The sequence below is a fragment of the Gossypium arboreum genome, chromosome 4 (assembly GCF_025698485.1).
Source record: "Gossypium arboreum isolate Shixiya-1 chromosome 4, ASM2569848v2, whole genome shotgun sequence".
Lineage (NCBI taxonomy): Eukaryota > Viridiplantae > Streptophyta > Magnoliopsida > Malvales > Malvaceae > Gossypium > Gossypium arboreum.
In genome coordinates, this window is record NC_069073.1 from 93,481,606 (window position 1) to 93,553,694 (window position 72,089).

General features: G+C 34.2%; 1 protein-coding gene, 1 long non-coding RNA gene and 1 other non-coding gene across 3 annotated transcripts; 1 reads left to right on the forward strand and 2 right to left on the reverse strand.

Annotated features, from left to right (window-relative positions):
- Positions 1–3,276: 3,276 nt before the first annotated feature.
- LOC128291695 (uncharacterized) lies at positions 3,277–5,308 on the reverse strand. Its single transcript, XR_008281515.1, has 2 exons — positions 5,205–5,308; positions 3,277–3,447 (listed from the first exon to the last, which is right to left on the reverse strand). It is a non-coding gene; the product is annotated as an uncharacterized LOC128291695 (long non-coding RNA).
- A 21,097-nt stretch (positions 5,309–26,405) lies between these two features.
- LOC108460718 (threonine dehydratase biosynthetic, chloroplastic-like) lies at positions 26,406–40,916 on the reverse strand. The gene is made up of 9 exons (XM_017760324.2): positions 40,150–40,916; positions 39,422–39,601; positions 39,070–39,339; positions 37,829–38,035; positions 36,868–37,116; positions 36,686–36,756; positions 27,197–27,314; positions 26,975–27,109; positions 26,406–26,879 (listed from the first exon to the last, which is right to left on the reverse strand). The coding sequence occupies exons 1-9, from the start codon at positions 40,609–40,611 to the stop codon at positions 26,739–26,741; spliced, it is 1,833 nt and encodes a 610-aa protein (XP_017615813.1). The 5' UTR covers positions 40,612–40,916; the 3' UTR covers positions 26,406–26,738.
- Positions 40,917–65,062: 24,146 nt separating this feature from the next.
- On the forward strand, positions 65,063–65,169 carry LOC128292536 (small nucleolar RNA R71). The gene has a single exon (XR_008282521.1). It is a non-coding gene; the product is annotated as a small nucleolar RNA R71 (small nucleolar RNA).
- The last annotated feature ends 6,920 nt before the right edge of the window (positions 65,170–72,089 follow it).

A 72,089-nucleotide genomic window follows, 5' to 3' on the forward strand; every position in this document is an offset into this window, starting at 1 on the left:
GGCTCGGGAATTAATTTCAGTCCTTATTCTTATGTTTTATGATATGCTGAACATTTTTCTCTTCTACAACCACATCAAATTCTCACTCTATCATATAGTTATGAACAATAGGTATTTTTACCGATTATGCCGTTTTACTCGGTTTCACTTAAAACCGAGTAGCACAAGTTATTTAACATAATTTAAAACCTCATATTCTATCATAAAACATCAAAATACACAAATTTCACCTATGGGTATTTTTTCAAATATGAACCCTAGGTTAAATTATTACTAGCATAAGCTTAATCGAGCTTCCGGGATTCCAAAAACGTAAAGAACATTAAAAACGGGGCTTGGAATCACTTACTATGGAGCTTGAAAATTGAAGAAACCCTAGCTATGGAGAGAGGGAGAATTCGGCAGCAACTAATTTTGTGTTATTTTTCCCATTTTATTTCATTTAATATCCAAATGACCAAAATGCCCCTCCTTACTAAACTTTCAAAAATTCCTTCCATGTCCTAATTTTGTCCATGAACTTAAAATTGGTCAAATTGCTATTTAAGACCTCCTAATTAATATTCCAAAACAATTTCATACTAAAAACTTCTGGGATGCAAATTTTGCAACTTATTCGATTTAGTCCCTACTTTCAATTTAAGCACTTTAGGCATAGAATTTCATCACGAAATTTTCACACAATCATGCAATCATATCATAAACCCCAAAATGATTATAAAACAATTATTTCTATCTCGGATTTGTGGTCACGAAACCACTATTCCGATTAGGCCCTAATTCGGGTTGTCACATGTGAAGTGTAAGAGGTTTTGATTTGGGCTAAATCAAGACATTCGGGTAGATCTTGTAGCACAGGGTAGTGAGGCCTTCGATGATTCGGTAGAGAAGGCTAAGGCAGTAGAGGAGGCACTAATCAAACCACTAGGATAGGAAATATCTGATTCTGAAAAGAGAGGCTCCGATCGGACTCTCAATCGACCCAAACTAGATCTAGAAGGTCAGGTAAGAGAGGTCGCGATTTTTGGAAGTCTAACAGGGGTGCTCTATAGGACTCTCAACTAGCCAGACTAGATCGTAGAGCACCGCAGTAGTTCCTATAAGTGGATCAGTTGAGATGGCGACTTGTGAACATTGTGGATGTAGGCACCCGGAAATGTGTTGGAGATTGTCGGGTGCGTGCCTACATTGTGGGTCCATAGAGCATTGATTACGAGACTGCTAAAAAAGATTTGAGTTGGCTCAGACTACCGCACCTATTAAAGGCCAAGGCCAAGGTCGTGGTTGTGACAGCCCTAATTTGACCCTAGTCGAAAAGTGGTTTCGGGATCACAAAACCGAGTCACAAAATTATTTAAATGCTCTTTTCTATGTTTATTATATGTGAAGTTTCATGTGTGAAAGTATAGTGTCTTAATTTTGTCATTTGAATGTGGAATTATTAAAAATGACTTATGTGAGAAACTTGAAAATGTGATAGGTTAATTTATAGTGGCCAAATATTGTATGGTTTAAAATATGGGGACTTGCATGTCAAATAACCCCTTCCTTAAGTCAGTGGACAACAAGGTTAGTGGATGATTGACATTTTATGTCTTTTATATTAATTAATTAAATGTTTAATGGATTAATAATATGACATATGAATTTTTATTAAAAGAAAAGGGTGATAAAAACAGAGTTGGTTCATCTTTTTCTTCTTCCATTGTCGTGCCTAAAGAAAGAAAAGAAGAAATTATATTTAAGGTATTCGGTCACCTTTAAGTTGATTAAGGTATGTTTAATGCTTTTTCATTGAAAATCTTTGTATATTTGGAGTGGTCATCAAGTATAGAAGCTAGCTCATGGTAAAATTGTTTTGTAAATTGATGAAGATGACATTCAGTCATGGATGTTTGTATTTCTTTGATGTTGTTTTTGATGTTTTTGTGTATTGAGGGTTGATAATAGATGAGTTGAGCTTGGAAAAATTGAATAATTGTGGCTCAATTGTTTAATGGCAATTGGCTATTATGGTGAAATGCAAAGTTAATATTTAGTTGCTAGTATTTATATGTGTGTTAGCCGAATTTGAACTTGAATAATGATTTGAGCAAATGTTGAGTATTAAAATGTTAGAAAAAGAATATTTCCCGTTTAAGTGATTTGAGAAAAGGATTTTTGAATGTCCAAAGGTTCGGCTTTATGCATTAATGATATGATTTTGAATAATGTAAGCTTAATGGAATGTGAGTTATGTTTATGCATAGGTGAAATTGTATATTCGGCCAACCTAGGTTTCTATGATATTGAAAATGAAAATTAATCATGTTAAGTGACGAATGGTAGTTGACTAAGGATTAATATGTATCTTACATATACATGTTCGGATGATGATTGATAGGTAGGAAATAAGTATACTTATGAGGTATAAATATGTTAAGAAGAATGAATTATGCATTTGGTCTTAAGGGTATGTACAAAGGAAATGTTAAATTGTTTGTATTTTAAGGCCGAATGTGTTTAAGGTTAAAGGATGAATTAATTAATTGTATTTGGGATGAATAGACATAAAAAAATGTCGAATGTAATATTTGGTCAAGGAATGGTTCAAATTGATGAAAATAGAAAGGTCAAAGATGACCTATAATATATATGACTTTTGTTTACTATGATCTATATGTGTGAAATTCGAATATATATATATTATATTTTTGAAGTAATGCTTGAATAGTCGAAAAATGACTAGTTTAAAATTGTTGAATTTAAGCTCAAAAGCATAGAGGGGCAAATTCGGATAAGGGGAAAGCTAAAGTAGTTGAATAGCCGACTCGTAGTTGTTTGGAAATACTCGAGGTAAGTTTTAAGTATTTAAATATAAGTTATTTGTGAATGAATCATGATATGTCACGAGAATTTAGCCATACTTTTAGTATATATACATATATATACATGCATAAAGCCGAATGATATGCATGAAAGTGAAATAAGGAAATTGTTATGATCATATTGCCATAAGTTATTGTAACACCCCAAACCCGGCCTGGAAGTTTGGCTTGAATCTGGCATGTCACATTGAAGTGTTTTTCGAAAACCATGTTTCCATTAAAAACCCTTCTTAATAATTAAAAACTTATACCCTTTTTAAACCTTGTTAGAAACCTCAGTTGAATAACTTTCTTAACAACTTTGTGAAAATCTTGGCAGTTGCGGAAGCTTGATTTAAAAACAATCACGGATACGTGATGTTTTGAACAACAGTAGTTGCATTGGAAAACCGTGTTCTAATACTAGCAATTATAAGAACAATAAATAAAATTCCAAATTTGAAATCCAAAAAATTACAACCACTTTACTACAACCCACATAAAAACATTTAAAAGTAATAATCAAAACTGTAACATAAACAGTATGTGTGGCTTCCTCTGAGTCCCTCGCAGCTCTAAACCATCTAAGCTTAGAGATTACCTGCACAGTTAGAAATAGGGTGAGTTTACAAAAACTCAGTGTGAAATCCCCTACTACATAAAAGGAACAGTCAGTCATATAAAAGAATTAAAAGTCGCCCCACTCTACTTACGATTTCAAGATCAATTAGGCATTAGCCCATTATAACAGACAGATACAGATGGGCCTTAGCCCATTACAGAATAAGAAACATTATCAGAACTAGAATCAAAATGAGAATCAAAATCGAATCGAATCGAATCGGTGTGTAATCAAAATCAAAATCAGAATTAGAATTAGGTAATGTAATCGAATCATGATCGTAAATGTAATTAGAATCGAACCGAATCGAGTTAGGTAATGAATCGAATCGATGTCGTAATGTAATCGAGAATCGAATGTGAATGCAAACCCAACCCAATCTATCCGTATACACCTCTGTACTAACCTTACACCATGTGGGGAGACAACTCAACCCACCCATCCGCTACACACCACAGAATTTGCAGCGAGGCTGCCAGATATTGTGAGAAAGTCACCAGATACAAATATTGTGGCTAGGCCACCAAAACAGATATATATATGTGGCGAAGCCACCAGATTGCAGTGAGGCTGCCAGATATTGTGACGAAGTCACTAGAACAGATATATGTAGCGAGGCCACCAGATTGCAGCGAGGCTGCCAGAACACTTCCTCCATCAATATAACCCATATCCCATGCAACAGATATACATGTCATCGCATACCACATACAGAATCAGAATATCATGTCCATATTTGAATCAAACAATCACAGTCAAGTCATTCATATCACCAACATATATTCACAATCAAATCCGTCAACCACACAGTCCAAGTTAGTCACTTGCCCACAAGGGCAAAACAGTCATTTAACACCTTAGGGGTAAAATGGTAATTTTACCCCACAAGGGTATCTCGGTAATTCTACCCTACAGGGGTATTTCAGTAATTCTACCCTACATGGGTATTTCGGTATTTCTACCCAGGGGTATTTCGGTATTTCTACCCTACAGGGGTATTTTAGTAATTCTACCCTACAGGAGTATTTCGATATTTCTACCCTACAGGAGTATTTAGGTATTTCTACACTACAAGGATATTTTGGTATTTCTACCCTACAAGGGTATTTCGATAATTTTATAAATCAAGGGTAAAACGGTAATTCTATAAATCAGGGGTACTTTGGTAATTTTGCAAGTCGAGGGTATTTCAATAATTTTACAGGTCGAGGGTATTTCAGTAATTTCACAAATCAGGGGTATTTTGGTAATTTTACAAACCAGGGGTATTTTGGTAATTTTATAAACCAGGGGTATTTTGGTAATTTTGTAAACCAAGGGTATTTTAGTAATTTTATAAACCAAGGGTATTTTGGTAATTTTGTAAACCAAGGGTATTTTGGTAATTTTGTAAACCAAGAGTATTTTGGTAATTTTGTAAACCAGGGGTATTTTGGTGATTTTACAAACCAGGGGTATTTTGGTAATTTGATAAACTAAAGTATTCTAAACAGGGATAACAATACAAATAGGCCTAAAACCCTTTCTCGGCCCAAATGGGCCCACATGCTCGTGTGGCCCTTTTAGTCCAAATCTAGCGACATATATGAGATTTACCTAGCCTAGTCCAATATTTACTACATAATCAAACAACTTATCCAATTGGGCCCGTAGGCCCATTGGGCCCACATGGCCCCTTTCGGACCATCGCGGCCTGAAGTAGCCATCCTACAGCTATAGTAGTGAGAAATACACACCTGATTGGAGACTGGAGTTAATCCACGCTCCGAGCACTCTTAGCCGACGCCTAACCCAAACGAGCATGCCATACAGCGAAAGGGATCAGCCAAGAAAAGGTACCTTTACTCTCCTCATGGTTCCCTCTATTTAAAGCCAGCTTCGCAACCACTCTTATGTTAGCTTCCCGATATGGGATCCCTCCAACATCGAGTTTAAATTCAACACCAACTCTTGTCGCCTCGTTAGCAAAATAAATGCTCCTTGCTTGCCATGGGATTCGAACCCATGCCTCCCTCGAGATGCTCCACACGATACTTGCCACTAAGCCACAAGGCTTTTGTGTCATATTTTATCCCCAATTAATTATAAGGTCTAAAGGCCAAAGTCCGTGTTCCCTTAGAAAACCAAAATAAATTGCAAAAGCCAAGGCTTGAACCTGTGCTCCCATGCAACCTTAATGACGCCACAACCACTAGACTACAAGCTTTCTTGTGTCATTTATTTAACACAATAATTTAAAACCCTCATCCAAGCATCCGGTTTTTTTCACTTAATACCAAAATTTTGCTAAAGCCCAAGTTTGAACCCAAGATTTCTCTAACACTTCTCAGGGCCATTATCCACCAAAGCAGACATTTAATTGTGTTATTTCATCGCACAATTAAATACCTATATACAACCTCTATACGGACCCGCACTCAAGGCCCAATACTTCTAGGCCCAAATTCGGGGTGTTACAATTCTACCCCCTTAAAGAAATTTCATCCTCGAAATTTTCCACTCTCAGACTACACCACCACACTTCCGCTGCACACTCTGATACTAATAATACTAACATACACCCAAAACATTTTTCCGTCGAAGCGGATAGATTTCACATGCAACCAATTTTTATATTTCCAGAACACACACCAAATAAATACTAAATCTAAATTCAAGCGTTACAGTTTACTCTAACTAGAAAGTTCCAATATAGTGCTACTATCTATAGTGGTTTCTCAATATAGCATTTCAATCTATAACAAGAAATGAGTTAGAGAACTTCTGATTTGGTCTGGGAGACTCGGTGTGCCATACTTCCAATAACATCTTTCTAGAAACAAGTCAAGTTTTGTTGATAAATTTCAAAACAAAATTTTTAGAAAAACCCTTTTCAAACCCCAATTTCCAAAAAAAAAAAAACAACAATAATTTTCTGCTACCCATACCCCAGCCGAGTTTTGTAACCTGGCTCTGATACCACTAAATGTAACACGCCAAACCCGGCCCAGACGTTATGGCTGGATCCGACGTGTCATATTAAAGTTTTTAAGAAAACCCATGCCCCTTTCAACGTCCTTCTTAGTGTTTTAAAAGATAGTCTTTGCTAAGTTAATAAAGTGAATGGAAGCTGTGCACCAGGTAGGTATCCAAAACAGAGGAGGTGAGCCTAGAAGGCTGCTTAAGTACCAAGCTCTTGATTGGATCCAATCCTAGACATGCCCACAACTATTGCTACACTTTGGTGCTAGGTTAGGTTTTGAGAAAAACGAGTTGGAATTCATTTAAGTAGATATTTTTGATAAACCAATTAATTGTATCGTTGCGTTATTTTGAAAACAATTATCATTTTGGAAACGCGCCCTAGGTCTAACTCATATTGTTATCAGAAAAATATAGGGTATAAGATAAAATAATCCCAGAAAAATAATTAAAACAGCCTTATTACAACCCAAAACCAAATAATAATATTAATAAGATAAAACTTATAAAGAAATAAATCGGCTAGTTATTGCAATTAAAAGAAACAGAAACAATAGTGTGGCCATCTCTGAGTCCCTCGCAGCTCCAAACCATCTAAGCTTAGGGATTACCTGCACAGTTAGAAACGGGGTGAGTTTACGAAAACTTAGTGTGAAATCCCCTACTACATAAAAGGAACAGTCAGTCATATAAAAGAATTAAAAGTTTACCCCCAGCCCTACTTACAGTTTCAGTATCAATTAGGCCTTAGCCCATTATAACAGACAGTACCAGATGGGCCTTAGCCCATTACAGAATAAGAAACATTATCAGAACTAGAATTAAAATGAGAATCAGGCGACAGAATCAAAATCCAAATCAGAATCAGAATTAGGTAATGAGAATCGAATCGAGACGTCGAATGTAATCGAATCGAACCGAATCAAAATTAGGTAATGTAATCGAATCGATGATCGTAATGTAATCGAATCGAATGTGAATGCAAACCCAACACAATCCATCCGTATACACCCCCGTACCAACCTTACACCATGTGGGGAGACAACTGGACCCACCCATCCGCTACACACCACAGAATTTGCAACGAGGCTGCCAGATATTGTGACGAAGTCACCAAATGAATATTGTGGCTAGGCCACCGTATCAGATATATATATGTGGCGGTTACTCAAATTGCAATGAGGTGCGGATATTGTGACGAAGTCACCGTATCGTATATATGTGGCGAGGCCACTAGATTGCAGCGAGGCTGCCAGAACGCTTCCTCCATCAATATAACCCATATCCCATGCAACAGATATACATGTCATCGCATACCACATACAGAATCAGAATATCATGTCCATATTTGAATCAAACAATCACAGTCAAGTCATTCATATCACCAACATATATTCACAATCAAATCCGTCAACCACACAGTCCAAGTTAGTCACTTGCCCACAAGGGCAAAACAGTCATTTAACACCCTAGGAGTAAAATGGTAATTTTACCCCACAAGGGTATCTCGGTAATTCTACCCTACAGGGGTATTTCAGTAATTTTACCCTATAGGGGTATTTCGATATTTCTACCCTACAAGGGTATTTCGGTAATTCTACCCTACAAGGGTATTTTAATAATTCTACCCTATAGGGGTATTTCGGTATTTCTACCCTACAGGGGTATTTCGGTATTTCTACCCTACAAGGGTATTTCGGTATTTCTACCCTACAAGGGTATTTCGATAATTTTGTAAATCAAAGGTAAAACGGTAATTCTGTAAATTAGGGGTACTTTGGTAATTTTGCAAGTCGAGGGTGTTTCAATAATTTTACAAGTCGAGGGTATTTTGGTAATTTTACAAACTAAGAGTATTTTGATAATTTTACAAACCAGGGGTATTTTGGTAATTTTACAAACTAAGGGTATTTTGGTAATTTTGTAAACTAAGGGTATTTTGGTAATTTTATAAACCAGGGGTATTTTGGTAATTTTGTAAACTAAGGGTATTTTGGTAATTTTACAAACCAGGGGTATTTTGGTAATTTTGTAAACCAAGGGTATTTTGGTAATTTTACAAACCAGGGGTATTTTGGTAATTTTGTAAACCAAGGGTATTTTGGTAATTTTGTAAACCAAGGGTATTTTGGTAATTTTGTAAACCAAGGATATTTTGGTAATTTTACAAACCAGGGGTATTTTGGTAATTTTATAAACCAAGGGTATTTTGGAATTTTACAAACCAAGTGCATTTTGGTGATTTTACAAACCAGGGGTATTTTAGTAATTTGATAAATTAAAGTATTCTAAATAGGGATAACAATACGAATGGGCCTAAAGCCCTTTCTCGGCCCAAATGGGCCCACACGCTCGTGTGGCCCTTTTAGCCCAAATCTAGCCACAGATATGAGATTCACCTAGCCTAGTCCAATATTTACTACATAATCAAACAACTTATCCAATTGGGCCCGTAGGCCCATTGCGCCCACATGGCCCCTTTCGGACCATCTCGGCCCGAAGTAGCCATCCTACAGCTAGAGTAGTGAGTAATACACATCTGATTGGAGACTGGAGTTAATCCACGCTCCGAGCACTCTTAGTCGACGCCCAACCCAAACGAGCATGCCATACAGCGAAAGGGATCAGCCAAGAAAAGGTACCTTTACTCTCTTCATGGTCCCCTCTATTTAAAGCCAACTTCGCAACCACTCTTATGTTAGCTTCCCGATGTGGGATCCCTCCAACATCAGAGTTTAAATTCAACACCACCTCTTGCCGCCCCCTGTTAGCAAAATAAATGCTCCTTGCTTGCCATGGGATTCAAACCCATGCCTCCCCTCAGATGCTCCACACGCTACTTGCCACTAAGCCACAAGGCTTTTTGTGTCATATTTTATCCCCAATTAATTATAAGGTCTAAAGGCCAAAGTCCAAGTTCCCTTAAAAAAACCAAAATAAATTGCAAGAGTCAGGGCTTGAACCCAGGCTCCCATACAACCTTAATGACGCCACAACCACTAGACTACAAGCTTTCTTGTGTCATTTATTTAACACAATAATTTAAAACCCTCATCCAAGCATCCAAGTTTTTTTTCACTTAATACCAAAATTTTTGCTAAAGCCCAAGTTTGAACCCAAGATTTCTCTAACACTTCTCAGGGCCATTAACCACCAAAGCAGACATTTAATTGTGTTATTTCATTGCACAATTAAATACCTCTACACAACCTCCATACAGACCCGCACTCAAGGCCCAATACTTCTAGGCCCAAATTCGGGGTGTTACAGTTATATTCATGAGATGAAAGATATGTAATGGTAAATTAAGAAGCAATAGTGTGATAGTTATTAAGTGATTATACGTGAATGAAGTCTAAGTGGGCTAATGTGATTAACTTGTGTGAAATGCATAAATACAAGAAGTGCATATATTATGATTTTGTGAAATTTATATTTGAATTATTATTCGGGCCTATGGCTCAGCAAGCTTTTAGCTGGTGAAATTGTTTCGGGACATGAGCCTAGCAGGCATAATACCAGTGAATGAGTTTCGGACTTAATGTCTAGCAGGCCTCGTGCCGGTGATAAGTTCAGGTTTATACCTAGCAGGCTAATTGCCGGTGAAATAATAAAAGTCTATGAATATGAGATTTATGCTATACGGCATCTAGATTCGTTCGATAGATTAAATTGTCCAGGTACGTATAAATTGTTTATGCATATGAGGATAATGTGAATTAAATTACGAAGTGAAACAAGAAGTATATGAAATGTGGTTGTGTATATTTATATTCGGCCATTTTGAATTTAGTACATGAAAGTATATGTTATATATGTGATTATGATCATTGAAATTATATGTGAATGCAGTGCTCTGAATTAACTCTATAATTCGAATCAAAGAATTACTTCGAGTCATTTAGATGGTGTGATTATGTAATTTGAACTTTGAAGAAATGATAAGTCAATGAAATGGATTTAATGTGGCTATGCATATTCGGCTAATTAGTGTTGCATTTCAAATATGTTATATGTGAATAATGTGCATAAATAAGTTTTGTTGTTTAAAATACTTAAGACTTACTAAGCTTAATTGCTTACTGTGAATGTTTTTGTGTTTGTCCTATTTTATAGATCTTGTTTGAAAGCTACGAGCTCGGGGATTCAAGTCCAAAGTCATCCACACTATCGTCACTATTTTGGTACTTTTTGATAGTTTATATTTTAAAAGATGGCATGTATAGGCTTAGCTTTCTTTTGAAATAAGTTATATTTTGAAATTGTAAATATTCTAGCCATGCGAAAATGGCTTGCTTAATTCCTAAACATGAGTATATGGTTCAATGGACTTATGTGTCGATTATTTTGAAATTTATTAGTTGTTTTAATTTGGTTAAAATTTGTTCATGGTTGAAAGATCAAAGAAACTATATTTTATGCATGATTAATTATGAATGGCTAGTCTGATCTGTCTTCTGATAGGTAATACCTTGTGAATCTATTCCGGCGACGGATGAGGGTCATAGGGTGTTGCATTGGTGGTAACCAAAGACCAATGGGTTAGAGGACAGTTGCCCATACAGTAGCTGCACAGGCTCAGTCTAGTGGACCTACTCGTGTAACATCCTGTTTTTCAATGTTGTCGAAAATAATGTTTCGGGGCCACCAAATTCAATGTGTAAGTTTGTAAATATTATTATTTAATATTTACAAGTCAAATGTGGTTTTAAAAAGGTTTTTGATTTGATAATTTATGTTATATAAGTGATTTATAAAGTTCAAGTGGTAAGACCCTAAAGTCAAGTGGTTTTAGAAAATGAGGTGTCGAGACCTCGTTTCAATAAACCGAGTTGTAAATATTCTTATAAATATTTACAAAGTTTCATTAAGGTGGTATTAAAGTTTCGTTAAAAAATTTTAACGTTTTGATAGTTAATTAATTAAAAAGGACTAAATCGTAAAAGATGTAAAATTTAATGGTTTTAGCATTATTTGCATCTAATGGATATAAAAGCATGAAATAAGCGCCTAAAGTAGTAATTCAACTAATTTAGAGGATAGTGGACAAAGATGGCTTGGCATTTTGGTGGAATTTGGTTGAGTTTTTAAGGGAAAAATAGTAATTAGTTAATTCAACTAAATTAAATTAAATCAAAATGCTTTATCATCTTTTACAATCTTTCTTTATAGATTTTTAATGGTGGAAGAAGCCATTTTTGATGCATGGAGGTTTCGGCAAGTTCAATTCTAAATTGGTATGTGATTTTAGCCCCGTTTCTAATAATTTTTATGCTTTTGAGATCGTTGCAATTAGGTCCAGTTAGCCCGTACCTTCGATTTTGAAAATGTTATAGATATTGAATGTTTTCATTAATAAATATATGTGAATTTATTTATTTAATGATGAATTCGAAATGTTGGTTGATATTTAAAAGTATTTTGCCAAGTAATTTTAATGAATTTTTTTATTAGGGACTAAATTGTTAAAATAGTAAAAATATAAGGATTTTTTGTGAAATTGTTGCATAAATGGGATTTATTGGATGCCATCAATATTTGGCTTTTATAAATTTTAATAAAAAAATTGGTTAATTTGCATGTTTTAGGCTCAGGGACAAAATTAAATAAAAATAAAAAGTTGAGGCCAATTTTGTAAAAATGTCAAAAATGACTAAATTGCATAAATTAAATTTTTTTTACTATCTAATTTAATGAATTGAATGAAGTTATTAATTTAGATCAAGATCGAGTGGAAAATAGAAGAGAATGGAAAATTACCAAATAGCCATTGTACTTTGGCATTTCTACAATTTGGTTTGGTAAGTTCGTATGGTTAGAATTTAACATTAATATGAATTTTTGAGTAGATTAACATGGTACAACTTGTATATTTATCTTTAATTGTTGATAATTAATGATAATTTGAAATTATAATATTGAATTGATGCTCGGTTTGATTTGAACGTGGGATAGAGTATAGTCATGATTTGGTGTGTTAAGGGGGATTAGAGTGTAGACAGTTGTGGAGTGATGTACATTCATGTTACCCGAGTAAACTGAGGCTTAGCATTTGTTGCAAACTCTTGTGTTATACTCTTTGTTTGGTGTGTTGGTTGGACTATCTCTTATAAGCATCGGTGTGATGGTTGGATTAGCTCTTATGAGCATTGGTGTGCTGCTTGGATTAGCTCTTCTGAGCATTAGTGTGTTGATGGGATTGGCTCGTGTGAGTTTCTGGTGTGTTTTGGGTGGACTGGCAATGTACCCTTATCCGTAAGTCGTTCTTTGAATCAAAAATTTCAGTAAGATAATCTGTTTAATGAATTTGAAAGATTTGTTATTTATTGAATATTGATCTAAACATAAATAAATTTATCAGTTGAGATTGTAGATGATGCTTAGGTTTGTGTTAAGCTTATGGTTGCATTATGTCATGTTTAATATTAATGATATACATTGAAATGGTAAGTGGCCAAATGGAAATATGCTTATGGGCATGAAAATGTGGTAAGATTCAAAGGTGTATTTTCTTATAAAATGGTTTATCATGTTATTGACCCCAAATAAGTTATATACATAAATGCACTAACTTGTGTATTGATGACGGTGATTAGGCTTATATCAAGCTTGAGATTATGATTGATGTTTATGCTTATGTCTGGTATTATACAAATGAAATGGGTAAAAAAAGGCAATGAAATGGTAAGTTAATTATTAAATGTGATGATGAAAAAGGGATTGATGAGTTGAATGGTGTATTTTTATATATGAGAAATTACGTATGTTATGGATGAAATTACCTATGAGTTGAATAAATATACTAACTAGTGAATTGATGTTGTTTAAGTTTATGCTTAGTAAATGAAATGGAAAGTAAGTAAAGGAAGTAGTTCATAGTTTGATGAAAAAGTTAATGATGGTGTATAATGATTTTTAAAATCCTATGATGTTAGGAATGAAATATATATATGATGTTGATAGACTTACTCATTTATGAGATGATGGTTATGTAGTTGATAAATCTTGAGGCATTGGTATAGGTTTATATTTAATCTATAAAGTTCATTGTTGAAATGGAATGTTATGTTTAAAGTTTATATGAGCTTAATAAGCATTCATTGCTTACATAGTTATTTTCTTTTACGTTACAGATTATCAGAAGCTCAATCGGGTTAGAAGCTCATCGAAGATCTATCACACTATCTAGCGATTATATCGATAGATTTGATATCTTGATTAATGTTATAATGGCATGTATAGGTAAATTGTGTTTGATGAGATATTGTTATGTTTGGCTTGTAAAAGTGGTATTTTGGTTGGTGTGCTTTTGACATTTGATTTCTTGATGGTTGGTGTTTCTATTGCCAAATTGATGCATGGGTTAAATGGCCAAAGTGGTATGTGTTGGCATGGTTGAAATGTGGTCAATTAGGTTATGTGTTGATATGGAAATTAGTTAAGGTTGTTTGGATAAAACATGACCATTTTAATGCAAAAGTAAGTATGAATACTTGATTGTGGTTGAGGTGCCTAAATGACATATTGGTTGAATTGGTTGAATGGACTTATGGTATATTGAAATGACCTTATTATGCATATTTGGGCATGTTTTGGTGCCTTGCTCATAGGTTCATTTGGCATGTTGGTACTTGTGGAAATTGGGTGAAAGAAAAGGCTTGATTTTGGCCTATTTCTTGTCCACATAGCCTAAAACACTGGCGTGTGTCTCATCCTTGTGTGACACATGACCAAGTGGCACGGTCGTGTGTCCCTTGTAGGTTATTAATGGTTGCTTTTCAAAAGTTGCACGACCTAACAAATGGTCTGGCACACAGATGTGTGGCTTGGCCGTGTGACACAAGTTAGTGAGTTACACGAGCACGGACACAAGCTGGGACACGGTCGTGTGTTCCTATTTCAAATGTTACACGACCTAAGACACGAACGTGTGTCTCAGTCGTATGAGCCACATGGCCTAGTCACACGGTTGTGTGACCCCTGTAGTATAATTTTTTCTAACTTTTTCCTAAACTTTCTAAATGTTTTTTATTTAGTCTCGGACTATTTCTATTGTATTTTTTTAAGGCCTCGAAGGCTCGATTAAGGGACATTGTGAATGAATTTAAACGAAATTAGAAAATGTATTGCATTGATATATGAATTGAATGGTTTGCTGTTTCGTTTGTTCGATAATGTTCTATAACCCTATTCTGACAATGGATACGGGTTAGGGGTGTTATAGCTCATGTTTATATTGTGAGTGAGCCGTAGGGTCGCGAGATGACGGATGTTATTGTAGGAACGTTCATATTGCGATCCTTTTCTTTATTTTTAATAGTAGATCCAGGTTCCACCCATTCATATATCGTGAGTGATCTGCCTAGTGAGTTGGTGATTCTGGTAGAGACCATTAGGTAGGGTATGATAGTGATGAGTTCTTTGAGAGAGTGTGTTCTAGTTGATCGGGTCTATCAGAGGTGTCCATTGATAGTCCAGGGGTATGTTTTTCCCGTGGATTTGATGGAGTTATTGTTTTGTAGGTTTGATATTATTCTCGGAATGGATTAGCTGACCGAGCATAGGGCAAAGATAGATTTTGAGACAAGGTTGAGGATGGATTGGAAATTGTGGTGTTGGGGAGAGACTTGGATTCCTCTCCAATGTGGTTTCAGTAACCAAGGCTAACAAGCTGTTGAGTAAAGATTGCAAAACTTACCTAGCCTTTGTGCTCAATTCAAGTGGTAATGATCTGGGGGTTCAGGATATCTGCACCATGAAAGATCTTATTGATGTGTTTCCAGAGAAGTTACACGATTTGCCACCAGATCGGGAAGTTGAGTTCGCTATTGAGGTTTATCCTAGTATCGTACCAGTGTCAATTGCAGCTTATCACATGGCACCGAAAGAACTCAAAGAGCTAAAGATCCAATTACAAATGTTGTTAGATCGAGGGTTTATTCGACCGAGCGTATCACATTGGGTGCACCAGTGTTGTTTGTAAAAAGAAAAATGCTACCTTAAGGTTGTATATCAATTATCGATAGTTAAACAAGTTAACCATCAAGAACAAGTATCCGTTACCTCAGATTGATGACCTATTTGATCAATTTAGGGGAGCGATGGTGTTTTCGAAGATCGATTTAAGGTCTGGGTATTATCAGCTCAAGGTGAAAAAGGTTGATATAATGAAGACTGTGTTCAGGACCCGGTATAGGCATTACAAGTTTTTGGTTATGTTGTTTGGGTTGACGAATGCACTTGCAGCATTCATGGACTTGATGAATCTAGTTTTCCACTCGTATCTGGATCAGTTCATAATTATCTTTATAGATGACATTCTCATGTATTCCCGAACTGAGGATGACCATGATACACACCTACAGATTGTTCTTTAGATTCTATATGAGAAATAGTTGTATTCGAAGCTGAGTAAGTTTGAGTTATCGCTTCAAGTGGTGATGTTTCTCGATCATGTGGTATCTTTTCAGGGGACTTGTGTTAACCTAAAGAAAGTCGAGGCTATTTTAGAGTGGAAGCAAATGAAGAACGTTACTGAGATCCATTTTTTTCTAAGGATAGTTGGTTACTATCGCAGATTCGCTAAGAGGTTATCCATCATAGTTGCACCCTTAACGAAGCTACTTTAGAAGAATGTGCCATTTGACTAAACCGAAGAGAGGCAGAAGTGCTTTGAGAAGTTTAAGCCAATGTTGACTGAGGCATCAATATTGGTTCAGCCAAAGTCTGGGAAAGAGTATTTGGTTTATAGTGATGCATCGTATATGGGACTTAGGTGTGTTCTGATGTAGGATAGGAAGGTGGTAGCATATGTTTCGAGGCAATAGAGGCCACATGAGTGTAATTACCTGACCCATGGTTTGGAGTTAGCTGATGTGGTCTTTGCGCTCAAGATTTAGCATCACTATCTGTATGGTGAGAGGTGTGTTATCTACACCAATCACAAGTGTCTTAAGTATCTCCTATCTCAGAAGGAGTTAAACTTGAGACAGAGGTGTTAGATTGAGCTACTAAAAGATTATAATTGTGTGATTGAGTATTACCCCGAAAAAATAAATGTGGTTGATGATGCTTTGAGTCAAAATTCGATGGTTGAGTTGTGAGTCATGTTTGCACGATCGAGTTTAACCAGTGATGGTGGTTTGTTGGCCGAACTTCAGGTTAAGCAGACTCTATCACGTCAGATTAAGGAGAGGCAGTTGGTTGATGAGTTTTTGGCGAAAAAAGATTCGACAGGTTGAGGATGGTAATGATGGAGACTTTGGGTTGAATCGTGATGGTATCTTGTATTTCCGTAGGAGATTCTGTGTACTTGTTGATTTGGAGCTTAGGCACACGATTCTTATCGATGCATATAGCAGCTCAAATGCTATACAGCCCGGTAGTATCAAGATGTATCGGGATCTTCGAGAATTATATTGGTGGCCTGGATTGAAGCAGGATGTTATTGACTTTGTGGGACGATGTTCAGTATGTTAGAGGGTGAAAATAGAGCATAACATCCTTCGCGTTTGTTACAACCGATATATATTCTGAAGTGGAAATTGAAGAAGATTATGATAGACTTTGTCTTGGGTTTGCCATTGGCCCCAATGAAGAATGATTTGATTTGGGTGATTGTTGGTCAGTTCTCAAAGAGTGCGCATTTTCTAGCAGTGCGCACTAATTACTCAATGGAGAGATTAGTTGAGTTGTACGTGGCAGAGATAGTTCAACTTCATGGTGTACTATTTTCAATCATTTCTGATAGAGATCTACGAATTACCTAGAGATTCTGAAGGAGCCTTTAGGGAGCTTTGGGTTTGAAGCTTGACTTTAGTATGACTTATCATCCTAAAATAGATGGTTAGTCGAAACGGGTAATTCAAATACTCGAGGATATGTTGCGTAGTTGTGTCATGGAGTTTGGTGGTAGTTGGGAGCAATATCTGCCTTTAGTGGAGTTCACTTACAACAACAGCTACCAGTCAAGTATTCAGATGGCACTGTTCAAGGCACTATATGGTAGGCGGTGTAGGACTCTTCTATGTTGGTCCGAGCTGGATGAGAGGCATGTTGTGGGTCTGGATTTGATTTGAGGAGAAGGTGAAACTAATTAGTGATAGACTGAAAGTTGCTTCTGATAGGCAGAAGTCTTACATAGATCTGAAACATCATGATATCGAGTTTCAGGTTGGGGATTGAGTGTTCCCTAAGGTTTCACCTTGGAAGAAACTTTTAAGATTCAGATGAAAAGGAAAGTTAAGCTTGAGATTTATTTGGCTTTGTGAGGTTATTGAGAGGATCGGACGAATAGCGTATCAACTCAAGTTACCGACTGAACTTGAATGTATACACAATGTGTTCCATATGTCCATGTTGCGGAAGTAACGATCCAACCCATCGCATATTGTTCCAATAGATGAGATTGAGGTTTGACCTAGTCTTACCTTTAGTAAAGATTTTGTGGCGTAATTACAAAACTAAATAGGCTACTTGGGAAAATCAAGATGCGATGAGACGTCAATATCCTTATCTATTCAGTTCAGGTAAATTCGAGGATAGAGTTTTTTTAGAGTGGGGGAGTTGTCACATCCCAAAAACTAGGTTAGTAAAATTGGACATTAGATTATGAGTTTGAGAAAAAAATTAAATTTTGTGAAATAGGATAAAATAATTAAATTAGTTATTAATAGTAAATAATAATAATTAAATTAAATGACTATGGTATTAATAATCGGGACATTAGTAAAAATAATAATAATAATAATAATAATAACAAAGACTAATTTGGAGTAGTGGTTAATGTAGTGGCTAAATGTGTGAATTAAGACTAGTTGTTAAAATAGAGTTATTAGGTGAAGGGAGAAATAGGAAAAGACTTAGAGGGTAAATAGCCCAATTTAAAAAAAAAAAATTAGTTAGCTATAAAAGCCACTTGCGGCCCAAGTTCTCTTCATCTTTTTTCATTTTTAAAATTTGTTAGATCTAGATTGAAAAATTTTCTCTAAAAAATTTCTCCATCTTTTATATTTTCTAGGCATCCAAAAACTCCACATTCCTTCAGTTTCGCAAGAAAATCACTTTTTCTTCTCCAATTTCTCACCTAAACTTAGCTCGTTTATGCTCAATTGGTACAAATTCGTGGACATTTTCGAATTAAAGGTAAATCTATTATTTTCTTATGTATTAAATTTTTATTAAGTGTTTTTAATTTCAGTTTACATAGATCTAAGCAAGAAAAATAAAGATCCATGGTTTTAAAGCAATATTTTGCATAAAAAATGGTGAATGAAGAAATAAAGAGCTAAGAGGTGTTTTTAAAATAATTTTAGTATATTTTGACAAGATTAAGTGGTTTACAAATTCTATTTAATAAATTTTTAAATAATTGCATGAATTGAATGGTTTAAGTAATTGCATGAATTGAATGGTTTTCTTTTGAGAATGAAGATGAACAATGAATTTCTGAAAAAGTATTAATTAAAGACATTGAGCAAAGTTAAAGATCTAGATCTATAATTAAACCTTAGTTAGGGGGTTAGGAGGTAAAAATTAAGGATTTAATTAAGTTAAAAAGAAGAACTTAAGTGAAATAGATTGTACAAAATAAGTCGAATAAGTATGTATGAGTGGGGAGCCGTTGTATGAACACAAAGAGATAAGTTAGATTGTTTTTGAATGCTTAGTAATATGTACATTTTTGTGCGAAACTAAAAACGTTGGTGGAGCCTCAACAAACCGGGATAAAGGCAAGCAAAAATTTGTCTAGTTCGATGAGCCATGGTGAGTCATAGGTGAGTGCATTTCTACGCCGTGTTTTAGCATGAATTGTAAAATCTAAAGAGTCAAAGTGTGGCTTGCAAACCTTGACTTCTTTCTTGTGCAAATCCTTCCAATTTGGATGAATAGTTAAATATATAAACTGTGCAATTCTAATGGTGCAAAATGTCTGAACTTATAATATATATACATGGGCTTTATTTTATATATAGTATATATATATTAATGGGTTTTGGTGTTAGATATATATAATATAATATACATATGCATGGTTCTATTGTATATAGTATGTATATTAAAGGGTTTTTGTGTTAAACATATGCCTGACATTTAGTGGGCTTCAGTTTATATAATATATATACATGAGCTTTATTATATATATAGTATAAATATGTATGCATTTTGGTGTATACAGAATATATATTAGCGTGGGTGTTGCGTTATATAATATATAATTTAGTGGGTTGTATATATATTGTATGCGTGGGTTTTATTATATAATATATATAGGTTCATAGGTTTTGTTTTATCTAATATATATAAATGTGTATGGGACTTTTAATGTATGCTAAAGTTGACGTGACAAAAGTCACTAAATAATTATGTATATATAATATATATATGTAATATATAATATATATTCGAATATGATTTTGTAATGCTTGTGAAAGGAAATTTTTTAAAAAATTATAATATGAATTTTTTAACATGTGAGTTTTATTAATAGTGTACATTTATGCATGTACGAACCCATAAGTGACTTATGAGTTTTATGATATTATGAGTTTTGATTAGTGCAAAATTATATTATTGTGAAATGCTAAGCGCAAGTTCAACAGTAGTGTAAGTCAATTATATTGTATAATAAAATGTGATTAATTAGATATGTTGGCAATGTGAACACTTGAAACTGTTGGATAACATTGACATGCCATAGGACTGTGAGTACTCACCCATTTTATTATGTGTTGGGCATTGTGGCCTAGAGATAGCGTTGGAGAGATAAGGTAATATTGAGTATAGCTTCATTCACCGTAAATAGTGTGGTGTGTTTGAAGAGTTTGAGCATACATGCTACAGTTACATGGAAATAGCATACGACTTTATGGGCCATGTGGTGTGTTTTGGAGATCCGTTTATCCAATTAGAATATAAATTGACTATGTTTCATATTCACGAATTGCCAACATATCATTGTATTGAGTATGTAATTTGTGTTATATGTGAATTGTTAAAGTATGTTTAAATCTTAACATGTCTGGTGTGTATATTTGTGTTGTATGCATGTGTACTCGCTGAGCTTCTCCAAGCTCACACTTCTTACTTTACCTTACAAATAAATAGTTCATGAGTTAGCGAGGAGGGTGGTAAATAAGTGATCCATCACAAGGCATTTTTTTTATAGTATATTTGTTGAGCTTTTAAAGTCCAAAGTGAAAGCAATGTGGGCCGCTCCAAGGGTTTAATACTAAAATTAAACTTAGACTTTTTAAATAAAATTTTCAACAGTTGTAAACAGACATTATGGACTACTTGATTTTTTGGATTTTCTTTAAACGTTATAATTGTTTGCTTGATTGCTTATCTGGATAATTTTAATTACTTGTTTAATGTGATGATAATTAAATGAACTAACAAATTTTTCCAACTAAGTGGAACCACCGAGTATTAAGGTAGGTCTTCTACCTTCTGATTGTGTGAATGAATTAATTAATTTAGAAAAGCATGTACTTAGCTCTAATTTCCTATATGAATTATTTTGCAAATCTGTGGTGTGTATGGTTGGTTGGTGTGGTTTGTAAATTTTTAAATGGAGAGTCACTCCGGTGGCTAATGTGGTGTTTAAAATTCGGGTCGAATCATCTCGGTTGGGTTTGGAACGTCACACTGTAATATTCTTTTATCATCATACCCATGAAGGGTTGAAAGCAAGACATTTTACCATGAAAGATCTACTTGAATTGTGGAATATTTTAAAAGAAAAATTAGCAGCAGAACATAATAATTCTATCTAAACATTGTTATGATTGGATGATCTTGAAGTTGCAATATTTTAAAACTTTGAATCAGTATAACTCTACAATATTGAGTTCTCAATTAAATTTATGTGGGGAAATTATTATTAATGAGGACTTTTTAGAGAAAACTTTTCTAACTTTTTATGTTTCAAATGTGCTATAAAATAACGAGCTATTAAATAAAAAAATTATAAAGTTTGTCGTATTAGATTTGCTGCATTCACTAAAGAGAATGTAGTAATATATAAAGACATAATCATTGACATGGATCTAGTAAGTGGTTATATAATAACCATAAAAGGGATGGTCATATTAATTCTTCTCACCACCAAAAGTGGAAAACTGAAGATAAATAAGAGAAGAACAATAATTCCCAAGCGGACCTTTTAAGAAGTGAAGATAACTTATGTTATCAATGTGGTATAAAAGGTCATTGGTTGTGTACCTATAGTACGCCTAAGAATTAAGTATGAATTGCATTTTTTTTTTTGTGAACTTAGACACTAATTAATTCTTCTCACCACTAGAATTAGAGCCATAGAGATAAATAATTGAATAATAAGAGTTCCTAATAAAACCTTTCAAAGAAGAGAGACAATTTATGAAAAGTCGTTGGTTATGTACATGTCGTACACTTGAATTTTTTTTATTCAATTATAATTTCTTAAAGGAAAGCAAACATATGTCCCATAGGCAATACAACAGTACATACTATCCTTAACAGTACATACTATCCTTAGAGATAAGAAGCATTTTTCTTGTGTGGTAATGAACGAACCAATCTTTGGTGGTACAAAATTAATTTAAGGCTTTAGAAGAGCTAATATATTGTTACCCTATGTTTAATGCGGTAATGAAACATGTTAATCTTTTATATTACAAAATTAATTCAATGCTCTAGAAGAGCTAATACATTGTTACCCTAAGAAACAAATCGATAATTAATGCACTACGTTCTAGTCAGTCTCAAATAAATTATTTTGTTTTAAAAGGATATGTGTTGTAACAAATATCATATTAAGACAGCAGATGAGGAGATGATTAATTAAATCAATTATATTGTGTAAGAATTTTGTATTGGAAAACTATGACATTTTCCTTTTAAGTTGGTACTATTTATATATTAGCACGGTTAAATCATATGAGATGACAAACTAGAAGTTTACATATTATTTGAATTATGTGCATAGTAAACCAAAAGTTTACTAGTCCAAATATATCAATTAGTTGGCATGACTAATTAGACCATCCTGATCAATAATTACGCGACAAAATGAGAATTTACATGAAAGTTTATTAAAGAACTTGAAGATTTTTCATTCTAAAGGTTTATCAAGTGTTGCTTGTTCTCAAAGAAATTGATTTATTCAAACCTCACTAGTAAAAGTTGAGATTGAATCTTTTGCATTTCTAAAAGAAACATGGGCGCATTTATCCAGTAAATGGATGTTTTGGTTTAATTTTGGTAGATGCATCTATAAGTTAGTCACATGTGAGTTATCAACTTGCAACTTGTAGTTTGTGAGATTACTTGTTTAAAGATTTATTTAAGAAGAAAACTTTCAGATATGCAATCGAGACAATTCTTGCTAATGTTGGTGAGTTTATTTCTCAGGCTTTCTATGATTATTGAATGTTATAATTTCAATGTGAGTAGCTATTGCAAATAACCTTTTGTTTATATGTATAAAATAGTTTAACATAATTTACAAAATAAATACCTCCAGTTAGTAGCTAAACCATATCTTTTGAAAAAGAAACTTTTTGTATATATGTATAATGATATGATATTTTACATGAATTGACACGTGTACGCATCATGCCAATAAGTTATGATAAATACTCTTTGTTACAACTGGGTTTTGGTTAAGAGCCAAAATACAACTCATTTTAGAATTAGAAGTTTTTAATATGGGATGTATGTTTAAGTTGTTACACCATAATGCCTAAAATGGGTATTCAAAAATGTTGGGAATATATATTAAATTTGAATCTCCTTATATTATTAAATGTGTTGAATAAATTAGAGATTCAATTATAATATGATTTGGTTATTACAATTTTGATTTGACAAGTTTTCCCAACATCAGGAGGAGAGAAATGATAAAATTTGGATAAAGTAAATTACTTAGAATAAATTATCATTATCCAAATCCTTAGAAAGTAATATGAACTAGAATTTAAAATGATAATTCACTTTATTGCAAGTTACTTGCCAAATGTTTTTTTTGGACCTAATAAGAATAAACAAGTTTTATGTACCAACTGATGTTTTAAAGTCCCAATAAGACAACCTTGTTAGAAAAAAATTGAAAGTATTGCACTTGAAGTATGGTAGATTGATTGGTTCAAAAGATAAAATTCTAGTGCAATAAAATAATAAATATAGGTGATCATATAGTGAAGGTGGGTACTCCAAAAGAGACTCCATACATAACTAATTATTAAAACTTCAAAAGATATTCAAGTACTTGAAGATGAAAACAATAAAAATAAAGAAATCTCGATAAGTTATGTCAACACGAGAAAATATGGAACCGTGGAAAATAGAAAGTTGTTGCCAATTGTTTTGCATGCAATAGTATTATTGAATAATAAAAGAAAATGGGGATCTTGAATAAATTTGTTGAGAATTATAGACATGTAATAGATTGACCAAAACAGAAAGATGCAATTTAAGTAGAATTAAATTCATAAAGTTTTTGTATCAGTAATCCAAACATCTAGAGGTATAGAACTAGTGGGATACAAATAAGAAAATGAAGTTTTTCACAAAGTCCTGGCATTTATTATTAAAGATATTCTCTTCTTTTCTTTTTCTTTTTCTTTTTTTTGTGGTGGATGCAACAAACTTTTAGATATCTTATTAGCAATTTATGAAACATTTGATAAGCGTATTATGATTATTGTTACAATTTTTATATGAATTACTATAAAGTGAAGTTTATATTAAAATCATTGAAGGATTTAGAATCCTAGAAACATACGAAATCTTGAGAAATTATTCAATACATTTGTATAAAAATTATGAATTGATTTGAACATATGTATTATTATAGAAGGATTATGATCAAAATTTTATTATGATTATTTTTGGAATTTCGAATAGATCAAAATATATTTTCCCAAAATTCATCCTCATTCATGACTTCAAAAGAATGATCGTATCAATGTTTAGTAAATTCGTTCAAGTAATCATTTGAAAAGCTAATAATCAAGATTGGAATATGTAGAATTTGAGATATCATGTGATGTTCTCAATAGGGGAAATATGCGTTGTTGTTAGCTAATAAGGATCAACTCAAGATCACCAATAGGAAAGTTAAATAGGCTTTTGAGATGTTGTGGTGGAAGAAATAAAAATTGTGCAACAAAACACACAAGGATTTATAAAAATTCGGCTCCAATTGCCTACTCCACTACCTTAGCTTACCACTACTAATGATTTTCCTAAATTCACTAATTTGGTAACCTTTGAGGACAATATTTAACCTTACAATCTTCCTTAAGATTTATACCCCGAAATCTTAAGATACAACTCCCTTAAGGTTTTTACCCAAACCTTAAGAATTAACCCTCTCTCAAAGAGAAACAAATAAGCAAACAAAGAAACAATCCTTACAAGATCAGGATGTTTGCCAAATAAGCACAAAAATAAAGAAGAACACTTGAGCTAAATGAATACAATGAAAGCTCACAAGTGATCACAAGAAAAGGTATGAAAAAATTAAGCTCTAGGTTGTTTTGATTTATTTTTAAGCATTGCACATTGCACTTCTTGTTGCTTAATCTTTGAAAGATGGTATTTATACCCTCTAATTGATTTCCAACTGTTGTAGCTGTTGTAGAAGTGAATATAACCGTTAGGGATGAACTACCGAGTCATTAACTTCACTTGCAACGAGTATTGATACCTATGAAAGGGTATCAATATCTTTTGTAATTAATACTGATTTTAGTGACCGTTAGAGTAGGAATATCGATACCTGAGGGATTTATCGATATTTTTATGAAAAGTATCGATAGTAGATCGATACCTAGTAGAGGTTAAAATTCTAGCATGTCAATTGGTATCGATTAACAGAGGGGTATTGATATCTTGTAGAATTTCGATACTTAGACAAAAAGTATCGATAATTTTTGTCATGGAGCAATTCTAACTTGTTTGAAAATAATTAAAACATATTTGAAAATATTTGACTCAATTGAAACCATTTCAACTTGATTTTATGAAATTGTTTAACTTTACTTTTTTTCAAAAACACTTTAATTTGTTATATCAAAACATACTATTCAATAAGACTTAGTTTAACAATTTTTCTCTTTTTTCCTTAACCGAGATTTTGTCTCATTGAGTTTTCCTAGTAAGATTTTAACGAGACATATTATGTGTATTATAGATATGTGTATTTTTTTTCTATCACTAAACATTCTAAGGAGAGTGTTATAAATATTTTATTATTAAGTGGATGTCCATGAATATTAAGATAAATTAATGTACTTTAGGATTCTAATATTTATTAGAAGTAAAATTTTATTTTATTTATACATCTTTTATCTATAAATATAAATTTTAGAAAAATATTATAAAACTTTTATTAATCAATAAAATCTCTAATATTTTTTCATTTTAAAATGTAATGCAACAAATCTTTTTAATGAATAATAATATAAAATATGAAAGGTAAGCGGTGCATTCATGACACCTTGAATTCTGGAAGGTAATTGATAAAATAATAATGGGAGATAATAATAATAGTAATCAAAGTTTTTGGCCTTGATAAAAATATTATATTATAACTATGAAAATTTTGATTCAATTTTAAGTAATTTCATTTCTCACCCTCAATTATCAAAATAAAAAAATATGAATCGTAATTTAATTAATTTAATTAAATTTGGGAATGGACGAGGAACAAGGGTGTATCGGTGGTTTTGGAGTGAAGTAGTGGCGAAGGAGTTGGGGGTTTATGGGGATGGATAATGGTGGATATGGATTGAAAAATTATAGCCTCCCCCTAACTACTCTTCCCTTCTTTACCCTGTACCTGTACCTGTACCATATATAGTTTACGTGTCTATTTCATGCGCCTTTTATTTATGTTTATGCCTTGTAAACAGTTTTTTTTAAATATTTTGATTTAATAATTAATAATACAATTAAAGTAATTTCATTATGGACAAAGACAGCTTGAATTGTTTTGTTTGAATAAATAATTGTTTTAGTAGAGTTGGCCTGTACATATTCAAAGGAACCAGAAGCTAAGAAGTTGGCTCCTACCTCTTGAGCTTTACTACCTTACATATATGATACATATGCAAATTTCTAGTAACATGGCGTCCACTGCTCAAAACTATATACAAAATTAAACCAATGGAGATCTCACTGGTTTGACTGACCTCTAATTCGATATTTAAATCATGAAGCTCATATATTATTGGGTACATATAAGTCTGAAAGTTTTTAGTCCAATGCAAGAAAAACCAAGACCTTAAACCTTATTGGGAACTACATATTCTATTTCTTAACTAATGCATCAGAAGTTGGAAATTGCTGTCGTTGGTTACCAATACATACTCGTATCCAAGACTTTCCGATCTTTGTATAAACTCCTCCATCTCGCTCTTCCCAACTTGAATTCCGACCAACACATTAGCTCCTGTTTCACCCTGTTGGATGAAATAAAATCAGGATTAATGTCTTGTTCTAAAGCACAACCCATTAGAATTGAAAGTTCTCAGCAAAGTTTTTCTTGGATGCTAACCTGACCGCGGTAATGGAACAAACTAATATTCCACCGTGGACTAAATGTGCCTAAGAACTTCATCAAAGCACCAGGCCTCTCCGGGAAAACAAATCGGCATAGAACCTCGTTTTCTACATTCAATCTGCCTCCCATCTGAAAGAGATGATTAAAAGAATTAACAAAGACAGCAAATATACAATCACCACAAAGGAGGGAAATTTTGTTAAAATTAGTAATTACCAAATAACGCAAGTGATCTTTAACCAAATCACTTGCTGTAAGATTGTACGTTCTAAGTTGAGAAGATTCCAGCCTCTGCTTCATTGCTTCAAGGTCAGAAACCATGTGAACGCCGACACTGCAAACACTCATGGCAGATAATATAATGCCCTCACTTCAGTTCACATATTTCAGACTACCAAATCATCTTGATTGGGACTGAATTTCTCATTAGAAAAAAATCAAAGAGATGGAAATGAAAAGACAAGTAACTTATTGAAGAAGGTAATGCAAGAATCTAAAACACTATTTCTCCAATAAGCAGTCCTTTTGGGGTGGGCAACTCTCCCAATACAAATGAATTAGTAATTTCAGAATGATCCTATATCTAGAACCCCTTAATTTATTTTTAGTCTAAAGGCTATGTTATTTGAAAGGAAAGTAAACTCCAATTAAGCCACTAAATAAGGAGAAGACATCAAAACTACAATTTAGTCATTAACCAGAGAAGATACAGATGTGTTGAACTTGTAAAGCGAATCATCCCATCATTCTGGCCACAATCTTATCTATAGGATCAAGGGTTAAGTCAAACCCCATGTAAGACATATTAGCCAGCTTTTTTCCCACATGCACGTAATCTTCTAAAATAGGTAAGCATAGGTGGTACTGTATTTATTCACCGTCTTGCAATTTTGCCTTGTCCTCAAGGCAGAAGGATGGAAACTGATCAGCAAGATTCCCAACTCACCTCCTCTATGAGTGATGAAGCCAAGTAATTCAAGCGTAGGACCTCCTGAGTTCTAAAACCAATGATATGCTATATATATTCTGATTCTACAATCAATTCCCAATCAACATTGATGGGTAGAGGAGCGGGTGTTGTGACTTTGAAATCTTCTCTAGCAGGACGGAGAAGTAACACATGAAAGATAGGATGGACTTTAGATGACGAAGGCAGCTGCAATTCGTGTCACTAGTGTTGTCAAGGGCGCAAGGCGCATTCTAGGCACTAGAGCCCTTAAATTGTCTCAGGTGCAAAAAAGGCGGTAGCCTGAGTAGTGAAATATACACATGTCTGAGTTCTTGCAAGTCTGTGTATATATAATATATAAAGCTTAAGATATATAGTAAACTCTAAAGTCTAATCTAGTTTATCTGCATAACATGCAAATTTTTTATTGGTCAATATGTATGGTTTCTTCATGGTCAATTCTTCTTGTTGAATGGTCAAAAATGAGAAGTATAAAGTTTGATATAATTCCCCTCTTAGTAGTAAAGGTATATCAAATGAAAACAGTAAAAGACAAAACAAAGTTAATCAGGTGTTTTTTATCCTTATTGCCTTGCAGAAGAAAAAAAAAGAAGAAGCTGTAGCCAGAGATTGATAATCAAGGGTTGCAACAGGTTGGTTAGAGCAAGAGATTGATACTTGTTCTACTAGTAAGCCAAGCAATTTTGAATAAAAATTCACATCCCAATTCAAGTTGTAGCCAGAAAAAATTGGTTGACACCTTTTAAGTGTTTTTAAGTAAACAGCCCATAAGCATATTGTGAGCTTCCGCCAAATTTTATCTTTTATAGTGGGAGAATCAAGAATTACTAATCGAGATCTATAGAAGGGGTTGATCAGTCATTTGAAAGTTAGAATCTGCAGATGGGTCTTTAGTGAGTTGTTCCATGATTTGTTTAGCCTCGAAGAGCTTCTTGTAACTTGTGAAATCCATGGGAACTGCTAACTTGTGGAAATCAATGGGAACCATCATTGTTCATTAGTTGAAATTCTATAGTCGAGGAGAAACTTACAAGCTGCAATGATCAACCTTAACAAAAGAATGGGAATTCAAAAGAAAAAATGTGCCGTTTTTGTAAAGCTAGAACCAGCACTAATAATTCTCGATCACAAGTATATTTAATCTAATAAAAAGAAAGACGCCTGCTGAAATAGGCAATTGGATGATCTTGTTGTAAAAGAATTACTCCAACACCAGCTATCGAAGCATCACATTTAACATAAATGGAATTGAGAAATCAGGTAAACATAACACTACTACCATAGTTAATGCTTCTATCAGTTGGTTGGAGGCAACTTCTTTAGTAGGTGACCAGTGAAACAGTCTTTTTTTGTGAATCCAATAAAAAGGATGATCAATGATGCCATGGTTTTGCACAAATCATGCGTAGTAATCCGAAAGTCCCTAGAATTCTAAGTCCTTCCATATTTTGTGGGGTTGATCGTTGCAATACTACTCGGTTTTTTTCATGGATCAACAACCACGCCTTTCTAGGATACCACATGGCCTAAAAAACCAATTTGTATCTACCCAAATAAACACTTCTTTTGAATTGGCAAAGAATGAGTTGATGGAAAGCAACTGCAAGGTAACATAGATGTGATCTTGGTGTTGCTGACTACTAGAACTATAAATCAAAATATCATAAGGAAAAAAACTTGAAGAGGTATGGTAGAAACAAATCATTCATGGTAGCTCGGAAAGTGGCATTGGAGCGGCCAAAAAGCATATCCACAAATTCATAATGTCTTAAATGAGAGCAAAAAGTTATTTTGTAAATGTATGAAGGGTGAATGCGAATTTAGTGATATGGTCTTAGATTTGGGGTGTGACATTTGTCAAGGTGGGATGCAGATTCTAGGAATGTGAGTTTGATAGAATTGAGTGAAAAAATTTCAAGTTAATCGAGTTTGCGAGTCTTATTTTATTATCCTAACTCAATTTGAATTTTTATCGAATCGATTCGAATGAAATAAAATTCGAGTCAAGTCGAATCTAATCAAGTGAAATTGTTCGAGTTAAATTAAAAAATTAAACATGTCAAATAAAAATATTGTTACAATATAACTAATTTCATATTAGAGCACATAAATTTGAAATCATATATATTTGACAAAAAATTCAAAGCAAAATAAAAAAAATTTACTTGAGTATCATAAATTTGAATAATTAATTAGGTCCCAAAATTATTATTTAAAAAAATTAAAATCTTAAACTTTTTTTATATTTTTATAATTATTTGAAAAATATAAATTTTGAATTTTGAAAATTATTTTAAATTCTTTTTGTAACTTTTGGTGAGAGAGACTAATTTGTTTATTTTCAAGTTGACAGGAACCAAAAAGGTATTTACACCAATTTATTATTCAAATTGTGAAATTCAAGTAGAATAATTCAAATAACTTGATTCAATTAACTCAAAATTTAAATTTTTTTCGATTTTTCGAATTGAATCGAAATTTACTCACCCAGCAGATTCGATGAAAACTGGTGCAAACTCTTGAAGAAGAGATTGAATAGGAGATGAAGATTCAAAGGTATTATCTAGCATCTTAGAAATTCTATTAGAAAGGGATGTTATTTGATTGGTTGGTTGAAACTCCTTGCAACTTATATGGCTTGCCATCAAGAAAATCATGAACATTTCATTCCTATTTGCCTGAACTGAGTTCAAAGATGCTAACCATTAAATCCCCAAAACCAAATTCGTGTCACCAATAAAGATTGCTAGAAGTCTTGTGTGATAGGCTTGGCAATTGCACAAAAAGATCTTTGCAAATTCAATTGCACAACTAATGATTTCACCATATCAATTTATACACTAAAAAGGAGGATTTGTTTGATTATGAAAACAATAGAAGAGACGAATAGAAAATTGTTGGATTTCATCTCTATGGTGAGCCTATATATACACGTTGACATAGTCTAAAAGTAGGAAAAAAGTAAAACAAGTCAAATGAAATCCTATACTAGAATTAGGTGTAATATCATATACATAATCTCTGCTTAAGAATTTGTAACACTTCCACTTAATCTAAAGCGTAAATGTTGATCATGTCCAGCTTGTTACATAGGTAGCCAACTCGATTACCATTCAATACCTTTGTGAACAAATCAACAAGTTGTTCTCTTGACTTCACATAGCCAGTGAACAAGTGATAGTTGACCTTGATGCTTTGATTCGTTCATGATAGATTGATTTCGAGGCAATATGAAGAGCAACTTAATTATGGCACCCAAATTTTGCTAGTGGTGTATGCTCCAATCCAATTCAATTAACAGATGTTAATAGTTTGATTCTTTCATGATAGTTTCATTTCGAGGCAATATGAACAGAAACTTAATTATGGTACCAAAGTTTTGCTAGTGATGTATGCTTCAATCCAATTTCAATTAACAGATGTTATATCCACATGTCTTCACACGTAAATTGTGTCATAGCCTTATCTCTGGTTTCAACCTCAATAGAAATACAGCATTCTACTTCTTACTCATTCATGATACAGTAGTAGACCTTTTATCAATCATAGATTCAACAAAATCAACATCTGCAAAAATAACCTTGCCCAATGCTTGATTATGTGGACATAAATTGTCTCAACATTACTTACGACAAATGCAACATCTGAACAAGTTACAATGAGGAAGTTTAATTTCTTAACTACCACCTTATATCTCTTAAGATCATTATCATCTTTTGTAAAATGCACATTAGGTATCGTTGGAGTACTGCAAGGTTTTGCAGCCAACTTTCAAGTATCTGTTAAGTACATCAAGAACGTACTTCTCTAAAATAGAAAAATTCCCTTTGGTCCTTGTGACTTCTACCCCCAATAAATACTTCAACTACCTCAAATCTTTCATGTAAAAATCGATATAGAAGAAAGATTTGATAGGAGAGATTCTTGCTACATCATCTCCTATAATGACGATGTTATCAACATATACCACAAGAAGAATAATGCCAAGTATTGGTTGTCTATAGAAGGCTAAGTAGTCACATTTGCTTTTTTCGAGCCAAAACTTTTGAACTACTTCGCTAAATTTGCCAAATCAAGGCCGAAGATTGACACAAAATACTGTGATGACCCACCTACAAAGCCTTCAAAAACTAATTATCCCAATGCCACTCAAATAGAGATGAAATTATAATTACCCAACAAATTGAACCAAACAGCAAGAAAATGGGCTCTAATCAGTGTGCAAACAGTAATGAAAAAAAAAAACCCCAAAAACACCAAAACTCTTTTAGCGTCACCTCCAATCAAACACCCAACCACTAGGCTTGAGTCAGGACAGTGAGTCAATATCTACGCAAAAAACTGATGAACATGTGATGTCCCATGCGTCGGCATGTGAAGGAGGCTCGTGAAGCTTTCGCAGACACATGAGAATCATGCAGTCTTCAAGTCGCCAAATATTCCAAATAGTCTAAAAGAGGAAGGAAATTTAAAGGAATCAAACCAAATTCTATCCTAGAATTAAGCCTAATATCATGTACATAATCATTGCCTAAAAGTCTATATAACATATTAGAATTGCAAGTTCTTCAACTATAGCATTAGAGATGAATTTTTGGGTTGAGCCAGTGTCCACCAATATGATAACTTCACAAAGTCCAATTTTCCTCGAAGCTTCAACGTAGCAATTGAAGAATTGCCCAAAATGGTAAGCAAGGAAATCTCAACCATGTCAACTGTGGCTGTCACACCTCGACATCTAGTATCTCATCAAAGTTTTCTTGGTCTTTTACAATCTCCATGAGAGAAAAACTTCTGGGTGTGCATCGATGTCTTGGTGCAATTTTCTCGTTAGACCAAGAACAAAGACACTTGTTCAATCAATTTTGTTGTTTAGATCCAAAAGATTGTGCTTGCAAGGATTCAGCCGTAGCATGCATAATCTGAAAATTAACTCTTAATTAGCAAGAACAACCGAGAGAGAAGTGTTATCCCAAGGTTGTAAAGCTTGCGTAAATGAGTTTTCAAGCTTTAGGTTGGTACAGCTGGATATGGTCCAATCAAGCCTTTTGTTGCTACAATTTGGGATTAGCTTGGCCACAAATAGAATGGCCAAATTGATGTCTTTGTAGACATTTTTCAGCTACTGAATCCTAACATCAACCTTTAGCACCTCTTTAGGCTATTCAAAAGCACGCCTAAAAGGCAATGATCGACCTAATTTTGTGACTAGCAAAGATCTTTTGGAGAATTATTATCTATATTCTCAAAGAGATCTTATTTGTTATATACTACAAAGATGTTCATCAAGATTTTAGAACTTTGACCGACCATAGTTTTCTTGCAATGCCATCAAAAGCTCCTTCTATTATAGTAAAGTTTGCTCCTAGTTGATCCAAGAAAATAAGTCGAGGACATCACCTTTGAGATATATAAAGGCAATGCCAACTTTAGTTCCTGCAATCACTATCATCAGTCATTGTCTTTTTATTATTTGGAAGAGGGATCCCATTGGCTCAAGCATTTAATACTACTAATTCTACTGCTAACAAGTTTAGGACGTCTAATTTAAAAGCGATGGCACTTAATTGTTGGGCAATGGAATCAAAATTTGAATTGGTTGGTGGATTAGTGTTTGAGTTGGATGGATCATTTCGGAGATCAGATAATCCAGTGTTAACCATGATGGTCATTTTGCTTTGATACCAAAATGATAAGGATTGAATTTCTCAATAGAGATAATCAACAACGAGATAGAAAAGAAAAGCTATAACGACCCGAAAGTTAGTGGTATTAGAAAATGTGGCTTCAAAACCTTGTTTTTGTAAATCAGAATCGTAAATATTATTATTAAATATCTTACAGAGTACTAATAGAAGTGAATTAATTTTCGGTCAATAAAATTCATGGAATTAATGCTTAATTTTCGTGTAGGAACTAAATCGTAAAAGTGTTAAAATTTCAATTGTTATTAACTATTATTGTAGAACATGACTAAGGGACTTTTGAAACAATTAGACCAATGAATCATTAGTAGTGGACGTAATGAAGCATTAAAAATAAATATATTGGATAATATAATATTAAATTAAATTAAATAAAACATAAGAAATAAAACACATTTACATTAATGGAGAGTAAGAGAAAAACAACTTCGCTATTCACTTTCCAAAAATTCAAAGCTTAAGAGAATGGAAGAAGACGCACGACTAAGTTTTTCAAGGTTTCAAACTCTGTTTTGGTTAGTATAATTTAGTCTTTTCCTTGTAAATATTATGTTTTCGAAATCCCAATAATCCAAGCTAGCTGACACATGTCATAATTTTCAATACTGTTAAAGATTGTGAATGTTACCATTGTTAGATAGTTTAAAATTTTGGTGATATTTTAATAGATTTTAAGTTTAATATAGAAAAATGACTAAATTGTAAAGTTAACTGATGATGTGTAATAGGGACTAAAATACATAACTTGAAATGTAATTGAGAAATAGGAAGCCCTATAGGGACTCTAGTGAATACGACATTAGATTTGGGGGTTAAATGTGAAAATTATGTTAGTCTCGATTTAGGAAACTAAATCGAATAAAATGCAAAAATTACATAAATTAGCAATTGAATGTGAAAATGATATGTATTTATGTTAATTCGTAACTAACGTCGACTTGGAATCCTCAAAACGGAAAGAAAAAAATAAAGTCATCGAAAAATAGCTTGAAGTTTACGGTTTGTATTTCTATAACCCGAACTTTCTTAATTACTGCATTTATGAATTGCATTGCATGGTAATAACACAAGGTAAGCTAAAAATGATAGAACAAGTTGAATTAAATCGATTCGATTTAATTTATTGATCAGGACTAAATTGAATAAATTCGAAAATATGGTATATTGTTATAATTGTACAATTGAAGTTTATTTGTGATGAGTTGTGCTAAAACATATGTGATTTGATGATTGGTTGATAAAATTATGTTGTGAAATTGAGAAATTCATTATTATAAATTGAAACAAGGATGATTAGTGGATATCAAATTATAGATTCAAAATGTAAAATTTGATTGTATAACGAGTTATATATTGTGACATGTAAGTAGTCATATTAATTTGCATTTTAACTTGCTTTTGTTGATTCATGCATTACTTGATTTATATTATGATTTAAAATTCTAATATAAAAACATCATTGAGTTATACTCGACGTACAATTTTATTTTCCGTGCGTAGATTAGGTATATTCTGGCGAATGATGTGATCATTTTGGGTCTTGACATGTACCTAAGAAGTCTTTTGGTTATTATGACCATTTTGCATATTGTTGGCATTTTGGTACATATGATGATAATAGATATGTTGTTGATGTCTTGATATGTTGCTTGTGTTATATGCCTAATGTTCTAATGGTTGAGAAAATATCATGTTATGTGATGTGTTTTGGTTGATGCTTGGAAATAGTATGATGGATGGTATGCTTAGGTTATGCCTTAGAGATGATTTGGTAAGTTTGATATTTATACCTATGCTCTGCTTGAAAAGGTTTGCTATTACAAGTACTTAGGTTATAAGGGTAATATGAAAGCAAATGTGAAATGGTTGAATGCATCCATGTTTGGCTAGTTTTGAATTGTTAGTTGAGGTGTCAATTATAGCATATTGATTAGGCACTTAAGTTGGTTGATTTAATTGATGTTTTGGTCATGAATTTGGTGTTTTTGAATTGGTTGAAGTATGGTAAATTTGGTTGCTTGTGTCATGAGTAAAGTAGGGATTTTAAGCTTGCATTAAAGGTATTTTCATATATACACGGCCTAAGACATGGTTGTGTGCCATACACGGGCTTATGGCATGACAGTGTGGTCTATAAATTTTTAAGTGATTTTGGTGCACACGGCCACAATTTATTATACGGTCCAATGACACGACGTGTGACCCATCTCACATGGGTTAGCTCTTGCACACAATTAGGGAACACGACTGTGTGTCCCCTGTTTGCAAAATTTTCCCACCTTTTTTATTTAATTTTAAAATGATCACTATAGCTGTCTACTTAGTTTTAATCTTCCATAAGCTCGATATTAACTGGAAATTGATTGATATAAATGATATACTCGTTCGTATGAGATAAACTGATACCTTTTTGAGATTTTTGATCTATAAATTGTTTGTAAATGTTTGATACTTTTTATAGCACCTTATTGCTTGGGTCCAACAACCATACTGGGTAAAGGGTGTTACAAAAGTTAAGTAATTTATTGAAAAAGAAAATGAGATAGAAAAGATTTGCTTTAAGCAGTTTGTATAGAGTGGACGGCTATCCGAATACATATTAACTAGTAATTTCAGGATGGTCCTAAGTCTAGAACCCCTTGGAGTATTTAGAGTTTAACAACCTAAACTAAGGGATTATGTTATTTGCAAGGAAAGAAAACTACGGTTAAGCCACTAAATGAGAAGATGCTAAAACTACAATTAAGCCAATAACTAAGGATAACATGAGATATGTGTTGCCCTAGTAGAGTGAATCATCCCATTATTTAGACTACAATCTCCTCTACGGGATCAAAGATTAAGTCAAACTCCATGTAAGACATACAAACCTGCTTTTTCCTAGATGCATGTGATCTTCTAAAATAGGAAAGTATAGATGGCAACGTATCACATCCCTTCAACTATTAAAATGCAAAAGAACATCAAAAGAAAAATAACATACAAATGCATGATCTTCTTTTATCTTGTCATCAAAAAATGCTAACTAACCTGTACAAAACGACAGCCGCTTTATCAGAACTACATCTATATTTGAACTCGGTGATATTCATTGGTCCTACCTGTCAATCCCAATAGTTAATGGGTTATCAGATACTGTTATTTAGTAACACAAATGAAGAAAGTGGAAATTTTATAGATAAGTTAAAAGATATTAACTTGCAAGGAAATACCAGTTCACAAAATTGTTTAAAGCTTCCAGGCTTCTCTGCCAAAATGGTTGCAAGAACTGCCTCTTGTTTTCTACCCACATTAGCCAGTTCGGTAACCACTCTAAGCTTATCAAAATTCATGTTTGCGCCACTAGTTATAGCCACAATGTTCTTTCCTTTCAAACCATAATATTTGCAATATGCTTCAGCTCCTGCAAGAGCTAAGGCACCTGCTGGTTCTAGAATGCTCCTCTTCTCTTCAAACATGTCCTGCAACACAAGCATTATAGCAGTCAATCCTAACCATTCAAACAATCTGTGTGATAATTAATTGAGTACATCAGTCATCCAACGAAAACCAATCATTTTAGTCATAACGAACAAAGAAAAGAGAAACAAGGAGAGAAAAGCATCATAAGAAGGGCTTCTAACATCTAGAAGATTGCGAATAAATAATTTAGAGAAAAAATTGTATCCCAAAAAGGAAAATAGCTCACCAGAAAACTGCATCTAAAATTGAATAATTTCACGTTAAACATGCAAATTACGAGGAAACTAACCAGAACCAAGTTACCTTTATATGAAGAACCAAAGGCAAATCCTAATTCCTAAAATACAACATCTAGAATCTGAATAAAACCAACGGTACACCACATTTAAACTTAAAGCCTGACACTTCATTTCAAATTAAGATTTTATGAAATGATATGTCAACAATTCAGTGGGTGGGGCCAAGCATAGAAAAAGGTCAATGGAAAACATTGAATCTAATTGATAATTTTCATAACATCTCTGTAGCTTAACCTTGGATTAATAAATTATTTTCCATCCTTATCCATTTTCAAGTATAAGCAAAATAAATTTTGAGAAACTGAAGATGTAAAAATTGATTATCGTTTTGTATTTTAACAATTGGGATGAAAAAATATATATTTATCAGCCAAAGCAAATCAATGCAAATTTAGGAACATGAAAATCATACCTTTATAGAGGCGCAAATAGCATCACGGCTTACAAGAACAACACCATCGACCAATTCTCTACATAGACAGAAGGTTTCTACACCAACTTCCTTAACAGCTACTCCATCAGCAAATCCTCCAACCTTGTCCAACATCACTCTTTCACCATGATGCAATGACAATGCCATTGCATTTGCATCAGAAGGCTCCACTCCAATAACCTTCACCTGAATATTAAGACACCAGCAAGTAATGTGGATGAATTATGTCATGCAACAACGTACAAGCTCAGTCATATAATTTCAAACAAAAATAAATAGAGAGAGAGAGAGAGAAAACAAAACCGCAAATTGCCTAAAACATTTCGTTTCTAAATCATTTCATGAAAAACACACTAATTGAAGCAATCTACAAGATAACAAATTTTCACTTCTAAAAGGGGGGGGGGAATAACCCTAAAAGTGAATTTCCAACAGTATAACATAAGTTTCAATCAAGGATGTAACAGGTGTGCTGGATGCAGGCCTCTTGTAAGATCATAAATGAAAAGAAAAAAACACGTTAGAGCTGAAAATAGATAAGAAAACCTTCGAGTTTCATCTAGTGTATTAAGAGATTCTCAATGTACCATGATCATGAGTTCAACATATCAAGAATTTAAGTCCACTCTAGTTTTTTCTACAAATGCATATAATCATATTGGTAGTCCTATAGTTATCTGAGTTTGAACAAGACAAAGTTCTGAATATAATTAATTAATCAAAGGCGCTATGTATCAAATTAAAATTAGGCAATGCAAAAAGTATAAAGTAGCGTTAGAAAAGCTTGCTCACCTATTAATTTCTAAAGACTGGAAAATGAGGCATGCTTCTAAGTCTTAAACTATTCTAATTCATCTATGTCTGTAAGGTGAAATTGTCATCAATACGTAACAGTCAATTGAAAACTTTCCTAAGTCAGCTTCCATGAAGATCTTAAGCATCTGACCAGGGACGCCTATTATGATATGTCAACATAATTGCCAAGGTCAGATCAAGTTATCTAGCAATTAGCAACAAAATAAATTCCCACCTTTAACAAAAACCAAATGAAATTTCAAGTCTTGAAATATATATGATGATTCAAGGCTCGAGAGTAATAAAAAAGGAAGGAAACTGAATATATGAAGTGGCAAGCGCTTGTCATCTACAAAGAATGAAAGAACTCCAAGCTCCCACGCAACATTATGCAATAGTAATGTTTACAATAAGAAACCAAATACCTCTGGGGAAACCCTCTTTACATAAGCAGCAATGCCAGCTATGAGCCCACCACCACCAACAGGAACAAAGATTGCATGCAATGGGCCTTGCATTTGGCGCACAATCTCCATTCCAACAGTACCTTGTCCCATGATAACGTCTGGATGATCAAAAGGGGGTATAAAGGTACGACTTCCCTCTTTAGCCCGCTTTTTAGCATATGCTTGTGCCTCATCATAAGAATCTCCAACGAGAACAACAGTTGCACCCAACCTCTCAACAGATTGCCACTGCAAAAAAAGAAACCCACCATTCAAATTAAAAAATCCTACAGACGGCACATTTGATACGAGAAATTTCACAAAGAAATACCTTAATTTCAGGAGTTGTGACAGGCATAGCGATAACAGCATTGCAACCAAGCTTCTTGGCAGCCAATGCAACCCCTTGGGCATGATTGCCTGCTGATGAGCAAATAACCCCTTTTTCTAACTGCTCCTTCGTAAGCTTAGCCATCATATTATAAGCTCCACGAAGCTTAAAAGAGAATACCTGAAAATACCGAACATCAAACAAGTAAGCACTTTATCATAATATGGAAAATAAGGAACTGCAAAAAAACAAGTCAGGTACTCAGGTCTCTATTTCAAATACGATGAACTAGAAAGTAAAGTGTTTCCATTTTGGCAAGTTATTAACATACTCCACTCCACGATAGAACTAAAATTCAACTAACAAAATGTGAATGCTTACTCATAACACTAAGTATCTGAGGGCACATAAATTAAAAAACAGAAAGCGCTAATCCAAGATGAAATAAAGACTCCGCTAAGGTTTAAATAAGTAAAAGCAAAATCATAGAATATAAGATGTCCCAATCTCCCGACACCACCACCATTAATCATAGAAACAAATATCATTATAAATGAAAAACCAAAAGCCATAAAGACAAGGAAGTCTATCACATTTCAATAAATGTAATGCAGAACAAAAAACTACAACTTCAAAAAGAGTGCAAAATTTAAAAGAAAAAGGAACGTTGGAATCATTAAATAATGCACAAAAAGGTTCCATTTTTTAAAAACGGAAAGTTTTCTTACCGGCTGCAAATCTTCTCTCTTGAGCCAAACTTGATTACCCAATCGTTCAGACAACTTAGTCGCCAATTGTAACGGCGACTCTATCGCCACATCATAAACTTTGGACGACAATATATTCGTTAAGCATTCCATCGCATTCTTCACGTCGCCGTTTCCTTCGTCCACTGAACGTTCTGGAATCGCACCTAAGTACCCTGAGGGATATTGCAGGGAATTGGCAGACACCCTCGGCCGCTCGGAAGGCGCCACCACGAAACCTTGCGACGGAGACGAAGCGACAGTGTCTTCGCTAGAAGTAAGGGTCGGGGAAGAGACCTCAGCCGTCGGTTTTGACACAGAGACTCTGATCCGATGGGCGATACATTTCTTTGTAAAGTGTGGCCCAATGAATGATGTACGTAGCACGGTCTCTGTGCGGTGGAGTAGCGTCGGTTGAGGTGGCGCGAGGCGGAGACCCTCCATCAGTTCCTTTTTCTTCTTCCTTTTTCTTTTATGTAATAAAACCGTGATGTGTTTGTGAGGCGTTGAGGCGGCTTTGCCCTTTGGAGGGATTTTGTACCTTTTATAGGCCGAAAGAAGAAAATTGGAGTGGGGTACTCTCTTCCGTTTTGGCGCAATTTTAGAGTTGAAGAAACGGAGCCTGTAAATTAACGCCACGTAGTTTCGGTGACGAAAGGCTGTCACTTTATGGGACGAGATTTCGCTTCACTGCGGGTGACCTCTAAATGAAACATCAAACCAGAGACGGGCTACGTGGAAACAAATATGGAGTTAGCTTCATCTTATTTTAGGTAAGCTTTAAACTTTTTTTTATTAGGTCAGCTTTGAAGTAATTTGCTGTTGGAATTTGTTTTTATTTTAACAAAAAAATTAAAATTAACCAACACAATTCTATTAATTTTATTTTAGATCATGTGATCCGTTTGAATATATATAATAAGTTTGCATATTTGTGTGATGCATAGAGGTATGCATGGGTCAAGTTATCCGGCCAAGCCCGAAGGTCCGCTCGAAAAATAGGAGGATTCGGATAAAAATATAGGCCCGAAATATAGTTTGAGCAAAAAAATGAGGCCCGTTTAGAAATAGGACCGGGCTTTGGGTAAAACTTTTTTGCCCTACCGACCGCCCGAATTATATACTAAATATATATATATTATTTTAATATTATTTACATTTTATTTTCAATTTTAATATAACCACTTTTTATTATATTTTCAATTTATGTATTGTTTTTAAAATTATTTTAGTCTCACTTTTTATTTGTTTATTATTTTAATATTTGTTTTATATTTTTAAATGTATTTGATTTATTATATTTTAATTTTTTTATATAATGAAATAAGGTAAAAAATTAATATGGGTCGGGCGGACCGGGCAAGCTCGAGACTTAACAATTTTATTTTAAGTCGGGCTTGCACAAATTTTAGGCTCATATTTGAGTCGAAGCCAAGCTCGGGCCTAAAAATGGGCCTAAAATTTTGTCTGAGTCTACCCATGCACACCTTTAGTGACGCATAAATTAATCAGATTTATTAATATAATTATTTTAAAAGAAATAAAATTTTAATTTTAAAAAATTAATAATACAGATGATTAGTATATAAAATATATGTTTTATTACGAAGATTGAAAATATTATATTAAAATAATTATAACAAATAAAGATGTCATTGTTAAAATAAATAAAAAAATTTGGAATGTTTTATTATAAAATTTTATACTAATAAATAAATTAATTTATGAAAAAGTAATTGATAGTAATAAAAAGATTTTTATTATAAAAATAATAAAAATAAGATTAATTTAAAAAAGACTTATAAATGGTAATATATGAATAATAATTAAGTTATATTTAAAGTAAATTATCTAATATAATTTAAAAAAAACAATGAGCAAAAGCGTAATTTATCCAAAGTGAAACTAAATTATAATTTAAGCTATTTAATTTAAAAATAAATTATAAAAATATTAAATATATAAATATTCTTACAATAAAGTTTATTCTTTTAATTTTTTATTTTATTTTTCCATCTGAATTGGTATTTAATAATTCATGACACGAACTTAGTTAAATAATCTAAGTTAGTAAAAATGGTATAAATAATTAAAAATTCAATTTATTCATATTTTTAAGTTGGTGCCTACCATTTTATGAACCATTTTAAGTTGGTGATCATATTTTGAACAATAAATAAATTAATAAAGTTAATCTTGTTGGAAAAATCCGGTTTGAGAACGGTTTTTTTGCACAATAGAAATTTAAAATTTTGAAAATCGATTTGGTTTGTGATATTTATAGCAATACCTTAGACCGAAATCGTACATATGTTTCTATATAAGCGAATCCTTGATGTTTTTTGGCTTTCAACCAAACGATTTTCTCCGCTATTCTCATTGATCTGTTGTAATTTAATATGGCAAATTAGGCTTTCCTCATATACTTTTTTCAAGTACAATAGTGTCATTTACGTAGTTTTTGTTAGTTTTTAGGTTTTTTATTTAATAAGTGAAATTATCTCTTTTTTACTTATTTTGAGACTCAATTGTGTCATTTGGTGCCCTAAACTTCATTTGAGTGTTGTAGGTTTAGGGTCGAAGGTCCAAAATCACGTGAAAACTTCACCAAGCAAGGGTATCACGATGTCAGGGCTTTGGAATAGCGATACCTTCACCAATCCTGGGACCAAGACATTTGCAACACCCCTTACCTAGTCCAGTCATCGAACCTGAGTAATGAGGTGCTACGAACAAATAAAAAACACTTACAAGAAAATTATAATTTAAAATATTAATTAATTATCGAGCATCAACCATTTATCGAGCTTACAAAAGGTTAAAACTAGTAGGCAATTAATAGGGATTAAATTGAAACAAATTTAAAAAGGAAGGAAAAATCTGTATATAGGGGCCACACAGCCGTGTCGCCATGCACGAAAACTTAGCCCATGTGTGAAAAACCATATGGCCGTGTCACTAAAATCGTGTACAAGAGTCAAACCCGTGTAAGATAGGCCACATGGTCATGTGCATGGGTCACACAGCCTTGTGGATGGGTCACACGGCCTTGTGGATAGGTCACACGGCCGTGTGTGCAAACCGTGTAACTTTTTGTGGTTGTGTGCAACAAAAAACAACCAAAACTCACAAGCCACACGGTCGTGTACTAGGTCGTGTGTACATGGAAATGCCTTACATAGCAAGCTTAAAATCCCTACTTCACTTATGATATAAGCAACCAATTATATCATACTTCAACCAATTCAAAAAAAAAAAAACACCACCAAATTCATGCTAAAAACATCATTTAAATCGATTAACCTAGTGCCTAATAAATATGCCCTATATGGCACCTTCATCAACAATTCAAAACTAGCCTAACATCTAAGCACACAACCATTCAACCAATTTACATTTGATTTATATAAGCTTTATAACCTAAATACTAGTACTGCCACATCTTTTCAAGCAAAGCATAAGTATAAGCTTGAAACTTACCAATTCCTTGCCAAGGCATAATCTAATCATACTATCTATCAAACCAAACCCAAGCATCAACCAAGACACAATGACTAGCATGTTACTTTCTCATCTATGAAAACATTATGCATAAAACCTGTAACAGCCCGATTTTGGGCCTAGTCGGAACAGTGGTTTCGAAACCACTCACCCGAGGTAGGAGAAAATATTTTTGATATTATTTTATGTGTTATAACATGATTATATGAGTGCATGAAAATTTTGATGAATTTATTTTAGCAATTGCATGCTTAATTGCGAAAAAGGACTAAATTGCATAAAGTACAAAAGTCCCATTTTGATAGCTAAGGGTGTTAATTTTCCATGAATCATAATGTGGAGGTATTTAAAGGACAATTAGTCCAATTTTAGAAGAATGGCCGGCCATAGGGGCCAAGTTGGTCAAAAAGTCAAAAGTCTAGGTGGTTTGGTGACTTAATTGAATAGAATAAAACAAAATGACTTCATCTTTTCATTCTCTTCTCCTACCACCGAAATTTTTATCCATTAGAGGGGTTTTTAAGATTTAAAATTTTAGCAACTTTAAACCTTTGCAAGTAAGTGATCTTGATGACTTTTCTTAAATATTTTTATACTTTTGAGACCCTTGTAGCATGAGCTTTCTAATGGAGGAACTATTTTGTAAAATGGTTGAAAGTATAGGGTTTTTCCATGAGAGTATTTAGGTTGTTTGTTGAATTTTTATGGAAGAAAAATGAGTCTTGTATAGGTAATAAACAACTTTTGTGAAGAAGTTTTCATGAAAACCATAACGAAGGACCATTTTGCATAAGTTGTAAAATAGGTGATAAATGTATGAAATAATGAAAATTGTGGACTGCTTCTAGTATAAAAAGTATTTTTTCTAGGCTTGATTAGTGAGAAAATGTGATAAAAATCGAATTTCAAGCCTAGGGGTAAAATGGTCATTTTGTGAAAACTTAGGGGCAAAGTGGTCATTTTGCCCAATTATAAATTTTTGAGTATCTAGATTGATATACTGATGAAATGAATGAATTTTATCAATATAGATCAAGAGAAGCTTGATTCGGGTCTTGATCGGGGTAAGAACAAAGTTTACAAGGATTAAGCTCGTTCCTATCATTTTGTACCGAGGTAAGTACATATGTAAATAACGTGTCCTTGTAGCTTACTTTTAAATGTTTTATTTTTTTACCATGTATAATAATTTTACTCGATGTCATAAAAGTATAAATAATGCGAGGTAAGAGTAACCTACGCTATGAACAAGTGCGACAACGTCAGGTTAGATACGAGATTCCGTTGAACCTCGAAAATAGTGTAGGTTATAAAAAGGTAAGTCATGAGAAATTGAGTGGTCTGAACTCATGAGTTGAGTCTGAGTTCATGAGATAAGTGAAATATGTAATGTAGGTTCGGGTACTGACTTTGTGTGCATACCCATGAGTAGCTCAATGAGCGGGCATTACATGATAGAGCTATAGGGTCCGGGTACTAACTTGGTATAAAGGCCCATGAGTAGCTCAATTATGCAAGTATTACAAAGTACGAGGTAGCTTTGGCTACTTGTATAGTACTTAGGAGTAAACTATTCGAGTATTCATTGGTATTTCCGAGTGTTCAATGGGTAACTCAATGAATGGATTGACGATACTTCCAGTAAGGTATGTCAATAGAGAGAATGAATTTGAGTTATTTTACAGGTAATTGCAGGTATGTATACTAAACGCTAGAATGAAGACCTTAGTATGTGATGAGATGTAGTAAGTATGCATAGAATAAGTGAAAAGTAAGATAGTGAGATTAAAATGATATATCCTTTGAGTATGATAAACCACTGTTTGATGAATGTGTTTCTAATTACACTTATTTACATATATGTACTTATTAAGCTCCCATGCTTACCCTATTTCCTTTCCATTTTCTTATAGTGCCGTCAAAGTAGTTCAAGGATTGTCGCCTATGTCGGAGAAGCCAGCCACACTATCCTTGAAGCACTTGATATAATTAGTTTCATCATTTTGAGTATGGCATCTATGGGAACTTTTGATTTTATTTTTGTGTCACATTGTTTTGGGGCCAAAGGTGTTGGCTTGTTTTAGCATTTGACTCATTTTGTATAAGGCCATGAAATTGGCTAATATTGTAAGCCAATATATGAAAGCAAGATAGTCTTTTTCAAATGTGAAATTGTTGGCTTGGTTGAACTTATGAAATGTATATAGGTCTTAGCTATGGTTGTTGGTTGATAAATCATATTAAGTTAGATTTTGATATGCTGATTGGTATTAAATTGTGTTTTAGGGTGGCATAGGGCTTTGTAAATAGCCTTATATTGTCCACACGGCTAGCCCCATGGGCGTGTTGTCCGGCCGTGTGTCCCCTGCACGTAAAAGTTTCAAGTCAGTATGCATGATAGTAAACACACGGGCAAAGACACGGCCGTGTGTCTCAGCTGTGTGGAAGACATGGCCTATGGCCATGGGCGTATGCCTTGGCCTTGTGCCCATTATTGGATGCTTACATCAGAAACAGAATGCCAAGGTTTTTGGACACGGGCTAGGACACGGGCGTGTCATGGCCGTGTGAAGGACACAGACCATAGACACGAGCGTGTGTCAGGCCGTGTGAAAATCCCTGTAGGTTCGAATTTAGAATTTAATTCACACGGGCATAGGATACGGGCGTGTCTATTGATGCTTAGGCCGTGTGTGTTACACGGGCCATTAACATGGCCATGTCTAAATGACCGCACGAACGTGTCACCCATCCACATGGGCGTGTGCTCTATTTCAAAGGTTATTTTTTTAAAGTTGGTTAAGGACCCAAGCCGGTCCTGAATGGTTTCCAATGGACGTTTGAGGTATCGTAGGCAAATGTTAAGGACTTTATATAAAGTTTTAAGATTTATCAAGTCTTGATGATTCGAAAAAGTTGGAATGAACGTGTTTAAGTGTGGTAATGCCTCTTGTCCCGTTTTGACATAGGACTCGGGTGTAGGGTGTTACAAAACCATAACAACCTATCAAGTTATCAACAAAATGACCATTACCATCACACTTACATATTTATATATAGTTTTAAAGGCTAACAAGATACAATTGGTCATTATCAGCATAAAACATCCTAGGTACATTCCAAGACCAAAAAGAACAATTCACCAACACTTGAGTTCAGGATTGTCGTTAGATGCTGGATCAACAATCGATTCTTTAAGTACCTAACCTACACACGAAAAACAAATCATACGCTGAGTAAAACTCAGTAATATTTCTATAATCGAATATTAAATATAATATGATACATACTAATGCTTAAGTTAAATGTAATGAACAATATACACAATTTCCCATTTACTTTCACATTTTCATATCTTTAATTTCTAACCCAAATCAAAACATTAACATGGATCATCACCTTTTCAACTCAAATTCATTGAAAAATCAACAATAATGTATCATTTCATCATAAGATTCATTACATACAATCAAAATTTCACATTCAACTTTATTTTAATTCATTTCACAAGTTGTAATCTCGGTTTCCACTTTTATTTTTCCTATTAACATAACTCAAATAAATATACGGATCCAACCAACACACCAAGTTGGCACTCAGTGCCTGACGAATAAATTTGTAATAATGAAATGTGCCATGTGCTGGCAGATAAAATCGATAATAAATGTGCCTAGCACTAGTCGATATAACCAACAAATGGGGTGCCCAGCACTCCCCGACATGTAGTCGTAAAGCTTTGAACTCTTCCTATCCTTTGACATGCCAATTATACCTGACCCTGCCTGAATAGTTAATAGGGTAATTGTTTCTCACATTTCATTTATAAACATTTCTCCATTTCAAATTCATAATCACAGTCAACCAATCCCATTTTCCACCTATATATAACAACATGTTTAATCACAACATTAGCACAATTTCACATTTCAAATAATATCTAATATTTTCAAATCTATTCAATTCAAAACTTAATACAAATAACCATTCCAATCACATAATTTTCAATTCACTAAATCAATTATAACTCACCTTACGAACTTACCACACAATGCAATGAAACAATTGAAACAATTAAGATAGTTCAAATTATAGAAACACAAACCGTAAACTCTAAGCTATACATCGACATTCTTGTCTTTTCCTTTCTTTTTTGAGGATTTCAAGTCGTCATTAACTAAAAATTAAAAAAAATATAATAAATTAACAATACATAGCCAAATTCGCATTCAATTGTTAAGTTATACAAATTTTGCATATTATTTAATTTAGTCCCTAAAATCGAGACTAGCATAACTTTCACATTTAACCCCCAAACCTAATGTCAAATTTTTTAGAGTCCCTATAGGACTTTCTATTTCTCAATTTCACCCTAAATTTTCTCAATTTGTGCATTAAGGTACCTATAGCACAAAATCATCAATTGACTTTACAATTTAGTCCTTTTTTATACTAAGCTTAAAATCTATCTAAATACCACAAAAAAATTCAACTATCCAACAATGGTAACACTCAAAATCTTTAATAGTACCAAAAATTTCAACATGGGTTGGTTAGCTTGAACTATCAGGATTTTAAAAATATAAAAATTATAAGAAAAATGTCTAAATTGAACTAACCAAATTGAGCTTAAAACTTAGGTCTAGAGTTTGAACTACCTTTGAGGATAATAGGTGAGTCTCTAAACTGACTCTTATTGGTATTTGCGGCCACATGTTTCTATATTCACCTCTTCTATTCTAAATGATTAATTTGAGAAATAAGGACAGGTGTGAGATGTTGATTCTATGAAAGATGCCTGCATGTGATGCTTGAATGAGGATATACCTATGTTATGAAAAGAGAACCTTTATAACGAATATGTGATGAAAGCATGAGCTAGATGATAAGTCTATAATAGCCCGTTTTTAGTGGTGTTGGAAACAATGGTTTCGAGAACACGATTATGACAAGTGAGTTAGCATTTAAATATTTATTTAATGTTTATAATTTGTTTAAGAAATTTTAATGTTTAGTTAATTAATTAAGAAGGAATAAATTGTAAAGGTTGCAAAAGTAAGTTTTATTAGTTAAATAGGTTAAATAGCTATGGAAATGTAAATTAATATACTTAGATGGTAAATATACCATATGTATAGTTAATGGACAATTTTGGACAAGGTTAGGATGAAATTTAAGTTAATTAACTGAGGGTAAAGTAGTAATCAAATAAATGCATAAACAAATAAACGAAGGTTATCATATTCTTTTTTTTTTTTTTTACTTTCTTTCAACTGAAAACTCCATAAAAGGAGAGGCTTGAAGTTTCAGCTAGGCTTGTTCATTTGCATGATCAAGAAATTGACCAATCTGTTGATAAACGAGGGAAGGGAAAAGCTGTCGAATAATCGTCATTGCGTATCATTAGCTATAATGCTCTATAAGTTTGTATTACTATTTCTATGTTTATAATGGCTTTTATCTATTACATGTTTTATTATATTTAGATTTAATTTTGTTATTATCTATTGTATGATTAGAAAATAAATAATAAATAGATATAGTGAGTATGTTACTGATTAGCAGGCTTTGAGCTAGTGATTAGTTAGCAGGCTTTGAGCTTGTGACTGATTAGCAGGCTTTGAGCCGGTGATTAGTTAGTAGGCGTTGAGCCGATGATTAGTTAGTAGGCTTTGAGCTGATGATTAGTTAGTAGGCTTTGAGCCGGTGATTTATATAACATGCTATGAGTCGGTGTTTAATTATTAGGCCTTAAGCCGATGTTCATTTAGTAGGTAATATGTACCGGTGATAATTACCGTACCGATGGCTTGAGATCCTGCATGTGTAACAGCCCAATTTTAATGAAATCGGAATAGTGGTTTCGGGACTACAAATCTGAGTCAAAAATAAAATTTATTTTAATTTTCTTACGTGGTCCGTAATATGTTAGAAATGTCATGTGAAAATTCTGATAATAAAATTTTATCGATTAAGTGCTTAATTATGGGATGGACTAAATCACATTAAATGCAAAAGTTGAATTCTAGTAGCTAGAAGGATTAAATAGCTATGGAATTCAAAACTTGGGGTCCTTACATGGAAATTAGACCACTAAAGAAAAGTATATAGATATTTTAGTGACTCATCCATGGAAAATTAGAAAAAGGGCAAGGACTAAATTGAAAATTGAAAAATGTTTAATTAATTAAAAAGATGATAAAAGATATCATCTTCTTTTTCTCATCATCTTCCCTAAAATTCTATGGAAACCCTAGGAGAGAGATAAGAAACTTTCATGGCTTAATTGGGTAAGTTTTCTTGTCCCGTTTTTAGTAATTTTGATATGTTTGAAACCGGGATAGCTTAATCTATCTATTTGGAGGATCAATTTGACAAGTTATTAAGGTATGGAAATTAGGACATTGATGAATATGCTGAAAATTTAAAGTTTATGGTACAACATGAAAGGTTGTTGATAAATAAACAACTTTTACAAAGTGTTTTTTGATGAAAACATGATTTAGGAACTAAAATGTAAAGTTGTGAAAATTGATGAAAAATTATGAAATTTATAGAAAATATGTGCTATAAATTTTATGTTGAAATTTCGGTTAGGCTTGGAATAGGGAATAAATTGCATGAATTTCATTTTCCGAGCCTAGGGACAAAATTGGAATTTATGGAAGAGTTGGAGCCAAAATGGTAATTTTGCCTAGGATGTAAATTGAGTCCAAATGAATATGAAATGTGTGAAATTGATGATTAAAGTTATTTATATAGATTCAGACAACAGAAATTTGAGGTTAGACCGAGGAAAAGAAAAAGTTTCAGGTTAGTAGATTATTTACGCGAACAAGTGTCGAGATAAGTTCGTGTAACTTAATCGAGCATGTAAATATGTTAAATTAAATGTTGTGTTTGTATGGAATATGACTTATATTGATGTGAACTTTTTGATGGTTATAATGAAGAATTGAATACATGTTTGAAATGGTGAAAAATGGGTTAAATTCCGTTTGAATATTGAATTCCGATGAAAATGTGTGCTTTCCCGAAATAAATGAGGTCCTGCATTTGTTGCTGACGGGATTTAGCTCGGGCAAGTAACTTTATTGACCTCGTTATAAAAAGGATTTATCCCGGATGGGTAATCCTGGTATAATCCCTCTCGAGCATATGTTACAACTAGGATTTAGCCTAGACTGGTAATCCTGTAATACGATATGTGGCTCGAGAGTGTGTTCTTTGATTAAATACCCTAATAGGTACTCTTGAATAAGAATTGACGGGTTATTAAATTGTACACCTTGAGTGTACTACTTGAGTATCCATCGAAATTTCAAATTCAACGGACAAAACTCTTGGCATGATGAGAGAATTATGAGATGAAATGATAATGTCTTGAAAGAATATTTCATGATGAGCTTATCTATGTTTACTTGATGTATATGGAAATTTTGTGACTAACATGTTTGATTGAATGTATGTGTTTAGGCAATTTTTCCAAGTTGATTAGATTTAATAAATAGGATTGGTAAGTTTAGTTTTCGCTATACGAACTTACTAAGCATGTAATGCTTACTAGATTTTATTTCCCTGTTTTATAGTGCTCGGAAGCTCGCAAAGATTGGAGATCATTGGAGCATCATCACACTATCCACTAGCTTATTTTAGGTATATATATAGTAAAATCATTTTGGGATAATGGCATGTATAGGCTAACTTGGCCATAAATAGCTTAAATATATGGTTTGTAATCTAGCCATTGGAATGGCTAGTAATGGTTGTTTTTGATATAATTGTAATGGCATACTATGGTAGCTACATATATGTTAAATGGTTGATAAATTATGCCTAACATATGGAATATACCAAGGTAAGATTATAAACATGTATGCATGTAATGATATGCCATGTTGAATGATAGAGTTTGCTTAATTTGAATGCTTGAAATGGTTGGTATTTGGATGTGAGTTTAGGTGCAGATCATTGGTGTGATTTTGGGTGAGAAGTGAAGCTAGAAATGGCTTTATTTCGTCCACACGGGTAGACATACGGGCATGTGTCTAGGCTGTGTGTGACATACGGCCTGGTACATGGGCATGTGGTTAGGTTGTGTGTCCCCTGCACCTTAAATTTGAGAAACAGAATGCTCAGAATTGAGTACACGGTCAGAAACATAGGCGTGTGTCTCAGCCGTGTGTGCTACATGGCCTAGAACACGGGCGTGTGTCTTAGCCATGTAAAACCTGCACCTAATTTTTGAAAAATATATTGATCACACAGCCTACTCACACAGGCATGTGGCCGGCTGTGTGGCTGGCCGTGTGGCACAAGTTAGAGAGTTATACGGGGTCGAACATGGCCTGTGGCACGGGCGTGTCCTAAGGTCACATGGGCGAGTCCCTTGGACTACACAAGCGTGTGAGCCTTGTAACTTGGAAAAAATTTTGAAATTTCATGAAAAATTTTTAGCGTTCCCGATTAAGTCCCGATTCGATTCTAAAGCTTATATAGGACCTCCAAAGATCATTTAAAGGACGTTACGAATAATTTTGGCAAGTGAATAGTAATTCTTATAAATTTTCTGAAAATGTTCTAAAAGTTTTGGTAATACTCCATAACCTTGTTTCGGCGATGTACACGGGTTAGGGGTGTTACATTTAGCGGTATCAAAACTACGGTTTAGCCGATTCATGGATTTAACGTAGCAAACACGAGTTTAGCTATACATGCCATTATATAATTTGTAATAGTGTGATGTCTCCTGATCATTTTAGATGTGTTTTTCATATAGTAATGTCATCCAACCAAGCTAAAGTTGAATCTAAGGAAGCTGGAAGCGATGCTTTAGCTTCAGTTCAAAGAGTTGCATCTGCATCTAGTAGTGAAAGGCCTGTACCTAAGGGCCAAAGTGATGAGGAAAAATAGACCTTCTTTCAATTGATGAATGAATGGTTTACTGAATGTTTAAGAACAAACCCCGTAGATGATAAAATGTGTAAGCATGGGGCAAAATAATTTAGAGCTACCGCAGATGATGATCCAGAAAGGGCTGAATTTTGGATGGAAAATGCCATCCGGGTTTCTGATGAATTATCTTATACAACTGCTGAATGTTTGAAATATGCAGTATCTCTACTGAAAGATGTGATCGCGTGATTCGTAACAAGTAATAAATATTTATAATGAAGATCAAACCTAGAGTAACTATTATCACGACGAAAAGGCAAGCGCACCTATCGAACAATAGTGTAGTAATGGCAAGACCGGGATATCGTACCCAAGGGAACCAAAAGTACTAGTAATAACTATCTTTTTATTATCTAGCCTAAGAATAAAAGGGTTTGTTTTAATTAACTAATTATTTAAACTAAGAATGCACAGAGAAAAGAATTGGGGAATTGCTTTTGGGAAAATCGATTGACTTGAGACAATACCTAAGGAAAAATCCACCTAGAATGTACTTGTTATTCTGGCTCCGAATCGGACGATTTATTCATTCAACTTGTTCCGTAGAGATCCCTAAGTTATGTTATTATCCCTATTCAAGACTAATAACGTCTAATCCCTAGATTGAATAATTGAGACTTTTCTCTAATTAACACTCTAAGGTTGCATTAACTCGATCTATGGATCCCCTTATTAAGTTTCACCCTAATCTGGCAAAATCTTGTCACCCTATTTCTAGGCACGCAATCAACTCTGCTTAATTATGGCAAATATACTCTTAGACAGGGTCTATTCCTCGTCTGAATAAGAGCGTGTCTTGAATCAGTATCCTGGGATATCAAAACAAGAATTAAGAACACATGATTAAGAACAAGTTAAATATTTACCATACGATTCAAAAAATAATAACAAGATTCGTCTTAGGTTCCATTCCCCTTAGGTATTTAGGGGATTTAGTTCATAACTAAATAGGAAAACATCTCAGAAGAATAAAGAATACAAAACATAAAGAAAACCCAAAACTCTTGAAGGAGAATTGAGGGGAGATCTTTAGTCTTGATGATGAATCCGGCTTCTGAGATGGATCAATCGGTTTCCTTAGGGTAATTCCTTACCCCTCTTCTCCGTCTCCCCCTTTTCTCCTCCTCTAGTGCGTATTTATAGGCTTTGTAATGCCTAGAAACCCTCCAAAGTGGCCTTTTCCGAATTGGACTTAACTTGGGCTCGGCAGGGACACGCCCATGTGACACGGCTGTGTGACGTGATTGCCAGGCCATGTTCGATCCGTTAAATTGCACATGGCCGTGTGGGTCAATGGCTAAGCCGTGTGAATCATGAAAGCCTTGGTTGACACCCTCGAAAGACACGGGCGTGTGAACTGCCCGTGTGGCAAGGCTTAGGCCGTGTCATCTTCTCGATTTGGTTCGTTTTGTCCCTTTTTGGCTCATTTTTGGCTCTTGGTGCTCTCCTGAGTACAAAACATGAAATTAAAGCATTAGGAGCATCAAATTCACCAATTCTAATGAGAAATCATCTATAAAATGCATTAAACATGGGGTAAAAATATGTATAATTTACAGTTTATCAAATACCCCCACACTTAAGCATTTGCTTGTCCTCAAGAAAAATTCTCAACTCATAATCAGAATAAATCCTTCTCAACTTATAATTTCTATCAATAATATCTCAAATTAATCCATAGGTAATCATACATTGAGAATTTAACTAAAAGAACATAAAAGTTTCAAACATTCCAAGTTGAGTATTTTATTCATGCAAATATGTGTGTCTCCCCTCATCTAAGTAATTACCTTTGATTCAGAATATCATAAAGTTTCACATCCTCACTACAGATTCACTCAAATCACTCGAGGTGTTTAAGGATAATAAATGAAGCACTCAATAGTCAATAATGAAAAGTCATTACCATATGCTTCCATGAAAATCAAATCTCCACCACTATAATTTAAGATGATACATCAATCAAAAGGTCTTTAGAGGGTTGTAATGAGGTTTGGTTAGGGGGTGTGGTCACAAGCTGAAAGAAAGGGTTAGAATCGAGATTGAATTGAAAAATTGCCTAACTAGAAAAAGAGTTAACCTTCGCTTGCGTACAACAGAGCTTCTTCTCAAAATATGGAATTACTAATATGTATACATAGTTTTTTTTTAAGAACAAGTTAAATAAAGAATAAAAACATAGCTAAGCAACTTTTCCTACTCAGATCTCGACAAAAATAGGGATCAAATTAATTTAGGGGATTTCAACAATAATGGGTTAATGGTTAATATTAAGGGTAATACAAGGAATGGCTTGTTAGGCTCAAGGGGGATTTACTAAGGGTTAATCGTGGAGGTAGGCTTTTCGTGGCATGAGTGGGTTAATCCTAAGTGCCTTAATTATTTTGATATATCAAATCAAATGGTGTGGTCTCGACATGCATAATCAAGCAAGTTCTAGTATAACAGTTCAATACTGACGCACTCAAAGCAATAATAAAAGTGAGCATGAAAGGATGAGTAGATGCTCAAAAGGCTCAAAAATCTCACAAAAATTATGGCTTTTTGATGTTTAGACTTTGTGAATTCTAATTCAAAGTAATACCTATGATTTTAATTTCTTAAAAATCAACTTATCATGCTTGATTCTCTAATGTCTTAAAGTTTAAATAACCAATGCATAAATCCCTATGTTTTAATTCAAGATATATCAATCAAAATCATAAATAAATTAAATTTATCCTAAATATGATATGAGAGTTTTTCATGAGAACAAGGTGATTATTTAGGGAATTTTTTCTGATAATGAAATAAATACCCCCCACACTTAAGATGTACATTGCCCTCAATGTACAAAGAGAGATGTTAGAGAATAAAAATAAGATAGGAAGAGAAGTGAAACTTCTTGTATGATGAATTCCTCGAACTTAGAGTTTTGGAGAGTGATCGGTTTGAGAGTGGAGGAAGGTACTCCGACAGTCGTAGAGGTTCATTAGGCCATAAGTCTTGCGCCAAAAGAATATTATATCTAGTGGTAGCTATGGTCGTGGTCGAAGCGGGACATGGCAGTCGTGGAGAACCTTTCCCGGTGGAGTTGTAGTTCCTATGTGATGATGAACTTAGGAGTTACGTATAAGCGTGATAAAATCAGAACTTTTAGGAGATATTAGGAAGTATAAGGATTCAAAAGAAATAATCAAATAAAGAATAAAAATAAAATTCTAAAATCTAATAAAAATAATAGAAATAGTTTCAATAATAAGTAAAAACAGAAATAATAAATAAATATTTCTAAACATCTTCATCGCTGGATGGTTCGCGGAGGGGATGGCGATGAGATGGGAAGGTGCTGACAACTCTGCTGTAGAGTAGCATCAATGTTGTCAAATTGTTGAAAACACTGAAGCTCAAATCGGGTGAGGTGCTCAGAGATGTTAGCATATAAAGTTGCCACATGAACTGGACGAGAAGGTGGTGGTGGCTGAGAATAGGGATCAAGGAATGGAGAAGGGGAGATTTCGGCTAGGGCTTTGGAAAGGAAGAGGAGAATGAACAGTAGTTTGCTTATATAGGGGAGGGCCACACGGCCTAGGGCCACGCTCGTGTCCTTATGAGGTTGAGCCCGTGTGTTTCGAATTTTGCAATTTTAGTTCGTGCTTGGTTACTATCCTACGCCAGTGTTTCTTGGGCGTGTGTGGTACACGGCCATATGGCACGGCCGTGCCTAGCTGTGTTCGCTTCTCCCCCGCCCATGTTAAGGTACCATGCTCATGTATTGTTGTCCACGGCTTAACGGAAGGGCATGTCTCACGCCCGTGTCGAAGAAACAGAATCGAGCCTTGTTCCTGACACGTCCGTGGGTTTCTATTCCCACACCCGTGTGTGTATCAAATTCACCCACGGCCATGTCGCACGGCCGCGGGGATTTATCATATTTCATGTTTTGGGGAAATCATTTACCCTATTTTCATACGGCCGTATCACACGGCCATGTTTCCCTCCGTGTTGGTACACACAGCCTTAAGCACGGCCGTGTTACAGGCCGTGTGGTGCTGGGAACTTGTGCTTCAAATACTCTGTTAGTGACCTAAATGTTTAAAATTTGAATTTAAAATAATTTAAAATGGTTAGTACTCGGGTTGCCTCCCAAGAAGTGCTTGTTTATAGTCTAAGCTCGACTGTTACCTTGTTAGTATACTCAGGGCGGTTTGTGGAGTCGTAACTCCTCTCCATCGACTTTAAAATCCTTACCATTATAAAGTTTGCGATGTTGTCCGTTTACTTTGAAAGTACCATATGATGGGTGACTTACCTCTATCGTGCCATATGGATGAACAGATTGAATTACGAAAGGTCCTGACCATCGTGATTTTAGTTTCCCGGGAAACAATTTGAGTCTTGAGTTGTATAGTAAGATAAGATCTCCAACTTCAAATTGTTTCCGTTGCTTTAAACGAACATCATGGCGCCACTTTGTTGCTTTCTTGTATAGGCGCGAATTTTCGTATGCATTGGCTCGCCATTCATCTAGTTCATTCAGCTACATCAACCTATTTTTTCCTGCAAGTTGGGGATCAAGGTTTAGAAATTTAATAGCCCAAAAAGCTTTATGCTCTAGTTCAAATGGGAGATGACAACTTTTGCCTTAAACAAGTTTGTAAGGTGATGTCTCTATAGGAGTCTTAAAAGCAGTTCTGTAAGCCCATAAGGCGTTGTCTATTTTTGTTGCCCAGTCTTTTCTGTTTGATTCTACCGTTTTTTCAAGGATCCGTTTGAGTTCTCGGTTTGCTACTTCAGCTTGTCCATTAGTTTAGGGATGGTATGGGGTGGCCGTTCTATGATGAACTCCGTATTTCTTAAGGGTTTTTTCAAATTGGGTATTACAAAAATGAGTGCCCCTGTCGCTGATAATTGCTCTAGGTGTTCCGAATCTCGAAAAGAGTTTTTTAAGGAAACGTACGACCACTCTAGCATCATTAGTAGGTAGAGCTTGAGCTTCTACCCATTTGGACATGTAGTCAACTGCTACTAAGATATATTTATTTCCAAATGAAATGGGGAATGGGCCCATGAAATCGATACCCCACACGTCAAATACTTCACAAGAAAGCATATAGTTTTGAGGCATTTCATCACATTTAGATATGTTACCTGTCCATTGGAATTTGTCACATAAAGTAACATACCTGATAGCGTCTTTGAATAACGAAGGCCAATAAAAACCTGATTCAAGTATTTTGTGTGAGGTCTTTGTTCCACTATAGTGTCCTCCGGTTGGCCCTGAGTGGCAGTGTTCCAATATTTTTGATATTTCTGATCCTGTAACACATCTTCTGATGACTTGATCTGCACATCTGTGAAACAAAAATGGATCGTCCCAAAAGTAGTTTTTTACATTATTAAAGAATCACTTCTTTTGCTGGTATGTTAACCCTTTTGGGATAATGTTAGCAGCTAAAAAATTCGCGATGTCTGCAAACCAAGGTACCTCTGAGTCAGATATAGCGAAAAATTGTTCTTCAGGGAACAAATTATTTATTTCCACATCATCTAGTTCTCTGGTATTGGTTTTCTCGAGCCTGGACAGATGATCAGCCGCTAGATTTTTAGCCCCTTTCTTGTCCTGAATTTCCAAGTCAAATTCCTGCAAAAGGAGAATCCATCGGATGAGTCGCGGTTTTGCATCGGTTTTAGTTAAAAGATAGCAAAGGACGGAATGGTCAGTGTAAACAACAACTTTAGACAATATGAGATATGATCAAAATTTATCAAAAGCAAAAACCACCACTAGCAACTCTTTTTCTGTGGTAGTATAGTTTTCTTATGCAGCCGTCAAGGTTTTGCTGGCGTAATAGATAGGTTGAAAATGCTTGTCTCTTCGTTGTCCCAGTACTGCACCTTCTGCAAAATCACTCGCATCACACATTAGTTCAAATGGCAAGTTCCAATCAGGTGCAATTATAATTGGAGCATTAATTAATTTATCCTTTAAAGTATTAAATGCTTCTAAACTTTCCTGATCGAAGTAAAAAGGTATATCTTTTTCTAGCAATTTAGTTAAAGGCTTAGCTATTTTAGAAAAATCCTTAATGAATCTTCTATAAAAACCAGCATGTCCTAAAAAGCTTCTAATAGCCTTAACTGAACTAAGAGGTGGTAATTTCTTGATTGTTTCTACTTTAGATTTATCCACCTCAATCCCTTTACTAGAAATTTTATGCCTTAGTACAATACCTTCTTGAACCATGAAATGGCATTTCTCCCAGTTACGCATAAGATTTGTTTCTTCATGTGACAGCCCTAATTTGGCCCTAGTCGAAAAGTGGTTTCGGGACCACAAAACCGAGTCACAAAAATAATTAGATGTTATATTCTGTGTTTATTATATGTGAAAGTGCATGTGTGAAAATTTCATGCTTTGATCTTGTCAATTGTATGTGAAATTATTAAATAGGACTTATGTGAAAATTTTTGAAAATGCTATAGGCTAATTTGTAGTGGCCGAATAACTTATAGTATGAAATAGGTGGATTTGCATGTCAAAATTCCCACCTTAAGGTGTAGTGGCCAGCCATCATGATGGGAATAAATGGAATATGCATTTTAAATTAGCACATGAGATTTAATGGCTTTAAAATAACAAAATGATGAAAAGGACAAAGCTTGACCATTTTTGTTCTTCATAGCCGAACTTAAGAAAACAAATAGGGGAAGGGAAACTCTTGAATGTTCGGTCACTTGGGGAAGAAAAATCCAAGGTAAGCTCATGGTAGTTTGCTTCTATCTTGATGTTTATGAGTTCCTTTCTTGATTCTACCTTAACCCATGAAGTATATTTTGGTTTTTGGTTGTGTTGTGAGCATTCGATCATGAATTGAAATGAAGGAAATGGTTGTTGTTTCATGTTCTTTTGATGAATAATGGTAGATAGGTGAAGTTGAGCCAAACAAATGAGCATATATGTGCATTAGATGCTAAGTGGGAAAATCGGCTAACATGTTGTGTGTACTATGGCCGAATGTGAACTTGGATAATATTGAGTAATGTTTGTACTTTAAAATGATGAAATGGAGTGGATGCTTTGGATGAGTTATACATTGTTATAAGTTGAATTTAAGATTTGTTACATTTTCTTTGTCATTGCCGAATGTGTGGATAGTTGAAGAAATTTTTTTAAAAAGCTTAGTAAATTGATATTAGGTTAATGTTGTGTATATAGGTTATGAAAAATATAAACTTTGAATGAGTATTAAAGGTTGTATATGAATTCGGCCTTGGGAGAAATGTTAGTATAAAATGCTTGAATGTTAAATAGGTTATTGCTTTAATGACCAAATGTGCCAAAGTATAATGCATGAACTAGTTGACCAATATGTGTTAAGGGAACATGAATAAATATCTTTTTGATGAGCTATACATTTGACTATAGTATGAAATGCAAAGAAATTTTGATGTTGAATGTTTTAAATGATTTAGATAGTTATAAATTAAGTTGAAGCTTGGTAAAATTGAATAATTATGGCTTAATTGTTTAATGGCAATTGGCTATTATGGTGAAATGCAATGTTAATATTTAGCTGCTAGTATTTATATGTGTGTTAGCCGAATTTGAACTTGAATAATGATTTGAGCATGATGTATTGTATTGAGATTTTGCTTAAGTGAAATTATAGATATGTGATGAAATTGATTGGTGATATACATGTTTAAATAATATGAATGCAAATAGTTGAGAAAGAGTAAATTGGTAATAAATCTGCTTGGGACAGCAGCAGTAACGTGATTTTGGAAAATCACCATAAATTGTGGGAGTTGAGTTAGAAGCTGAATAAATTATGTAATTAAAGCTTAATGAGTCTAGTTTCTTATAAAAGAAACTGTGAAAGCAAAAGAATTGCCGATAATGAGATATTTCAAGTGATGTGGGACAGAGTCAAAATGACTTCTAGATCCCCTGTTCGGTTTTTATAAAATCATTATAAATTGTACAAAAATGGTCATAAGATAAAATTTATATGCTTAGACTCCTTAATGAGTCTAGTTTCAAATTAAATAAACGGGAACATATTTTGAATTCTGTACAATGATAAATTTGATTCGTAGTGAAGAGTGGTCAGATTAGTCAAACAGTAAAACAGGGCAAACTTTAAGAAAAATCTGGTATTTATTGGCCAAACCAAAAATTTTGAAAATTTTATGGATAAAATATGTTTGAGTCTATTTTTAGGGAAATTTTACAGCAATTGATTTGGAGTTTCGTACCTCCAGTTATAAATAATTTAGTGACTGTTGCTCAGGAAGACATCTTATAGTGAATTTGTGATTATGCAGTAAACATTGATAAAAATTTGTTAATGAGTTGCTTATTGATTTCTTATAAACTGACTATGATCTGTATGTGTGAAAGTCGAATATATATATTATATTTTGAAAGTAATGCTTAAATAGTCGAATAATGACTAGTTTAAAATTGTTGAATTTAAGCTCAAGAGCATAGAGGGGCAAATGCAGATAAGGGAAAAGAGAAAGTAGTTTAATTGAATAGCCGATCCGAGACTGTTCGAAAATATTCGAGGTAAGTTTTAAGTAATCCAACATAAATAACAATAGATTATAATCTGATATATTACGTGAATTAGGCATTCCTTGTGAGGTAGGGATTTAGCCGAATGTTAAAGATGAAATGATGGTGTGTTGTATCATGCTTATATGGCCTAACGGCTAGTATAACATGTTGGTAAATATGCAATGTTCTTTTATAATCGAATGATAAGTTGGAAATGAATGTGAGTGAAATGTTATGCATAAGCTATCAAATGTTAAGTGTGAAAATGAGATGAAAGAAAAGTGTTTAAGATGTACAATTATATATGTTCGAATAATGCTAGTACCTAATTGATATGATTATGTTAAAAGGAACTTATTGATTTGATTATCGTACGATACTATTCGGGCCTTTGAGCCTAGCAGGCTATAATGCCGGTGAGATACTATTCGGGCCTTTGAGCCTAGCAGGCTACAATGCCGGTGAGATACTATTCGGGCTTTCGAGCCTAGCAGGCTATAATGCCGGTGAAAGGATATCGGGCCTCGAGCCTAGCAGGTGAAATGCCGGTGAATGAATTCGGGTTTTTAAAACCTAGTAGGCTAAATATTGGTGATTTGATGAAAGTTTAAGACTAAGGTACCTCGTGTTAGATTGTCAAATGAATACATTCAATACGTTAAGTGGGCCAGGTACGCATTATGTACTCATATGTGAGTTTGATTTGAATTGAATCATAAGTGTATAATGTGATACATATGTGAATAAATGTTATAACTATACCTACGATCATGATACATTCGGTCAAGGTGTGAAAGTATGTGAAAGTATTTGATTTATTTATGTTATATGAATTCAGATTAAGTGTTATCAGAATTCTGAATGTGCATTATGTGCTTGTGTATGTTCGGCCAAATGGCAATATACCTAGAAAATGGCCTCTTGAGAAATTGAATAATCGAAGTATATTTGTGTTTATTTGTTTGCATTGCTTAAAACTTACTAAGCTTATGAAAGCTTACTCCGTTTGTTACGCTTCCTGTTTTATAGATTGTTGACTCACCACCGCTTCGGAAAGGATCGTCAAGAACTCGTCACACTATCTATCATTTTGGTACCGCTATGTGTTGGAGCTAGTATGGCATGTATAGAATAGACTAAGTGAATGATATTTTGAGATGTTGTTGTATATAAGCCATGTGAATATGGAAATTTTTGAATGTTGGTATAAGTCTGAATTTCGATCTTTGATTATGTTTGGCTATGCGTATAATTGCTAATGAACTTATGTAAATGTGAAGGTACGAATGTAGTGTTTTGGATTGGTAACTCTTCATAACCCACTTCGGTGACGGATACGAGTTATAAGGGTGTTACACTTCACATCTTATTTAAACTCGTTTTAAATTTTTAAGGCAGAGAAGGAAAGAGTTACCGAATACTGAAAAATCATCCATGAAGACTTCCATGATATCTTCCACGAGTTCGTCAAATATAGCTATCATACAGAGCTGAAAAGTAGCAGGGGATTTACATAATCCAAAAGGCATTCTACGATAAGCGAATGTAACATATGGGCATGTGAATGTCGTCTTTTCTTGATCTTCAGGAGCTATTGGAATTTGGAAGTAACCAGAGAGTTCGTTTAGGAAGCAGTAATACATGTGTCCGGATAATCTTTCTAACATTTGGTCAATGAATGGCAAGGGAAAGTGATCTTTTCTTGTGGCGTCATTTAGTTTCCTGTAGTCTATGCAAACTCTCCATCCTGTAACCGTTCTTGTTGGGATTAGTTCATTCTTCTCGTTGGTCACAACCGTCATGCCTCCTTTCTTGGGGACAACCTGCACTGGACTTACCTAATAACTATCTGAAATAGGATAAATAATTCCAGCATCTAGAAGTTTAATCACCTCGGCTTTTAAAACTTCCTTCATGTTGGGGTTCAGACGTCTTTGAGCTTGCACATATGGTTTGTATTCATCTTCCATTAAAATTTTGTGGGTGCAAAAAGAAGGACTGATTCCTTTGATGTCAGAAATTTTCCATGCTATGGCCTTCTTATGTTCTTTTAATACTTGGATTAATTCCTCTTTCTCCTTGGGTTACAAATTAGAAGCAATAATAACTGGTAATGTAGAATTATTTTCAAGGAATGCATATTCTAAATGGTTTGGTAATTGTTTAAGTTCCAGTTTGGGAGGCTCTTCAATCGAGGGTTTTTGCTTAAGTTCATCATTGATCTTAATACCCTCGTATTCTACTTGTCTTGATGGATGGTTATTAGGTTCCTCACCTATCTCCTCGTCTTGAGCTGGACACGGTTCTGTCGTCTCCTCTTGTGCAATTTCTTGAAAAGAGTCTTGAGTAATATGATCAATAGAGTCAATGAAATAACATGAATCATCTTGTTCCCTAGAGAATCTCATAGCATCATAAATTTTAAAGATCAGTTCCTCGTCACCTACTCTAAGTACCAACTTACCGTCACCCACGTCAATCACGGCTCTAGCAGTGGCTAGGAATGGGTGCCCTAAAATTAAGGGTACTTCCACATCTTTATCCATATCAGGCACAACAAAATCAACAGGGAATATAAATTTATCAACTTTTACGAGTACATCTTCTATAATACCCCTGGGATATTTAACAGATCTATCGGCTAATTGAATACTGATCCTATTGGGTTTAGGTTCCCCAAGACCAAGTTGTTTGAACATTTTATAGGGCATCAAATTAATATTAGCGCCTAAATCAGCTAGTGCTTTTTCAATATTCAGATTACCAATTAAGCAAGGGATAGTAAAACTTCCTGGATATTTTAGTTTAGTTGGGAGCTTATTTTGGAGTATGGCGGAGCATTCCTTGTTGAGTTCTACTGTAGATAAGTCCTCAAACTTCCTTTTATTTGTTAAAAGCTCCTTTAAAAATTTTACGTATGTAGGCATCTGCGAGATAGCTTCAACAAAAGGTAAGTTGATATGTAATTGCTTAAAAAGTTCAAGAAACTTACCGAATTGTACATCAATGCGATCTCTTTTTAATTTTGCTGGATATGGAACCAGTGGTGAATATTCTTCCGGTACTGGTTTGTCACTATTTTCGGGTTTTTCTTCCCTTCTTTCACTTTCCACGGCTTCTTGTGCTAACTTTTTTTTCAGATTCCGCTAACACTTTCCCACTCCTTAGTGTAACTGCTTTGACATGCTCTCCGGATTTGGTATTACTAAATAAATTTTCTGGTGGTCTTTCCAAGATTAGCTTAGACAGCTGGCTTATCTGAGTTTTGAGTCCTTAGATCGATACTTGTTGATTCTTAAGTGCTGTCTCAGTATTTTGGAAAAGGATTTCTGACACCGAGATGAATTTAGAAAGTATCTCTTCAAGGTTTGGTTTTTCCTCCTGTTGATAAGGTGGTTGTTGAAAACCCTGAGGATTTTGTGGCTTTGGATTTCCTTGACCTCCCCAGGAAAAATTGGGGTGGTTCCTCCAACCTACATTATAAGTATTACTGTATGGGTTATTTTGAGATCTAAAGTTATTGTTACCCATATAGTTGACTTGTTCTTCTTCAGTTGTAGGATTGAAGGATTGGTATTCTGTACGTACACCTCTTCCGCTTGAGTTACACCTCATTACTGGATGTACCTGCGTAGAACCAAAAAAACTATCAATCTTTTTATTGAGAAGTTCTACCTGATTAGAGAGCATGGTGACTGAATCGATGTTATAGACGCCGGCTATTTTCGTTGGCTTTGTCCTCATAACTTGCCATTGATAGTTGTTCAGTGACATCTCCTCTATAAATTCATAGGCATCTTCCGGTGTTTTATTGTTGATGGTTCCGCCAGCAGCCGCGTCAATCATTTGTCTTGTCGAGGGATTTTGTAGAACGTTTGAACTTGCAGCCAAAGCGGTAACCCATGGTGAGGGCACCTTCTCAGTAAGTCCTTGTATTTCTCCCATGCACCATAGAGTGTTTCTAAACCCATCTACACAAAATAAGAGATATCATTACACAATTTAGCCATTTTAGCCGGCAGAAAATATTTTAGTAAAAATTTCTCGATCATTTGTTCCCAAGTAGTGATAGACCCTCATGGTAAGGAGTTCAACCACTGTTTAGCTTTGTTTCTCAGTGAAAGGGGAAATAACCGAAGATGAATGGCATCATCAAAAACGCCATTGATTTTGAATGTATCGCAAAATTCAAGAAAATTCGCCAAGTGCGTGTTGGGATCCTCATCCTGCAAACCATCAAACTGAACAAACCGTCAGATCATCCGAATTGTGTTAGGTTTTAGTTCAAATTATTCGCAAGAATAGCGTGTCTAACTATACTAGACTCGGTTCCTGTTAAAGAAGGTTTAGCATAATCATACATAGTACGTGGAGTAGGATTTTGATTAGCTGCAATTGCAGGAGGCAGTTGATCGCCTGGATTTTCGGCCATCTCTTCGGTTGGGGTTTGAGTATCGTCTTCTTGCTCATTCTCCGTGTATCATAAACTACTTCTTATTTCTCTTTGCTTTTTGCGAATTGTGTGATCGATTTCTTTGTCAAAGAGTAATGGTCCTGACGGGTTTCTTCTAGTCATAAACTATAAAAACCTGCCAAGAGAGAGAAAAAAATAAATTAATAAATAATAAAATAAAATAAAATTGCAAGAAAAATAAATGGCTAAAGAATAAAAATTTAGTGTTCCTAATATTTCAGCTCCCCAGTAACAGCGCCAAAACTTGATCGCGTGATTCGTAATAAGTAATAAATATTTATAATGAAGATCAAACTTAGACTAACTATTATCACGACGAAAAGGCAAGCGCACCTATCGAACAATAGTATAGTAATGGCAAGACCAGGATATCGTACCCAAGGGAACCAAAAGTACTAGTAATAACTATCTTTTTATTATCTAGCCTAAGAAAAAAAGGGTTTGTTTTAATTAACTAATTATTTAAACTAAGAATGCACAGAGAAAAGAATTGGGGAATTGCTTTTGGGAAAATCGATTGACTTGAGACAATACCTAAGGAAAAATCCACCTAGAATGTACTTGTTATTCTGGCTCCGAATCGGATGATTTATTCATTCAACTTGTTCCGTAGAGATCCCTAAGTTATGTTATTATCCCTATTCAAGACTAATAACGTCTAATCCCTAGATTGAATAATCGAGACTTTTCTCTAATTAACACTTTAGGGTTGTATTAACTCGATTATGGATCCTCTTATTAAGTTTCACCCTAATCCGGTAAAATCTTGTCACCCTATTTCTAGGCGCGCAATCAACTGTGCTTAATTATGGCAAATGTACTCTTATATAGGGTCTATTCCTCGTCTGAAAAAGAGCGTGTCTTAAATCAGTATCCTGGGATATCAAAACAAGAATTAAGAATACATAATTAAGAACAAGTTAAATATTTATCATACGATTCAGAAAATAATAACAAGATTCGTCTTAGGTTTCATTCCCCTTAGGTATTTAGGGGATTTAGTTCATAACTAAATAAGAAAACATCTCAGAAGAATAAAGAATACAAAACATAAAGAAAACCCAAAACTCCTGAAGGGGAATTGAGGAGAGATCTTCAGTCTTGATGATGAATCCGGCTTCTGAGATGGATCAATCGGTTTCCTTAGGGTAATTCCTTACCCTTATTTTCCATCTCCCCCTTTTCTCCTCCTCTAGTGCGTATTTATAGGCTTTAGGATGCCTAGAAACCCTCCAAAGTGGCCTTTTCCGAATTGGACTTAACTTGGGCTCGGTAGGGACACACCTATGTGACATGATTGCCAAGCCATGTTCGATCCGTTAAATTGCACACGGCCGTGTGGGTCAATAGCCAAGCCGCGTGAATCGTGTAAGCCTTGGTTGACACCCTCGAAAGACACGGGCGTGTGAGCTGCCCGTGTGGCAAGGCTTAGGCTATGTCATCTTCTTGATTTGGTTTGTTTTATCCCTTTTTGGCTCGTTTTTGGCTCTTGGTGCTCTCCTGAGTACAAAACATGAAATTAAAGCATTAGGAGCATCGAATTTACCAATTCTAATGAGAAATCATCTATAAAATGCATTAAACATGAGGTAAAAATATGTATAATTTACAGTTTATCAAGATGCAACTTATCATTAGTAGAATACCATAACTTCAGTTGTACCGAGAGAAAACGTTACATGGGAATTCTTCTAGGCTGAATTCAGAAAGAAATATGTTAGTCAGAGATTTGTGTCAAAAAAAGAAAGAATTTTAAGAACTTAAGTAGGGAGACATGACTATATCTGAGTATGAGCAAGAAATTGTTCGGTTGAGCAAATATGCCTGAGAATGGGTTCTAACCGAGGCTGATATGTGTAAACACTTTGAAGATGGTTTAAATGAAGATATCAAGTTATTGATCAGAATTCTTGAAATAAGGGAATTTGCAGTGTTAGCCGGTCGAGCATACAAAGCTGAGGAATTGAGTAAAGAAAAGAAACAAGCTGAAAGAGAGGCTTGGGTTTCTGGAACAAATATTATGAGTAAGTCACAATCATCTGCTTCTAAGAATATAAAAAAGTATTATGATAGTGTTACTACCTCTACGAGGTATTCTGGAAAAGAGCGAGGCTCTCAATGCTTTAACCCGAGGTCTTCATCGCCATCTGTAACCAGTGTGGCTATTGTTGGTAATCTCAAACCAAAGTGTAAGGATTGCAACAAATTTCATTTTAGAGAATGTCGTTTGAGAAGTGGAGCTTGTTACCGATGTGGTTCATTTGACCATTTTCTTAGAGATTGTCCAGAAAGAGTTGAAAAAGATATAGATCCAGCTCCAAAGCCGAGTAATCCTGTTTCGAGGGGCAGACCACCCTGTCACCCCGATAATGTTAGAGGTAGTCGAGGTACTACCAGGGATACAACAGTTAAATCTGAGGCACGAGCACCTGTAGAAACATATGCTATTCGTGTTAGAAAAGATGCGTCTGCACCAAACATCATTAGCGGTACATTTTATCTACTTGATACTAATATTATTGCTTTGATTGATCTTGGTTCCACATATTCATACATATGCACAATCTTAGCGTCTGTTAAAAATTTACTTGTTGAATTCACTGAATTTGTGGTTAAATTTTCAAACCTCTTGGGCTGGTGTGTTATGGTGAATAAAGTCTATAAAAACTGTCCGTTGATGGTAAAAGTTTATTGCTTTTTGGCTGACTTGATGTTATTGCCATTTGATGAATTTTATGTGATTTTGGGAATGGATTGGTTAACCCAATATGATACAGTGGTGAATTGTAAACAGAAATATATTATATTGAAATGTTAGAGTGGTGAACTACTTCATGTTGAATCTGATAAACTGGATGGATTACCTAATGTGATTTCAACAATATTAGCACAAAAATATGTCAGAAAGGGTTATGATGCTTACCTCGCATGTGTTGGATACTAAAGTATCTGAGTCAAAGATTTAGTCAGTGCCGGTTGTATGTGAATTTCCTAATGTATTCCTAGAAGAATTACCTGGTTTACCATCAGATAGAGAAGTGAAATTCTCTATAGATCTTGTTCCGGGTACAACACCAATATCCATAGCTCCTTATAGAATGGTTCCTATTGAATTGAAAGAGCTGAAAGCACAGTTACAAGAATTGATTGATAGAGGTTTTGCTTGACCTAGTTATTCACCTTGAGGTGTGTTGGTTCTATTTGTAAAGAAGAAAGATGGATCGTTGAGGTTGTGTATTGATTACAGACAACTTAACAAAGTTACAATAAAAAAAAGTATCCATCGCCTCGTATTTATGACTTGTTTGACCAGTTAAAATGTGTCACTGTATTTTCAAAGATTAATCTTCGTTCTTGTTACTATCAACTACGGGTAAAAGATCCAGATGTGCCGAAGACAACTTTTAGAACTAGGTATGGACACTATGAGTTTCCTGTGATGCCATTCAGTTTGACAAATGCACTTGCAGTATTTATGGATTTGATGAACAGAATTTTCAGCCCATATTTAGACAGGTTTGTGGAGGTATTTATAGATGATATTTTGGTTTACTCTCCAGATGAAAATGAAAATGCGAAGCATTTGAGAATAGTGTTGCAAACCTTGCGAGAGAAACAATTGTATGCCAAATTTAGTAAATGTGAATTTCAGCTATGGGAAGTTAGTTTTCTTGAGCATATAGTATTTGCTGAAGGTGTTAGGGTAGACTCAAATAAAATTTCAGCCATTGTTAAGTGGAAGCCACCAAAGAATGTGTCTGAAGTCTGAAGTTTTCTGGGACTAGCTGGTTATTATCTGAGGTTTGTAAAAGATTTTTCAATGATAGCTTCTCCAATGACCCATCTATTGCAAAAAGATGTCAAATTTGAGTGGACTGATAAATGCCACCAGAGTTTTGACAGATTAAAAGCTTTATTGACAGAAGCTCCAATGTTAGTTCAGCTAGAATTAGGTAAGGAATTTATAGTTTACAGTAATGCGTCATTGAATGGTTTAGGCTGTGTTTTGATGCAAAAAGGTAAAGTAGTAGTCTATGCTTCAAGACAGCTAAAATCACATGAAAGAAACTACCCGACACATGATCTTAAATTGGCAGCCATAGTGTTTGCATTGAAAAATGTCACATATTCACTAATCACAAAAGTTTGAAGTACTTGATGTCACAAAAAGAGTTGAATTTGAGACAGCGTAGGTGGTTTGAGTTATTGAAAGATTATGATATGGTTATTGATTATCATCCAGGAAAAGCCAATGTGGTTTCTTATGCTCTGAACAGAAAATCCCTATTTTCCCTAAAACTATGAATACCCGATTGTCATTATCTGATGATGGTTCAATTATAGCTGAGTTAAAAGGTAGACCAACATTTTTGCGGCAGATCTCTGAAGCTTAGAAAAATGATAGTAAGTTGAAAGCAAAGTAGATACAAAGTGAACCTACTCCTGACTCAGAATTTCAGATCGGGACCGATGATTGTCTGTTATTCAAAGGCAGAGTATGTGTATTGAAAAGTTTAGAATTAGTACAGAAGATCTTGAATGAAGCGCATAATGGTAACATGTCTATTCATCCTAATAGTAATAAGATGTATAATGATCTAAAAAAGATGTATTGGTGGCTAGGAATGAAACAAGATATTTCTAAGTTTGTATCTAAATGTTTGATATGTTAGCAAGTAAAAGCTGAACACCAGTTGCCCTCGGGATTGTTACAGCTAGTTACGATACTAGAATGGAAATGGGAAAGAATTACCATGGACTTTGTGTCAGGATTACCTTTGTCTCCAAAGAATAAAGATGCTATTTGGGTGATTATTGATCAGTTGATAAAGTCTGCACACTTTATTCGGGTACGTATGGATTATTCTTTGGACAAATTGGCTGAATTATATGTCTCTGAGATTGTCAGATTGTATGGAGTGGCTGCCTCCATTATTTCAGATAGAGACCCTCGGTTTACCTTTCGATTCTAGAGCAAATTGCAAGAAACTCTAAGTACTCAGTTATACTTTAGCACTGCATTTCATCCACAGATAGATGGTCAATCTGAATGTGTTATATAGATTTTGGAAGATATGCTTTGGTGTTGTAGACTTGACTTTGAAAGTAACTAGGAAAAGTATTTGCCTTTAGTTGAATTTGCATACAATAACAATTGTCAATATAGTATCAAAATGGTACCGTGTGAAGCTTTGTATGGTCACAAATGTAGAATTTCCTTGTATTGGACAGAACTTAGTGAGAAAAAGTTACACGGAGTTGATTTAGCCTGTGAAACTGAGAAAAAAGTGAAAGTAATTTGAGACAGTTTGAAAGCAGCCTCTGATTATCAAAAGTCCTATACTGATCTGAAACAAAAGGAAATGGAATGTCAAGTCAATGACATGGTATTCTTGAAAGTATCGTCCTAGAAGAAAGTTCTCCGGTTTGGTCGTAAAAGAAAACTGAGTCCACAGTTCATTGGGCCATATGAGATCACAAAAAGAATCAGACTAGTTACATATCGCTTAGCTTTACCACCAGAACTTAATCGGATTCATAATGTTTTTCATGTGTCTATGCTATAGTGGTATCGATCCAATCCTTCACATGTTATCTCTCCGGAAGAGATAGAAATTCAGCTTGATATGACATATAGTGAAGAACCGATCAAAATCTTAGCTCGGGAAACAAAAGAGTTAAGAAATAAAAAGGTAGCTTTAGTAAAAGTTCTTTGGCAATGACATGGCATAGAAGAGGTTACCAAGGAGCCAGAAGATTCTATAAGGAAGCAATATGTAACACCCCAATCCCGTGACCGTTACCGGAAATCGAACACGAGGTGTTACCGAGCTTACTTCATTTATTTCCCCCTATTTATTGTTTTTTTGTTCCAGGCAAGCTGGCTGACTGTATCGTAGTCGCTTTAAAAATCATATCTTGAGTTCTGGAACTCGAAATCCAATTCTGTAAATTTTCTCCAAAACTAGACTCATATATCTATATGGGGGAATTTTTGTAGAATTTTTTTGGTTGGGCCAATCAGTACAGTTTATTCATTAAAGTCTCCCCTATTTCAAGGTTCGACTACACTGACCTCTGTACATTACGATTTAAATATCTCCCTGTAAAGGGCTTAAATGCCTATGCCGTTTGTCTCTAATGAAACTAGACTCGATAAAAAATCTGTACATATAAGGCACGACCTCTAATTATCTCGATAAAATTTACGGTGAATTTTCTAAGTCGAAATAGGGGATCCAGAAATCGCTCTGGCCCTGTTTCACAAGAATTTAATTATCTCCTAACATACAGCTCATATGGTAGTTTCGTTTCTTCCATATGGAAATAGACTCATCAAGCTTCGATTACATAATTTATTAATTATTTAATTCCATTTCTACTATTTTTAGTGATTTTTCAATCTCACATCACTGCTGCTGTCAGCATCTGTTACTAAAGCAAACTATG

Coding starts and splice junctions, on each gene's coding strand:
- LOC108460718 (XM_017760324.2), bottom strand. CDS start 40,611: ATGGAGGGTCTCCGCCTCGCGCCACCTCAACCGACGCTACTCCACCGC. Junction 39,602..40,149: donor AGAGAGAAGATTTGCAGCCG/GTAAGAAAACTT, acceptor CGGTATTTTCAG/GTATTCTCTTTTAAGCTTCG. Junction 27,315..36,685: donor GCGGCTGTCGTTTTGTACAG/GTTAGTTAGCAT, acceptor GAGTGTTTGCAG/TGTCGGCGTTCACATGGTTT.